Source organism: Aulonocara sp. 'chitande type north' Nkhata Bay, linkage group LG15, assembly GCF_057382095.1.
Source record: "Aulonocara sp. 'chitande type north' Nkhata Bay isolate Kocher_YH1m ecotype deep benthic linkage group LG15, A_spYH_male_GT1.1, whole genome shotgun sequence".
Taxonomy (NCBI): domain Eukaryota; kingdom Metazoa; phylum Chordata; class Actinopteri; order Cichliformes; family Cichlidae; genus Aulonocara; species Aulonocara sp. 'chitande type north' Nkhata Bay.
In genome coordinates, this window is record NC_141358.1 from 18231510 (window position 1) to 18298885 (window position 67376).

General features: G+C 40.7%; 1 protein-coding gene across 2 annotated transcripts; it reads left to right on the forward strand.

Moving 5' to 3' along the window:
- The first annotated feature begins 859 nt into the window (after nucleotides 1–859).
- jag2b (jagged canonical Notch ligand 2b) lies at nucleotides 860–43775 on the forward strand. Of its 2 annotated transcripts, XM_086264778.1 has the most exons (25): nucleotides 860–1264; nucleotides 1901–2221; nucleotides 18070–18124; nucleotides 23118–23375; nucleotides 24011–24071; nucleotides 26202–26332; nucleotides 27520–27639; nucleotides 27932–28042; nucleotides 28160–28273; nucleotides 29850–29963; nucleotides 30329–30435; nucleotides 34305–34467; nucleotides 34579–34740; nucleotides 34875–34988; nucleotides 35148–35261; nucleotides 35427–35540; nucleotides 37088–37204; nucleotides 37491–37518; nucleotides 38031–38116; nucleotides 38979–39092; nucleotides 39379–39494; nucleotides 39881–40129; nucleotides 40224–40355; nucleotides 40588–40738; nucleotides 40866–43775. In XM_086264778.1, exons 1-25 carry the CDS (start codon nucleotides 1196–1198, stop codon nucleotides 41384–41386), a joined length of 3642 nt encoding a protein of 1213 aa, XP_086120904.1. In that variant the 5' UTR covers nucleotides 860–1195; the 3' UTR covers nucleotides 41387–43775. The 2 variants fall into 2 exon arrangements, with proteins under 2 accessions (XP_086120904.1, XP_086120905.1); XM_086264779.1 differs by lacking the exon at nucleotides 29850–29963 and having other exon boundaries at nucleotides 863–1264.
- Nucleotides 43776–67376: the final 23601 nt, after the last annotated feature.

Below are 67376 nucleotides of genomic sequence, written 5' to 3' on the forward strand. Positions count from 1 at the left end.
AGCAGAGAACAGAGAAGCAAAGGAAACAAGAGAAAATGTATGATGGGAAATGCTGCACCAACAGTAGGTTTGTGTTTTTAACTTAAGATCCGCGCAACACCTAAAAAATACTGGAAAAATTCGAACATGATTTCATATTTTTAAAGTTGACGAGTATTGCATAGACAGTAGAGGGCGCTCTAAACTGCAATTCGTGGACTGAAAAGTGTTGCGTTGTATGGAGTATTTTTTTTCCTTCCTCTTTTTTTTAACCTTTAATCGCAGTTAATAATCCAGAAATGTGGATGATTAGATTAAATACTTTAGCACCTCTTTATTTCTCCATATCACTCCAAAAACGGTGTTAGTGGCAACAATTTTAAGCATTATTAGATCAAATCAAAAGCAACCACTTGAAAAGAAAATGAAACTGTACTGTAAACGAATCAAGTAATCCCCGCAGATTAACGCCAAACATTTAGCACACTTGTAGGGCTTTATTTTTTATTTTTAACTTTAGGAGCAAATCATTTTTTTAATGTGCCTTCTGCCATCGGGCGTCACTTCATTTAAACACCCATCCAAATTTGTCTCTGGGCCTAATTAAGACTGTAATTAAAAGCACAGCAGCGCCGATAAGTTCCTAATTTGACATAGGCTAATGGCCATGCTCATTATAATATCTTTGCGGCCGCGTTTAATTAAAGTCGACCCCTGCTTTGTTTGCACGCTGTAATGCGGTTTGTCTAAATGAAGCTCAATAGAAAGGCAGTACAATTCAAGTTTTGGGTGGAGGAGGATTGAAGTGGGGGTTATTATACTATTGTCCGCCCCTTAATCCGGTTGGCTCAGAGACTGCCCGCAGGCCAATTTGTAAGTGGTTTGCGGAGCTGCCAATCACAGCAAACATCCTCTCCTCAGGCTGTGGCAACGAAACATCTCAGTTGCTGTGTGGAGAGATTTGACGGAGGGACGCTGCTGTACATGGACCATCACTGCGCCTGCAATCCGCCGCCTGTTCACACACACGCATGTAATGCCTCGCTGAAATCGGGACGTACACGTTGGAGACGACACGCGTGTCAATATTCCATCTTTGCATGTATGGAGAGGAGGAACTAGTCGCCGGGTCCGCGGCTGTTTGTCTTCTTTTTTTTTTTTTTTTTTTTTTAGATCGTCCCCCCCTCCCCACATATCACTCTAATTAGTCGGAGGCATGTGGAATCTCACCAGGATTAGGAATTGCTTCCCAATAGTGTGCCTGCTGTTGACGTTATGGACGGAGGTAAGAGGGTGTTTTTAAAAATAATTTATTTATTACTCGTATTTAATTCTGCTAATTTAAAAAAAAATGTTTAAAATTCAAATTAAAAAGTTGGTGGGCGTGGAGCGATGCGTTGGCTCTCCGGCGACGCATATTCGCGTCACATTAATCGATAATTGAATTACGTAGCCGTCAGTTGTGGAGCATGTGATCGTGTTACCATGACAAGTGTAAGGAATTGATACAGGCTACTCTCCATTTTGGTTTAATGCTGACTCCTTTATTTGAATTTCTTCATCTTCTTGAGGGGAGAGAATTAGGCCTGAACCAAACAAGTTGTAAGTTGGATTGCATCAATTGGCTGCTGCAGCGGTTAATTCGCTCCCGTCTGAGAGTAACCTGATTGTCTAAAATCCCAGCGTGCAAACTGTACGCTGTTCACGTGCTCCATTCATGATGCAGAAAAATATTGTGGCACATCCACCCAATCTCCAAAACCTCTATACCGTTTTAAATGGAGAGTAAGACTCAGATTTGGCCACTTCCATACTATTTTTTTACGCACCAGATTAAGATGTATAAATTATGCTGTAATTTCTCCACAAGAGCCTATATGTAGTTCTCTCTATTAAAAAAATGTATATACGTTGGTTGTAGGTGTCCCAGTCAACCGGCTATTTCGAGCTGCAGCTGATCTCCGTGGAGAATGTAAACGGCGAGTTGGCGGACGGGGAGTGCTGCGACGGTCCCCGGAGCTCCCAGGACCTGAGCTGCACTCAAGACGAGTGCGACACTTACTTCAAAGTGTGCCTGAAGGAATATCAGATGGAGGTGGCCACCACTGGCTCCTGCACGTTCGGAGCTGAATCTACGCAAGTTGTCGGTGGAAATACGTTTTCTCTTAAGGGCGCCAACAATAACCCGAATAAAGTCGGCGATGCTGGCAGGATTGTGATCCCCTTCCAGTTTGCTTGGCCGGTGAGTGATTTCTCTTGCTCCAGTTAAGCCTTTCTTTACCCTTTCTTCAGACAGTGCATCATTTTGAACCCGGTTTAAAATGTAGGGCGGGTTTGGGTTTTTTCCCCCTCCTTGTTACATGTACCCGCGGGCACACACACACGCGCGCGCAAGCACACACCTGCAGAAACTCGTGGGTAGAAAACGCTCTGGTATTCTGCATAATGAGGTTTTCCCCAGCAGCACCTACCTGGAGAAAAGTTCATATTTTCAAAATAAGATCCACAAGATTAAAAAAATAAAAAAAACTACAGCTAACAGTTGCTTCCAAATTTAGTTGACAGTCAGTTATTTTGTTGATTATTTCATCTGGAGCTTATTTCTCAAAGGTCTGAGAAACACATCAGAAGCTGAAACCCCCCAAGTTGGTTTTGCTTTGTTTTTTGTTTTTTTTCTATTTGAAAGTGAGTAAAATTTCTGACCCATTATGAAAACGATTGCAGATTACCTTTAACTTTTGAGCAGCTATATCAACAATTGCTTGTTGCGGCTCAAATTAAAGCGATTCTCCTTTATGCTGTTAAGACTGGAGACAAGAACCTGTAAAGGAGTCGCAGTTGGAATAGATTTAAAGCAGTGATCCAAAATGATTTTGTAGCATCTCCCACCTCCTCTGTCTTATTACAGAGAAGCTAGACCTCATTAAAGGGGGTGCTTAGCAGCATCCTGTCCTTATGAGAACTGACACACATCGGGGCTAAATGATTACATGCTTCACAAGGATCCGATTGCAGTTACAGTGTTTCGCAGTGTCAACTGGGTCATCTTTTAAAGTTGCCCTGATATATGAGGATTGGCTTTGTTCCAGGCCACCAGCTTGCACCTGTCAAGGCCGTGATGGGGTGATTACTCTGAAATGCTTTGATATGTAGATGGTGGCGGATGGGGAGTGCTTCTGCTTTTATGGAGAAATGGTTACGGCAATGCTTTTTGCATCAGCAAATTGCTGATTTTAAAGTCAAATCAATTTATTGAGCCTTAGCTCGTTAACTTAAAGGTTGAACCTTATTGTTTGCTACTCGCAGTTTTGTGGGGTGATTGTTGGTGTGTGGGAGTGAAAACTCCTACTTTCACACATAGCAACATTCAACAGCCAAGTTTTACAGGTGTAGGAGATTGAGGGGATGCAGCCTGGTTGTAGGTGCTGGTTGGATGAATTCTGTAATACAATAATGAATGTGTTACATTATGCTCAAAGTTTGAAATATGCGTCAAGTTGGAGTGAATGATGCCTTTGGGTAGTAGCTCGATGTGCACTTCTGGCTGGTTTTGACAACTCTCCGCCCCTCTTCAGCACCCAGGAGCCTCCTCTCATGCTGTGCTTGCTAGGTGGCTGCTTGTGGTCCTTCCAGGCCAGTTAACCTCATTTCCCTCCAGATAACTGATAGCTGATAAAGGAGCAATTTTACTGTTTGAGGTTTTTATGATAATGAGTGCTTTCCTTTGGACACTCTAATGTCAAGCACTGTTTTCACACAGCCTCGAACACCTAAAGGTGTTCTTTACTATAAAGTAGCCAGTGAAACTCAATATGCGAACGCAGACGTCTGACACAGTTGGGGTAGACGTTAAAACGTCTTTAGGGGGATGTTTTGTGTCAAAGGAACTGTACTGCACATTATTGGCTGCTGTTTAGACCAGGATGTGTGTGCTGTCTTTTGAACTGCAGTTGAGGATGGATGACAAAATCAGCAGCAGTTTCCTAACTAATTGAGTGCTTCAGGTTTTATTATGATAAACGAAGTGAACTTAAGTACAAGTGGTTGACCAATAGTGAAATAACAGCTGCATTTACTTACTTTTTAGGTTCAGAGGAAATAATGTCTAGAAGCATTTGGATACAAAGGCATAATTTTGAGTGTATGCCACCACAGTGATTATTTGTGCAATAAATATTCAGTTTAAGTGGAGATGTTTAGCTTTAATTCAAGAGGCTGGGAGAAATCCTATTAACTGTTAAGGAATTAAAGCCATTAGGAGCTGTAATGTGATTGGGCAAATGAACATAATCATAAATTAAAATATTCATTTTCAAAAAAAAATTTTTCTTTTTAACTTTTCACTGAATCTGAGCAAAACGTTGTGCTCTACACTTGAATTCATCGGTCTTTACCTGTCTTCTGTCACATTGCTTAAACATCAGCAAGCCAGTGACAGCTGGTTGGAAGCTACGAATGGCCATATGTTAGACTCCCTGCCCAGTGTTGTAGAGGTGATGTTGTATTCCTTGGATCATGAGCCGTTTTAGTCGATTCTCGGCGTGTCTAGTAGACATTTTATTCTGTTCCTGGCGCCAATTACTGGTCTGCACCTCATGCTAGTGGAACTGAATGATAATACATCTACCACCTGGAGCAGGAGTGGGCAATTAATTTTCCCATGTTAACCTGAGAAAATGGGCCTGTTGTGGAGGACTGCACCAATAAGCTTCTGACGAGATAAAATTAACAGTGAGCAGTGAGTTCAGCTTATTGTTGAAGTCTCTGCTCACTGTGAGCTTAACAATAAGGGCCCGTTTTCTCATGTGGCCCCTTGGGAACCTTAATTGCCCACTTGGGTACCTGGAGGTGTTCTTCATATGAATTGATCCGACAAAGGGATTTTTCTGTACCATGGAAAGGATTCCGGGATAATCAACAGCTTTTGTGCAAATAGCCCAAAGGCTATGTTAATTGCCTTTTGATCCTTTGAAAAGGATGGAGCACCATATTTATTAATGACTTAAAATGCCTGAAATCTTTCCTCAAATTGAGGCAGTCTGCTGTGTCCAAAATGACTTGATAAAAGGCTAAAAGACAAAAAAGTCAATGTCTAGCCATATATATTCACCATCAAGTTATAATTCATCTGAGTTGAGTATTCCTTCGAGTCTAACTCAAACTTCATATGGACTAACTACATGGTTCATATCTCATAAAATATGATCCACTGAGGATCTCAACAACTTGAGGCAGAGGTGAAGAGGGCTGTTCTGGTGTGTCGTACTTCTGTTAAGTGCCCGGCTGATAACGTCGCAGTATTCCAGTGCCAGATGTCACAACAAGTCTTCGGGGTCACTGGCTGTGGCCTTGTTTCTTTCCTCACTGAAGAAACAAAGATGCAGTGTACTATTGGCTGTGTCATCTGGTCAACTGCCCATTTCGAGCCACATGAAAACCAGCGAGGCCTGGACTCTTCTGTCATCTTGAATCAGGCTTGAGCAGAATGAATGATTTTATTCCTGCTCTCAATTTTGATCCTTATCAGATGTTGATGTCAACAGAAAAAATTCTGCTTAGGTTGCTTTTTTTGATGATAATAAATGTTCTTGTTCATACTTAAACATACACTTAATTAGTCTCACACTTTCTTATGATAGCGGAAATTTGAATCCTAGGATCTTGGCTATGCAAGTCTGCGTAATTTAGATCGATGGTTATGTTGCTGCTAAAGACACTAAGTTTCAATTAAACCGTTCACCTAAGCTAAATCTGAAAGTGAACATTTAATCTCAGTCTTGTGTAGAGCACTCAGGCTGTAACAAAAAAAGGTTATCATGTATTCCTGGAGACGATTGTCTCCACAGAAATAGTGGCTCTATGCATCATAGTTTCTTCTGTTCTTCTATCATCACACCAGTATGATTCAGCTGCTAATGGCTGATTTTTATCCATTCTTTGGAATTCTCCCAGTGATTCTCTGTCTTGTTGTTCTCTTGACAGCATGCCAGTAAAAAGACTGATTAGTGATGCCACCTCTGAGCTCAGCCTCCACTTTTTTCTTCTCTCTCTCTTTCTTCAGTCCTAAATTTACTGCTTATACTCTCGTGGCTTTAAATCTTTTTGTTAGACCGACATTCATATTGTAATTAGGATGTCACCAGAACCAATACTTAGAACTTTTGATTCAGATATTCTGACAACACGATGGTACTCGTGTTTTTCTTTATTACCGTGGGTACCGCGTGCAGCATATCTGCCACTACAGTTCTTCTGGAACTGAAGGGGGCAGCATATGTCTACAAGTGTTCCAGTCTGTCCTTACATGCTGAAGAAGAAAGATGTCCATAAGCACGCAAAAAAACAGCACATGGAAGATTGCGACTAGTACAACTTCTGCGATGTGTCCACCCTAACTTGCGGATAGGAAAGGCAGTCAAACCAATATCCAAGTGATACTGTCCAGCTTTGTAGACAAAGGGAGGAAATCCTTTAAATTTAGTGAAGGAACTATCCATAGACAAGATCTGTCCAAAGAATTCGAGGGGGAATGAGTTTCAATGCAACATCTTCTTAAAATATTATTTTTCTTAGGAAATATTGCTATTTTGTTTGAGATAGTTGGCATTGCAGCTGAAAAATCAACTGTGTTCCCAATGCTAACGTTCAATCTCGTAATGTTAGTAGGCAACGCAGGAGCCATCCTAGCATTTCAGTCTGTGTCCTGTCAATAAAATATAATAACCTTCGGAGGGACTCTGCGTAGAGCTGCTGCTACTCCACATCAAAATGACCCAGCTGAGGTGGTTCAGGCGTTTGACCAGGATGAGCGCCTCCTGCATGAGGTGTTCTAAGCATGTCCTACCAGAATAAGGCCTCGGGGTAGACCCAGGACACGCTTGCATCTTTTGGCTGGCCTGGGAGCACCACTTCCATGTTCACTTGAATAGGCTGGAGGACGAGGAACGGGGAGGTCTGAGCTTCTCTGCTTAGGCTGCTGCCTCTGCAAGCCAGCTTCAGAAAAAGGATTGATGGATAAAAATCTGTTTCCCATAGAAATCTATATCAGTCTTGTTATTTATTTATTTATTTTTATTTTTTATAATCGCAGCCATCGCCATCTGGTGGCCTTCAAATAGAATGCAGGGGTTTCCACATAGAATTCAGAATGCACCGAATTGGTTTCATTTGTCCAAACTGGAAACGAAATCTACCAAACCTTTGTTAGACATTGCTTTGTGTTTGGCTACTATCACCCATCTTGTCTGTAACTTACTGAACATTATGGTGATGGAGCGGCTCTGATTGGAGGTTCTTGACTTGGGTCCCAGTTGATTATGAGCAGACTGGGCCAAAGGGGGGGGAAAAAGGAACAGACTCAATGATGGTTAAATCAGGGTTAGGCTAGTCATTTCCCTGCGTTTCCATTATTTAGGCCAGACTAGGTTAATCACTGATTTTCTTAATCTTGGCCTTAGAAAGATTAAAAATAAGCCTATTTGCTCATTAAAATAAAAACAGCGTTCATGTTTAATAAAGCCCATGGACCTTATGCAATGTAGATTCACATGCTCCAGCTCGCAGATGAGCTGACCAAGTTAGTGCCTTGTTTGGCCACTCTTATTGAGTTTCCTTTTTGTTGGCTCATGCTGCGTGCGTACTTCTGGAGAGCAAGTGAAAGAGAGAGCCACGTCTTACTTCCATTTGAACACTAATGAAATTGCCGGTGGAATTTCTTTTCCTATCTTTCTCTCATCCTCCCTGCCCTCAAGTGACATCAGCCGGACGTCCGTTTGATGTGATCCTGCCTGTAACTCTATCCGCTCCAGGCTTTGACATGTATCAAGCCTCCATCCTCACTCTGCTAGTTAATGGATGTAGGGAGGTAGTTTAAACTCTACTGGGATCTACACCAGGCATCAGTGTCATTAAAATGCTTAAACTACATATTTCTTAAAATAGTTTGTTTCCTAGAATAAAGAGTTTTTAAACACTCTGACCCATCTATGGTAAAGGGATAGTGAGTGTGCTACAGGTTGGTTTATTTGTTCTTCCGCTCACGCACTCCCTTAATGTGTAGTTGGTCTCATGCGGCTGATTATTTCAACTGTGAGCAGATTTGATTCACAATTAAATGACATCTCAACTTAGCCGTACCTGCTAAATTTTATTTTACATAACTCTTTTCTGGAGCAAACATAAATTATTGGAATTCCTGTTTCATGCTTCTGTTGAGAATAAAAGTACAAAAACCTCGACTGACTCCTAGAAGATGGTCAAGGACACAGTCCCCAACTCAGTCATTGTGCTTGTATCAAGTTATGAATTATACATCCTAGGATAAAGATGCACATTCTGGGATACTAGGTAGTAATTGTGTTAAAGTATGCTGTGCACACATTTGACAGGTGTGAAGTACTTGCAAGATGAATGGAAAAAGGAAGTGAAGTGGTTGGATACTGCATCTAGCAATATATATGCATATCCAACACCACATATCACCTATAACATGTGATCTATTTGCTCCTGACCCGTTATCAGAGTAAAACTCCGTAGCAGACAAAACCTTCTAACATAGAACTCTTTGTCTTATAAACGTCAGCAAATTTGAGCTTGAGCAGCGGAAAATGTTCTTGAGTATCATCGCATTTCTCAGACAAGGATTCTTATTGATGCATCTGAATATGAGAATGAAGCAGAGCATTTCAGTGCTTTGGTGATGCACTTTGGCTCATGTAATGTAGGTCTTTCCTCCTTCCTCCCCTCTCTGGCTGAGGGGCAGCTATATTATTTTTTTTTTTTCGACGCGCATGCACACACACACAGAGAGAGAGAGGCTAAAGCAGGCTGCCATGGTTAACCACACCTGATACGGAGCGTGTCAGAGCTGTTGCTAGGAGACGGCTGCATAGGCCTCTAGTAAACAATTATCTTTGCTCTGTGTGGCTCCCTCCCCCATCCATCCTCCTCTGGTCCCAGGGCTGGTCTGTGGAAAGCTACTCACACGAGTCTCACCTGTGATTCAGCGTTGTTCTGTATCGATTATACAATTAGCCACTTGCACTGAACTCCCAAAGTGACATAATGGGACGTAAGAGAGCCTTTCTTTTTTTTAAGAAGTGGTGATTAAGATGTGGTAGCCTACAGTTTTATTACTTTTATCTTTGCATGTTCCTCTAGGCTTTACTGCAGAATGAGATTTTTTTTTTTTTTTTTTTGTTCCTGAAATGATTGACCATATTCTTCCAATTTTATTAAGTAAAAAAACCTGTAAATTATTAAACAAAGATGTAAACAGATTAAATTTATCAGGCAGTAGCTCCACACTTTGGGTTCTGACTTAGCGGACTGACGTAAACAACAGTCCAAATGCTCTGTGCTACTGAGTGAGGGGGGGGGCTTCAGTGAACTGTGATGAACTGACATCTTACCATGAAAGGCTCACTAATAACTGGATCATTTCAGTCTTTACAGTTCTCATCTTTTACAGTTAAGTGCAATTACAGATTCAATCTTTGGACATTTATTGCAGTTTCACGCTCTTTGACTCGTGTGTCTCAAATGGGAATCAAACCTCTCCTAATGAGCTCGTAAATATCATGTTCGTATATATAAAGTTTCTTATGACTTCAGAGGAACTCGACAGTTATTAATGTCAGACAGCCACTTTTGTTTATAACATAAACATAGCGTTATCGCTAAGTCTTGGTGACTGAAAGTAATGCTTCTGTTTTATTGTAAAAACGGTCATCACAATTAACTAATTAATTGGCTCTGGATATTGATCTTTAAAAGTAAGTCGACTAAAAATAAACCGTAAACGCCAAGTTTGTTTTTAAAAGGAACAAAATCTCTAGAATCACAGCTGTTTTCATCAACACTGGTAAAAATGTTGCAGATGGGTATTTTAAGAAGATGTGACACATCCTGTTTCCACACTGTATGAAAATAAGCTCATTATTTTTCTTTGGCGTAAACCATATTTTAACCAAACCACTGCACTGCGAATGCAAATGGGCTTTAAGTTGCCATTGAGCCATTTCCTATAGAGTCATGAGAACACCTTGTGCAAACATAACCAGAGGCAAATTGACGCACAAAATTTCAAATTGCATCTGCGTGGTCCAACATGCAGACTCTTGTCATTTTCAGTGGTAAAGGTTTCAGTTCAGATTTCATTGATGTAAGTAGAAGAGGGAACATGTTAAATGAATAAAACGGCGAGATTTAGCACAGTGAATCTGTTCTACAGTGTACCTACTGTAATTTTATAACATCTGCTGTGTAGTTAATGCCTTCCTTAGCTCGACTACATCCATAATGTATCGAAGTTTACTATCTAAACGTTTTTTTGTTTTTATCAGTGTATGTAAGGTTGGTAACTGAAGGATTTTTGCTTTATTTTTTATTTTTTATTTTTTTTAAAATCCTGTCTAGAAGGGGACTGCATGTGCTCCTTTGTTGTGATCTCACAGGTGAGAGAGGGTGTATTCATGAACGCGTTTAAGACGGTGGTCTGAGTACTCTCTTGTGGATCTGAGCTCATGGGACAGATGAAGAAAACTCCACTGTTTACATCTGCAGAGTCTGCTCAAAATGAAACTGGTGTTTTCAGATTTGCTGTAAATGCACAGTGCACCTGCTCCACCCGTGTGTGTGTGTGTGTGTGTGTGTGTGTGTGTGTGTGATTTTTGTTTTTTTTTTGTTTTTTTTTCTGCTAAAGATCAATGATATATTTGGTATGTTTCACATTTAAAACACTGCAGCAAAAGCACTGTCTGGTATATCATCAGTCCATTTGGTAGCCAGTGTTCATATTAACAGAGGAAGAAGTGCAATTGGTCTAAATGAAGTAAAAGGGGGAGGGGGGGTGACACCTTGATTAAGGTGTCATACTTGATCTACAGATGTAGGCTCAAAGTTACACCTGAAAGGACTCACAAGCACTGCTGTATGTATTTTTTTTTTTCTGGTGGAAACCTTTTAAATCATATGACAATTTCTTTTCCAGTATTTTCACCACATACTTTAAAAGTCATTATGTCTCTTATTGTAAAAACATTGCTTAAGTAGGTGGCACAGTGACCTGCTTGTCAACGAATGCTGCACATGTTATTTGTATAACCCTGTTGTACAGTAAGTTGTGTGTCGGCACATGTGTGTATTTCCATGGTCACTCTGCATTGAAGCGTGTTGTTGTGGCCCACCACATCCCCTGCCTCTTGTTAAATGAATGGTGTGCAGGTGCAAGAGGCTCCTTGTGGGGGTAATTAAAGCATGTCATTACATGGGCAGTTAAATTGTCACTGTTCTGTTGAACTTGTTTGAAATGATAATGGGTCTGTGCTGGAGGCGGTCCTGGGTTGCACTCGAGTCAGGAGCCCTGTTGCTTTGGATCAGGAATTGGCCTGTTAATGTTTCTGAAGCATGCTTATTTCTCTAGTACCTCTTAGACCTCTGAAGGCAAATTAACTCCAGAGGAAGTAATTTGCAAATATCCAAGACGCTGCAGTAATGGAGATTTAACCTGTTTGAACTCTGACTTGTTTGTCACACTTGGCACGCATCGGGATGAACTCATGACATGTGGCATTTCTGTCAATAGTTTTGTGACTGTCAGTGAATTATTTTCAGCTAACTTACAGCATTTAAACTGCCTTTGTAGTGTCACCCCTCTCATCCCCCACCACATCTTAGCTTTTAGCTAGGGCTGCTCAATTAATCGAATTTTAATCACGATTACGATCTGGGCTTTCAACGATCATTAAAAATGACTGAGCCGATTATTAGCCCCTCCCTCATTTATCCGCGACACCTTAAAGGCCGGTCCGTGAAAATATTGTCGGGCATAAACCGGTCCGTGGCGCAAAAAAGGTTGGAGACCGCTGATTAAGAGGACCCGAGGGAAGCTCGGAAAGCTAAGCAGAAGTTATTTGGAGAGTGACTGCCGTTGGTTGAAAAGAGTTTAAAAAAAAAAAAAAACTTCAGTGGTGTTGCACACTATTTTATATTATTTTTTTAAAGTCATTGTTAACCCTTTAAAGCCGGTCAGAGCAGCACGCTCCGTTTTGCGTAACTATTTTTAAATACCTGTAGAACCGGAACCGTGTAAGCTAGCGCAATAATTTGTTTTGCATATGAAACCGGAGGAGTTGTACTTACATCTTATGCCATCAGCTTGTCCTCGGTCACGGTTTCCTTCCACATATAGCTTTGCAAAAATTGCATAAAAAGCGCTTGCAGCAACAAAAACATAATATTCCAGAAACACGCTTTGCCGTTCCTATCAGCTGTTCGTAACACTTCCCACAGTGAAATGATGCACCTGCTGTTTTCTTTGCAAATTTGCATCATAGGATTGTTTTTTGTTTTTCCTGCAGTATATAAAAATTGGTGTATCTCCAAAATAAAACTATGAAGACACTCAAAATAAATTTCCTGTTGTTGTAAACTATTTTTTGCAACTTTATTGTATTTAAAGTTTTGAGGGATAAACCTCTTAAATTTCTCCAAGTAGAAATATATGTAAACAAAACAAAAGCGATTTTCAATTTTTTTGTAGTTTATTGCACTTTTTTGCAATTTATGTAATTACTATGGACTTAATGCATACATATTATTAAAATATGGGCTATAACAGTTGTATTGATGTATAGCAACTTGAAATGCTCCCACAAATGGCACTACAGCATGTAAAAAAAAAAAAAAAATAAATAAAATAATATAAGCTCTGGTGGACTTGGTTCTATAGTAGGTCTTAAAGGGTTAAATAAATATCGTCAAATAATCGAGATCTCAATTTCAGTGAAAATAATCGTGATTATCATTTTTGCCATAATCGAGCAGCCCTACTTTTAGCTTATTTTAATTGTAACTCTAAACTAGCACACGGCAACGCCGAGCTCGTTAGCCTTTGTATACACATGTGCATGCGTCAGTGTTTGTTTTGCGTGTAACACAGTCTTGGATTATGCTGGTTAATTAGCACCAGGAGGGGAGGGGTTTGTTGTATTGGAAGTGCATGGGTAATGACCCTGTTGGCATAGTAGCAGCATGCTCAATGGGCCGTGTGTGTGTGTGCACAGCCGGTATATGCCAGCCAGCCAAATGCCTTGCCTTCAGTACGAGATCTCTTGGCACACGACTCTGGCAGGCGTGCAGAACTCATAGCCCTCCACCTCTCTACCCAGAGAGATGCGACTGTCTGTAATCTGCTTCCTCAACTACACCTGTGGTTGCAATGGTGAAAATAAATGATGCCTAACTTGACTGCTAGAGGACATTTAAAAATAAACCCAACATAATCCTGTGATTTATTTGCCAGCTTCTCCTCCTTTAAAGATGTTAAAATCACAGGATTATGTCATAAATATTTGATAGGTTGACGACACTAATCATATATTTGTGTGCTCAGGATTCTAATTGTCTTTATGACTGAGAATTTATTTCCTACTAGGTTATTTTAGAGTTTTCCATACCTGGAAACCTGGAATGGCCACTGTGCTGTTTCAACACTGATGTCAAGAAGGGTCAAAAACCATCCAACCTTTCTGCCTGCCAACATATGCAAGGACTTTGCCACTGGAGGTCTTTGATCCTTGCCTCTGAACAGATTGAGGAGCTAGTCTGAGAGATTTACATTTGAAGTCCACTCTACTGGCAGAAGTGATGGGAAGCTCACATATTTATTTTATTTTTTTCAAATGTTTTACCCTGAAATGGCTTCCCAAAATCCTATACCTGAGCATGCTTTCCTTCCCTTGGAAACTTCTCTGCTTTGGGGTTGCTTGATTACTGATCCTGATTCATTAGGAAATGGCAATACCAGATGAATTCTGTTATTTCTCACCTTACCTGGTACTAAATATTAAGGGTGACATAGCATGTCATATCTCTCATTAATCCAGATTTTTAGCAGTTCTTCCAGAGATCCTGTGTCACATGCTCTTGTGTCCACTCTAGGAAGGACTTCTAGTGCGGTGCCTTTACACTAGAATAGTGTAAACTTGGCCCTATTAACATCAAAAGCTGGGATTGACATCGCAGATTAATGAAGATTACATGTGGCGATTACTGGCCATGGAATGAATTGTGATGACCTTTTGTCCCATCAGAAGGTAATAAATCAGACATCAGTTAAACTCTCTGTAGACGAGCTTGGAGGTGGGCATGTAGGCTACCTTCAGTGGACATGCGAGACAAAAATAGCTCAAGGACACAGACGGGGCTTTTTTTTTTTTTTGTTTGTTTGTTTGTTTCCTTTTAAATTGCGAGTGCTAATCTGAGACCTTTTTTTATAGTAACTATGTGAAAGTCGTTCTCAAAGCTCGGTTGATATCCCAACTTTCCCCAAGGGACAGAAATTAGTCAATCAAAGCTGTGATCTACAAAGCAGACGCGCCCCTCCAACGATACGGAATTGTTGGCAGACGGGGATGTTGCATGGGATTACACACCAGCCCTGGATCTCACATTCTCAGTATTCTTCGAATGCAAACCCGCACGTCGCCCCCACATACAGAGGGCTGACCCCTCTTTTGAAAAAGAAGCGTGCAGATCCCATGCTTAGTGACCCCAACCTGCCCCGGCTTCCACTTCCCACTGCCACCTCTCTCTGTTTCCCGTCCCTTTTATTATTTCAACAGCCACCTTCCACTCACCCATCCACCCATCGTCTGGCGTGGGAACCTACACCTGTAGCTCTCCCCAGACATCACTAGTGGTACATCCTTTGCTTTTATCATCATTGTGGTCTACTGTGGAGAATTAAATAACTACCTGGAATAGATAATGATTATTATTTTTCCCTTAAATGTCAGTGCATCATTACCTCAGTCACTGAGTGCATCCAACTAACATCCTTTGTTTCTTACCATTGCTCCCCCTTCTTGACTTGAAAGCTAGGATTTCTCCAAGTAAATCCTCTAATCCATTTGGAAGGGTTTTGGAGATTTGACTGCAGATACTTTGTAGTCTCAAATGATGTATTTCACGCTGTCAGACATGGCAGATGTGTTTTGAGTTGAAAAAAGGGCAGGTTAATGATGTTAGGATACTTTCTGAGTCTGATTATATGATTAGGACTTGCACAGGAGCCACTGGCGGCTTGTTTTGACTTCAGCAATTCAACTGTGCTGCTCAGGCTCAGTAGCACACATGCTGACACTAATTGTCCCCGTGCTGACTGTGTCTCTTCATGGACAATGGTTTTGATTGGAATGGGGGTGAGTTACGGTGTTGGGACAAGGGTCTTTGTTCAGTTGCCTTCACCCCCTTCCCTCCCCCACTCCTCCCCTTTATCCCTCTGCCCATCCATCTATCTTGTTCCAACAATTTGGGCAGCTGTCACTTAATCCAGCTAATCACAGACTGGGACGGTCTGTGGGAAACCAGACTAGTCCATGGCTTTGCTCATCCCCAGCATGCGCGATTCGGGACTGTTTACTCAAACGTTTACTACATGTAGGCATGTAAGGAAGCCTGGACTTAAAGTAAACCCCAAAAGGTGCAAGTCACGGTATGACCACCCCTTCTTTGTTTAATCTTTGAATGTGCGTCACGACAAGGTTCGTCTCTCTGCATAGTCTCACGAAACAGACAGGCTTCATTCTAAGATCTCCTGTCCCAAATGCATGTATTGCCACTTATAGTTCCTCTTTATATCCACTGGCATATGCACCCACCCATCCAAATGCTCTGAGTGGGTCGGCCAGCCCACCCTTTTGTTGTTGGGGGAGGGTGGGTTTTTAGAAAGGTCAGAAGCCGTCTACGTGTCGTGGGATGATGCACGTTCATGTATAATAATCCACGTTTGAGCCCGCATCTGTTGTGTGTCTGCGGTCGGATGGGTTGGCAAAGCTTCTGGCAACAGAAGCACGAGTCTGCCCATGCCCTGATCCCCTGATTTCTCTTAACTCCTAACTATAGCTTTCCATCTCTTCACGCCAGCCTTCTTTTCTTTTCTAATGTTGTCTTGCCTGGATACATACAATCTGATACACCTGCACTCCCAATCCTTATTAACCCAAGCTCTCCCGCTCACACCTATCCTGTCATCTTCCATTCCGTTCTCTTTTCACCAATGATCTTCCACAATAACACTCCCCTCCCTTTCCTCCCGCTGCCACCCACAGCCAGACAAGCCTCTTTAATCCAACAGCCCAGCAGCAACTAGCCTACCAGCTTGTTGGTCCCCCAGAACAACAACGTAGGCAGACGTACACATGTTTTACAGTGACCCTCCCTGATTTCTCCTCCTCATTTCATTCAACTTTAAGTAGCTCAAATGCTACTATCTTTTTTTTTTTCCCTTCCATCCACACTGAGAGTAATGCCCCGTCATTGACATTACACTAGAGATCACAGCAGTCACACTGTGGCTACTACAACTGTCACTGGCGGTGACGTAACGAGTGCTATTTAGGTCAGCTAGTTGCCTAGCAGTGTGCCCTGCAGCACACCAGCTAGATTACTGTGATACTGGTTAGCTTGGTTATTTTGTGTGCGGGTGTTTACTCGAGCAGCATCAGCTGTGCAGAATGCTCAAGTTTTTGCTGCATCGTTGCTTAAAACGCAAACGGTTGTCTGGTTTCCATTAAGTGTGAATAAAACAGTTTCAGTCCATAAACTGACTTTCATCAGAGTGGGCGGTCCCGTCTGTCCATTGGTCGAGGGGAGTTAAGCAACCAGAGGAGCTTTCACATTAATGAAACTCCATCAATAGATCATCAATCGTATCTTTGCTCGTCTTTATTATTAATTGCACAATAATTTCAGCAGAGTGTAAAACCCATGTAGCGCTGTCGTACTGGTTAACTGTAAAGCATAACTTGGACAGAAACAAGATAATCCCCTTAGCTGCTGCTTTCTTTCACTGTCTGACAACCAAGGATAAAGCCAATTCATCTCACACAGCTTATACTGGCAAAGTGACCGTACATTTTTGCAGATTTTTCTTCTTTTTTTTTTTAATTTCTTTTTTGATAAAAGGCAAACTTAAAAACTGGAGACTGAAGCAGGAAAGATTGACTTTGGTTAGACATCACTTTTGCACATTAGACTGAAATGTGTACATGTGATCATAGCCCCTGCCTGACATGTACTATATCTTGTAGTTGTATTCCTGAATGGCTCTTATCTCATTTTGATGTGTTTGGACCGCTCTGTAAGGGTACAAAAACTCTTTTAAACCAGCTATAATCCCAATACCCAATGCGATGCATTATCTTCCTGTCATGTACTTTTCACATCGAAGTCCTGTTCCCTGTCTTGGCTCTTTTCCACAGTTGTAATTGTTGTCTTACACTGTCAATGAAACCCAATGATTCAGCAGTAACTTCAGCATACCCTTGGATAATGGAGCCGAGGTCCATATGAGACGCTGTAGTAGCAGTAAAATTGATTTTTGTATCCGTGCGTGCTGATGTTTGAGAGCAGCACAGCTGAGGCTAAAATGATCATCTCCACAGTTCGGTCTGTTTTTAGGAAACGACTGTCATTATTAATGCGTACTGCTGTGATTTTAGGAACAAAATGACAAAGGCTGTTTTAATGTTCCCTTTTTCCCCCCCTCTAGTTACAAAAAACAAAAACTGGTTGGAGAATATTTCATTGTCCTCAATTCCTCTTTGTCTTTAGATTTAAATGTCAACAAGGTTACCTTCAAGACGAGTAAAATCAACTGAAATTCTGTCTTGCAATGCTCACTGGGTTTCGCTACAACAGCCATGTCACAATTGGACTGGTCACGGTAATCACTGAATAAAGTGGAACTTTTCATTGTACAGCAGGTATTACAGTGTGGCCTGTGATTAATAGTCCCAAACATTTGTGCGTGCATTGGAATATAAGGTGTACTCTGAGACTCTGTTTGCAACTTCATTTACTGGAAATGCATTGATTTCTGTTTGTAGAAGGAAAAAGAGCTGCAAAAATGCAGCTTATGGACACAACTATTACATGTGCATGATCCTGAAGACTCCTGTTATTCACATTATACCAGTCAATGGCCAACGCTAAACAAGCTCATTTAGGCCCACCTGCCCAAAACTAAAATAATGAGTCATAAATGCCATGTGACTAATGTCTTTTTGTTTTTGCTTTTTCCTTCAGCGGACATACACGTTGATTGTAGAGGCCTGGGACTGGGACAACAAGACACGAGAAAGTAAGTTTAAACCTCACCTTCATCATACTGCTTTGGATTTTACTATGTAGCGTTTGTCAGTAAGAAGTGTTTAGTACAAATCTTGACTGGCGTTGGATTTCTTTGAGTTTAGTATCGACATCAATACTTGAGTTTCGAATTTGATTTGATTGCAATCCAGTGTGTGTGTAGTAAGGGTTTCTTTTTTTTAATGTATTTTTTCCTTATTTATTTATTTTAATACAGTAATGAGAACATCTTACAGTTAAAAAAAAAAACCACGACGCTACATTACGTTTAATCATTTCCACTAAAATGTGCCAAAGATCTTTCCAGCATATCCTCCAAATTTCTTAAATACTTTGTGACACATAGTTTAATGATGGCTTAATGGCAGAGGTCACGAATTACAGGACTCCTCATAAAGAATACAAGCCTTGGTTTTCCTTGGCTATGTTGGCTGTGGCAGTCAGTTTTGACCAGCTGTATCCTGTTTTCCTTTGGTTGTGTCCGCTGGGTGGACTCCTGTAGAGCCTCTTTTTTTCCCCATCTGAGCAGTAGCCCAGTCTAGGAGGAAGAGGACACATTGAGGCATATAATGTCTGCATGTCTAGATGTAACTTTGATCTGTGAGAAAGGTGTCATTTTTCATGTGTCTCTATTAACCTTATGTGCATGCAAGGGTGAATTAATTTTTGTATTGAATCATGCCATCCTGTCTTGTCCAGTCTTGAGCTTATTCTGTTTATATGAGGTCACTGCATCCTGTTTTGTCCATAACATCAAACACACTTCCACTTGAGAATGCAGACAATGGAGAAGAAATAGATTTTGACATCATCACTCTTTGATTAGACTGTGCATGCCCTGTGTAGTCTCCTGTTTCTGCACTGATTGTGTACATTTACGGTAATTAGTTCTGATGAAGGTGGTACGGCCCAGTTGTTGAGTAACAGACCAGTTGATTATCTGCCAACTACTCTCGCTTTAGTCTCAGCCAAATCGCTATAAAGAAGATGAAGATTTTTTTTTTTTTTCCCCAAGACATGGGACTCCTCACCAAGATGAGAAGGAAAATGCTGTGCTTTTCATCATTTGCCAAACTATAGAAAAACCTTAATTATACTGTCCTTTGAATCTGAGGCAGTTTAGATTTTATTTTATTTTCATTGTCATTTTCAGATGTCACTGGCTTTTATGTCCCAAATTTCTTACCTTAGTAAGTTCAAGAAATAACAATGTCTGGAACAAACACGTTTGGTTTTTTCTTTTGTGGAGGATGGTGGGCCAGTCTGCAGTAGTAGCAAGCTTATGTCAGAGTTGGGCAGTTATTACAGCTTTTCTCAGCAGGTGGGAGGGTTGGACAGGTCACACGTGAACTTGTCTTATCTTTTCATTAGCAGTGGTGTCTTGTGCTTTTCATAGCAACGTGTTAGAAGTAGGTTTATTTCATGAGTAATGGTAAGGCAACTTTTTATAAATGGGGAGACTTGTTAGAAAGACATGGACCTCATTCTCCAGTAGTTCTAAGACAGCGCTCCCCAAACCTTTTTGCGCTACATGTCAGACATGATTTTTACGGACTGGCCTTTAAGGTGTCGTCCATAAATACAACAAAATAAAATGATACAACAAAGACAAACTGTGGTATTTTGTAAATACAATAATAACCGTGAATTCACTGTGTAATTGTAACTTTACTAGCAGCGTCCCCCTGAAATGCGCCAACAACATTGAGAGTAACATTGTCCCCTCTGCCCCTTAATGCTCTCTGGTCACTATGGTAATGCATACATATTTCTTTCAAAATAAGACACAACTACAACACAGGAAAAGACCCAGAGAAACAGAGTTAATAATAATTTTAAAAAAAAAACAACAACCTGAAAACCATAAATTTCACACCCAAGCCTGAACTCTCGCAGCCTGGTACCAAGCGACTCCTGTACTGGTCTGTGGCCCGGGGGTTGGGGGACCGCTGTTCTAAGATGTCAAGCCTTCATCTAGATTTACAGAACAGAAAAGCATCATCTGAACCCCTTTGTTACTGATGGTAAAAGATTTTCTTCCACCAAAACTAAAGCGCCAGTCACACAAATTTAGAGACCTATCAGTGGGTTTTTTGTCTTCTTTGGTTGCACTGACTGGTCTGTAGGCCTTAGTAGAGCCAAGATCATGAACATTGAAGCACCAGTTCTATTACACCAGATCTATACTGGGCCAACACCAGAACACCACATATTGGTGAGAATTGGGGTGCAACAACCAAATCCGTAGTTTGATCTATACTAATGGATACATGTGGAACTGCAGCTTGAAGCCGTTGTAACCATTGCAAGAAAAAACAAAAAAAGGAGCCTGTTAAGTCAGTTGGTAGTGCTGAAAAAACAGTGCTTGTATTAATATGGACACCAATGCTAATGAATCAATGCTGGGACATATTCAGTCTTCCTTCCTCATGTTTCCCTGTTCGTCCCCGTTGTAGTGCTCCTTTGTCATTCACTTGCCTCTTCAGAGACCTCCTCACCCCAGTGGTGTACTCTGACTCACTGTGTACTAGAGGTGCACTCTAACTAGAACCTGTAGCAGGTGGAGACTTTGGAGAGTTTGCAGAACAGAACAGGGTCTGCATTTGCAAGCTACTGCAAAGTTGAATATTCTGGAGACACGCCACTCCAAGTGTAGCCATAGTTCACACTTGTCATGAGCCAGCGATACTTAAGTTTTTCTTTTGCTTGTCATTGAACTATTTGTTGTTTTTGCACAGATGGATTCTTCATTCTCAGTCTGAGACATTAAGTTGAACTTGTCTGGCCTGAGTCAGCATCGGGGTCATGTCTGGTCCTACGTAAGAGCCTACCAGTGTGTCGAGGATGTCAGTGAGATTCCTCTCTTTCAGCGTCATGTCCTCCATAGCACCCCTCTTCCCTTCCCCCTGTGTCCTCAGGAAAGGCCGCCGGCTGTTTTCCTTGTGTTTATCGAGCAGGAAGTGGACTGGACTGGGTGGCCGGGCTCAGTGTTTAGACGCTTAGTAGCAGAGACCGGCTTGGGCCCCGAGCCCATTGTTCTCTATCTGGCAACCACCGAGGGTTATTTCTGTTATTGTTGCTTAATTTTGTCTGACATTGTCAGACTCCAGCAGAGGAATGTGTGTGTGTGCGTGTTCCTGCTTTAAAATGTCTTTGGAGCATTGAGCCCAAAGCCACGGAGGAAGTCGCAGGCCCCCATATTTCCACAGAGATTGTTCTCCAGCTTTGACTCCACTGTGAAAAGATTGCCTGTTATTTCATTCTGCCCCTCAGAAGTAGACTGTTTGAATGCTAGAGGATGATTGGCTTTAAATGTTTCACAGATGCTTCATGATGGTGCTTGTTTAAAGCTCACAGATGATATGTGCTGTTGCCAGAAAATTGACAATGAATTTCAAGAGCGCACTTAAAATTCAGTGGGTACAATTGAGTGTGACTGTACGAATGGATAGAGGGTCCACATCAGCGTCCAATTTTCAAATTGCTTCAAATAAATTAGTTTTTAGTCATCCTGATAAGTATACCTCAGCCTTTAAACAACTTAGTTAATGGAGAGACTTCTGCATAAAGGTTTCACTCCTTAGATAGTGTTTTTTTTTAAAGTGCTTGATTGATCTTCATTACCTTTTAAGTTGATGATAGCAAGTGGAAGCTTATTTACAGAAAGCAGTGACCTCTGATGCTGAAAAGCGAAGCCACCAGAAAGTGCCACAAACTGCAGTATCTCAAAAAACCTCCTGAGAGTGACTGAAGATGCAAGTCAGGTCCAAGAGATTCTCATATTAAAGTCTCCAACTGTAATCTTTTATATAAAGTCTACTGTTGACACTCTGTTAGATGCTGTGGCTCGGTCTGTAACAGACGGACAGAAGCGTGCAATAGGCAGGGGAAAGAAAAAGTGTGAGGATCTCAGCCTGGGTAGTGGGTATTTGTTGGTTATTGCACAGCATGTGTGCCTTATTTATGTGGTCCGAGTGTTTGTCAGAGTCTGAAATCGGATCTGTTACACTTTTCTGTATTTTGACTGTTAAACTAGTCGATTATTTTAAATCTGGCTTAAATGTGGAGTCTACCACACGTGCAGGCACCGCCTGTGCAACAAACGTTCAGAATTAATATCTCTGTAAATGCTCAGTACCAGCCAGATTCCCCCCCCCCCGCTGGTGGTGAGCAGAGAAGGCTCCCTCACTTGCTGGTCAGACCATCGATTTGCAAGAGGGCAGCCAATCAGAAGGAAGCTGGCTTAAAAAGAGAGACCTTGAAATGTCTTGCTTTTATAAACGGGGAGAACTATGCGGGTTTACTTCGAGCTATGAGGATTGTTATGAACTGTGAATTATACAAATTAACTTGAGGGTTGAGAATAAATATGGAGCATTACAGAGCTTCATAAAGTTGGTAAAATTCACTGAAGTCTGGGACCGCCTAAAAATTTAAAATGAGTGACTGTAGTTGGTGTTCGTGTAGGGAATACTAATAAGCTGTGGTGCTCACTTTGAGGAAAAAGCTGGGAATGATTCTTTACATGGCACCAGGCAACATCAGGCTGTACTTAAACACCACTTTCAATTTACCTATTGCATACCTCTCTGATCTAGTCACGTTAGACTCTTCTCTCCCTCCTCTCACTGTAAGTGTAGCTGCTCTCAGCAGACAAAAGGTGTGAAAGTGAAATGAAGTGAAATATTAATTCAGTTTATGGCAGGATATTATTTTAGCACAAGTCCAATAAAAGCTTCTAAAGCTAGTGTAGAACATAACAAGAGAAAGGCAATAATGAAATGTCATCGTCTGAGCTTTACACTTTGTGTCGACTCTGTTGACCGCAATGATCAAGTCAAAAAACTAAACTGCCGTATAGATGGACGTTTTGTCAGGACACCTTTTGAGTGGACTAATATCTGATCCAGTGTCAGGTTGAGTTGCTTTATGTGTGGTGAGAAGGAAGTGAGTCTGAATCGCACATTCACCCCGTTTTGTTTCAGCTGAGGAGGACCTGCTGATTGAGCGCAGCGCCCGCACTGGCATGATCAACCCTGGTGACCCCTGGCAGACAATCATGCACGATGGGCCCGTGGCTCGCATCACTTATCGTATCCGGGTAAAGTGTGACGAAAACTACTACACTAGCACGTGCAACATACAGTGTTCTCCTCGTGACGACTACTTTGGCCACTACCGCTGTGGACCTTTAGGCACCCGTGTGTGCCTGGATGGTTGGATGGGCCACGACTGCACAACAGGTGAGCTCCTAGCACCTTAAAATGTCTTCAAAAATAAAAATAAATGCGTGAATGAATTGTAAAGATTCGCTGCCTTTTGAGATCTATTTAATGAGATGTCTTTTAAACTGTTTCTATTAAGTTTGGGTTCAGATTTTCAAAGGGAGTCCGATCAGTTTACTCTTTACTGATCATCAAGGCTATAATTATTAAAGTAAGATGGCAGAAATGTGCAGTATGCATAAATAAACGTAGAATGTTTGGTCAGGTCATTATTCTAAAGTCTAGCAGTGTTGAGGTCATGCTTGTGGGTGGTGTTGGAGAGAGTGGGGGGCCCTCAATAAATCATCCAACTGACCTTAGAAGATGAAGGGTGAAAAAGGGGAGGAGAGCGCAGAAGGCCTGGCTTGTTTGTTTTTTTTAAAAAAGAGGGTGGTGTTTTATGCAGGCCATAAAGTTGTCTAGTCAGGGTGCCATGAATTTTCATGTCTTGTTGCACTTGTTAGGATGAAGGCAAACAAAACAAACCAGCGTCTCTACCACCCACTTTCTGTCTTGGTGCCCCCTTTCCTCCACTTCTTTAATTACCTGGGTTGCATGGGATGGGAAGAGATGCATTTAAATAAACACATGTTGTTGCTCTTTTTCTGTCTTAGCGATCTGCAAGCAAGGTTGCAACCTGTTACATGGCTCATGCAGTGTCCCAGGCGAATGCAAGTAAGATGACTGGGAAGATTTTATTTGATATGCAAAAATGTGAATCATAAATGCAGAATCTTTCTGTTTCTGGCGCTGTAATTTTCTAAATGTATCACATGTCGTAAAATGTTAGATCACTGTCATATTGCTCATGCATTTTTAGATGAAATGTTGGTTTTTGTTTGTTTTGTTTTTTTTTGTTTGTTTTTAAAACATACAAAATTGCATCGGTATTTCTTAAAAATTCAGCAGAGGAGCTAAATCTGTGGGGGTGGAAAGGCTGGATTTAAAGCAGAGGCACCTTCACTTGTCGAAGCCTGTTGTATTTTGTGTGTGTGTGTGTGTGTGTGTGTGTGTGTGTGTCAGCCTTTCCCTCCCTCGTGGGCATCTCCACCTCAGTTCAGAAGAAAAGGGCAATGCCGTACCAGCCTTCTTGTATTTTTAGCTATCCGAAATCCTCCTTAGAATACCAAGCACCTCATCAGGCTTCTGCAGCTCGGACTGAAGAAAGGGACTCGTCTTGGTGTGTGAATTTGACCACTGCAAAACGTGCTGGGAATTGTCAGATGCTCTCCCCATCCGCATTGCAGTCCTCCTCGAAGGGCAAGGGACAGGAGCGGAAATGAATATCCCGCCGTGTTATGTACATTTCCCAAAGTGGAAACGACAATTAGATAAAGTGACGTTGGATGTCCCAGTGAATCCACGTTTCCAGGATGTGGTACATCCCGTCGTCATTTCGCCACCCCAGTCTTTCACCTGCTGTATCGGGGGGGGGGGGGGGATGCTTGCCTCCACGTGTTAGGAAAGAGAGTTGGCCGAAAGCTGAGGAATGAGGGAATGGTGTTTTCTTGTGCCGTCCTTTTTCTAGTTAGCGCATTCTTCTTAGTCATACAAAATGTCAAGTTGCAGTCAACAGGAAGTGTGACATCAATGGAAGAGCAGCAGTAAAGAGACTTCCTGCAGCGGCATGAATTTAATGATGCCTCAGGTCACAGAAAGCTTGCATCAAATCCCTTGCCATCTCCCTTTATTCCCTTTATTTCATCAAGGTTTTATGGGCTTTGCCTCGTCTGCCACGGGCTTTTGAGAAACACAAAGGCTAGTACGTGCCTGTTGTCACACCACAGTATTGAGGCTTTTTATTAGCCCGCATTAGGCTTGTTCTGACATATTTAAGAGGTTTGCTGCAGTGTTCCTAAGAACTCCTTAGATATTAATTGTAACCCTTCTATATGGAGTTTTGCTAAGTTTCATAAGTTTCACATTTGTGATTAATTATATCAATAAGGACAAACTACAGATTTACTCTTTGGATACCTTAAAGCAGTCTCCGTGTTCTTTTTAGTGTTATTGCCAAATTGCTGTTAAGCTCTCTGGTGGTAATTGAATACAGTGGATGAAGCATGCCAAGTCTTACCCTGATACCCCGGACCCCACAGTCTGAGACTGGCTGGAAGAGGGGGTTGGAAGGGGGTGCTGAAAGCTCAGAGAGGCAGCGGTGCCGTCTGCAAGGGGCTCAAAATAGCAGCCAATTGACAAGACAGCTGCCGTGACAACATTTCAGCCTTGGAATAGCCGAGTACAGTCCCGAAGCGTCAGACTGCTGCGCATAAACACTGTATACACACAATCACCTCCAGCCACGCACTCTCAGAAACATCACGTCACCCTTGTAGCCCCCAAATCCGCCTCACCCGCATACTCTAACCCAATGCACAGTAGCTACTGGAAGTATCCTTAACCCCTGCTGCCCCGGAATGTCACCCTCTACTAAGATTAGTTGGCAGAAGACGTCCATGGGATGTGTTGACACTATAGCAGGTACAATATTAGGTTTGTTTCCACGGGCTGTCTGTCACTTGTGCATCATTAGTAGCTACAGCAGCTCACAGCCTAATGGGTGTCTTTAAGAACTGTTCTTAACAGACGCTAGTTTGGTTGTGGTGATTTATAATCAAGCATAAAACCATATCAGTTTCAAAACTGTTGGACATAAGTTGCAGATTGTTTTATGTAGATATTTTGAAAAGATTGATTCATCACCGATGGGTGATTTCACTATATTAGGATTCGGACCATGAAACCAACAATTTTTCAAGAAGCTGTTAAAGGGAAATTATTCATGGCTGTGTTCTTGTTTGGCAGGTGCCGATATGGCTGGAAGGGCCAGTTTTGTGATGAATGTGAGCTTCATCCTGGTTGTGTCCACGGGACTTGCAACGCCCCCTGGCAGTGCAACTGCCAGCAGAACTGGGGTGGTCTGATGTGCGAAAAAGGTATGGAAGAAATGCTGTTTATTTATTTATTTTTTTACAAAATGTATTCACAGGGACTCTCAACACCAGGCAGGGTGAGTCGTTGTTGTCGTTCCTCTGCTCCCCCTCCAGGTACAGTTTCTTGGATTTCATGAGTAATAGATGAGCAAGCTTCTCACACCCTGACCCATTAACATTGAGGAGTTACATTTATCTTTATATTATTATAGTTATTCAGTTATTACAGAATTACACTGTTTATATGAGGTCTGAATTATATTTACTGCTCATTTTCTCTGAGTGGAGACCGGCGGCTGGATAGTTTTACTGCTTGTGTGATCTGAGCGACAGCAGGGACACCCGATCTCCACCCCCCCACATCCCTTCGTCACACAGGGCTCTTCAGGGGATGAGAATGGGCCCTAAGATCCCCAGCGGAGACTGATCCCCCTGCTCATTTATTTACCAGCCTTTAGGGTGACCTGGCTTTTAGCCTAAAGCTGGTGTGCGGCGATCAGTTAGTTTATTTTTGGGAGCTTTAAAATAATGAAGCAAAGAATATAATTGTGAAAAACTGCATTTATACAGATAAGCAGACTAAGTCTACACAGCTAGTGGTCTGAATACAGTAAAATTTATTTTAATGCAGTGCAGCAGAGGGGTTGAGAAAACACTGTGCTTCCTGTCAAAGTGGACAGCTGGTGCTTCTTGCTGACTGAGGAATCTGACGAGCTTTCTGGGAGCTCTCTGCTCCAACGGGATAAAAAGTGGAACAAGACGAGAGCTGTTTGTTCCACTTGTAATTGTTAAAGAGAATTATTAGTAGTGTCACTTCAGAATATACCAATACAGATAAAATTCTAGTATTCAGTTCAACCAGGAACAGTTTTGTAAAAACATTATTTTGACCTGCATTAACTCATATTTGGCAGTATGCCTCTGTACCCGTGTCTAAGATTGATGTGAAACATCATAAACACGTGTGGCAACAGCTGTCATCTTTGATTTTTGTTTCTGAGTGGTGAAGTTCTAATCCTCATGTTCCTTCTGAACATTCACTTATCACTTAATATCAAACTTCTCTCTACCTGGTTGAAAATATAGCGCAAAGTGAAAAAAGACAGCTTCATAGATTTTCTGTGCTTCTCTTTGCAACCTTGAGTTGTCATTTCACTTCACTGTGCATCTCCTTGCTGTTCTTGCTCCAGATCTGAATTACTGCGGTCGCCATCAGCCTTGTGTTAACGGAGGAACTTGTATGAACACCCAGCCAGATGAGTACCACTGTGCCTGTCCAGAGGGCTTCTCTGGAAAGAACTGTGAGATAGGTGAGAGAGAATCCACTCCCTAGAGGTGGGCCTTCCATGTACAGCATATTTTCTGCCCTCTCCTCCGCTGCTGCCGCCGCCTCCTCTCTCAGCTATACTGGCCTTTGTTTTGCTAGTCAGAAATACATGGCACTTTTTCTGTGAACTTATTTACAGTTTGTAGGGAAAGCATCCAGCAAGACAAATGGAGACTTGTATTTTTATTTTTTTTTTTAAAAACAGGAAAAAAATACCCAAACATATCTCATATGAAATTAATGTTTCCCTTTCTTCCACACTATTGCTTCTTCAGCTGAGCACGCCTGTGTTTCCAGTCCTTGTGCAAATGGTGGTACATGCCGCGAGGTTCCAGCAGGGTTTGAATGCCAGTGTCCTCCAGGCTGGGATAACCCAACCTGTGCCAGTGAGTGTCTTCATTTCTTTTCTACACACATTTTTATTTTTATATGATGAAAGTGATTTCCAGCCATGAAAATCAGGTTTTTGATCAGTCAGTCACTTACCTGAGTATTTTCCTCAGATTTGGATGACTGTGCTTCCAGTCCATGTTCTCATGGTGGAACTTGCATTAACCTGAAGGATGGATTCGAGTGTGTGTGCCTCCCTCAGTGGGAAGGAAAGACCTGCCAGATAGGTGAGTTTTGTGTGCATACACATATTAGTGTGTTTTTATTTCAGCCGGGGAAGATGTTTTTCTGCCCTTTTCCTGTTTGTTCCTTTTCCTAAAATAAATAATTGGCCTTTGACACGCAGGCATAGCATTGCTCATCATTTTGGAATGAAACTGCCATGTCACAAGGCCACAATATAGGATGTTGGTATCCTGAATGAGCTGGCAGCTTCCCACAGCGTGACCACCTTTTTCTCAATGACTTTATGAGATACCAAAGCCTATATCCGGCTGTTTGCTGGCCACTCTCTGTGGCATTCATTTCTGTAGAACCCCCCCTCTCCGATGAGCGGACGTGACCAGCATAAAGTCAGGAAATGGATTACAACCGGTAAACAAAGTTGGGTTGCGTGTGTGGGGGTAAAGGCAGGAAAGAGATCCCGAGAGTTCAGTGTCGTTTTACCAGCTCCAGTCTCAGTTTACAGGCAGCTATAGGCCTCCTGTCTTACCTGGCCATTGGTGCATGTGTAGAGTTTGGGGTTTCATAGAGAAGACAGGTGTGTGAGGGGAGTGTAGCAGGACTCCCTGCGGACTGCCCTCTCCTCCCCAAACACCCACTTTTAATACCTGCAGGTGGTTGATGTTTGTGAGTGAAACTGTTAATCTTTATTGAACAGGTCAAAGTGGTGTATAGAATTACTGTGAGGTTGTCTATATGGCGCACAAAACATATTCTAAAAATATTATGAAGTTCTAAAATAAACTTTACGTAAGACTTAATTACAGTGCTTTTCTCTCAGTCTGGCTAAAATCTCTTAAGCAGGGAAAAAAACACCCTGTGATGCAAATGGGGAATTTTTTGCGAAAATGACGTCGACTCAGTGCACTACAGGATAACTCGGTGCTAAATATTAAATTCAGGTGAACTTTCGCAGATTTTATCACTTACACTGAATTTGAAATTGAGATCCTGAAAGTAGCTCGGCACTTTTACTCTTCAAAGTTTGTTTCCATGTATTGTGGAGTAAAGGCTTGAATAAAGCTTTTTGTGGCGCTTAAAGCTGTGTGAAGTCTGATACAGTGCCTGAGGTGTTGTCGCCTGAGCCTGCGTCATTTTCGGTCTGAAGACTATAGCTTTGAAAGTGGAGAGAACTCTGTGGGTACAGAAGCGAGCCTATGAGACCGCTCCACCTGATCTTAACCAGCAATGTTTTCATTGGTCAAGAAACTGAAAAGAATGAATATATTTATATCAAATTTTGTGCTTTTGAATTCCAATAATAGGCAGGTAATTTTATACCAGTACTCTGTTGACACCAACTGGACAAAAAATTTAAGAATTAAGGCACTTGAGCCATTAAATATTAGACGTTCATAAAGTTTTGTAACTCAGAAGTTGACCAAAAATCCTCATTATTTAAACTGTTCTTTGATTAACTCTTTATTCCTCGAACTTTACCTCACTCGAACTTCTGAGTGTTCGATTATACAAGAGCGCAGGTGCCAGCAGGCCTTCAAAGCTGGGTTGCTGGTCTCTTTCCTATCTTGTCCCTTCTCTGGTTTCATTCAATTGATTGACTCCTTACTCCTGCCTTCACAGATGCAAATGAGTGTGCAAGACAGCCCTGTGTGAACGCTTACTCTTGCAAAAATTTGATTGGCGGATATCACTGCAGCTGTTTTCGGGGATGGTCCGGACAAAACTGTGACATCAGTCAGTATTCCTCCCTTCAAAGTCGCTCCTAAATCGATAACTCTTCTTCTGGTTGCTCTCGGATGTCTCCTCCTCACTTTCTGGATGCACAGCTTAGGTGTACTTTGGCACCACTTACTTTCCACACGTGTGGCAACGTGTTCTTTTCTCGTCTCGCAAACCGAAACTCCAGCTGTGTTATGCATGCCCAGTTACATAAGAGTCTATCTGGCACCCTTCTCACTTCACTAGTTTTTTTTTCTTTTCCTAACTTTTACTTAATCTATGCACAACTGATAGCGCATCGTTCACTCTTTTAGTGGAGTAGCATTTTTAAAATGTATGTTTGCAGGAAACTTGCTAATTCTTGTTGTCTTCCTCTTCAGATACCAGTGCCTGCCACGGTCAGTGCAAGAATGGAGCAACTTGCCGCGCTGTGTTGAACAGCTTTGTGTGCGAATGCCCACCGCAGTTCACTGGACAGCTGTGTGAGGTGAGTCTCATGTTACCCAGGTTCTACCAGTGACCAACTGCAATACGTAACGTAGCAGTAGGCTTCATTTATTAATTTTTGCTGTGAGATGCTGACTAACCCTTTATTGCATCTTGTGGTATAAAATATGAGAGGCGAAACCTGTTTTTTGCTGTAATTCCATAAACCAATATCATGCAGGATTTATGGTTTGTGTAAAGTGCTTTACTGCCTTTCACATTTCTGGACTTGTTGGCCTTGCCAAGGCACACTTTTGGTTTTCACAATTTCACATTTTCAAAGTTTGTTTCAACAAACGCTTGTAAATTAGTAACGTTGATTATTTGATCGATCCAAAACCAGAAGTTTCACACACTACCTTAACTTGAGCTCTTTAGTGCTTAGGACAGGGTTTGGGGGGAATTACCTCCTCAACATGTCCTGAAGTTCTCCAGAAGCCTGGGAATGAACTAATCATTTGATTCAGCTGTGATGACCCAGGGCGATACCTAAAACCTGCAGGACACCGGCCCTTGAGTTCCCCACCCCAGGCTTAGGGGTCCAGGACCTGTGGAGTTTGTATGTTATGTCCACTTAAGTTCAGGGTGTTTTCTTGGAGGTCTAAGGCTACGTTCACAATGCAGGTCTTAATGCTCAATTCCTATTTTTTTTTTTTTTTTTTTTTTTTTTTTTGGTCTGGTTGTTCACACTACAAATAAAATGTGACCGCAAATGCTTTGTGGTTATATGCATGTAAATCAGGAGATGATATCTCTTATTATAACCTGGTATCATGACCGTAAAAGGTGATCTGTTTGTTTCACAGATCTTCTGTAAACGTAGAACATTAACAAAATGCCATCATAGCGACTAATCATGTGCAATTGTACCAGCACTGATGGGGAAATGGTTTCCTGTGAAGTTGGATGCTAGAAAACATGTTGTGAAGCAAAGCAGCCCATGAATTGGGATGTAAGTGTCATTAAGATGGACTAGAAATTGCCCTAAACTATAAAGACAACCAAAAAGCCATAACACAATAGTCATCTGATCCAGCAGATCATTAAACTCCCCTACGTGCCAAATCGCTGCTGTGATCTGCCAAAACGTGCAATGTTGTCAGCCTCCAACCCTGCAAGCCAAGTCCACGTCACAATTCATACTTTTATTTCATAAAGATGCCACATATTGGTGTCCCTGCTGCAGCCCTTCATGTATGAAGCGAGTGTTTGAATGTAGGTTAGCAGTGAGGAAACCGACACTCAGCTGCATCTCTTGGGGTCCTGAATGGAGGACATTGCTGGTCAGGAGCCAATCCTGATTTAGCATCTCTACTATAAATATGAGCCTCTCTGAATGAGGGGACCCTGGATTTCTGCCCGCATACTACAGAGCTCTAATGCCTGCTGTTGCAGGGCCGTATAGTCCTACCCCGCAGTGCCAAAACTACAATGCCTCCAGCATCGTATTTCTCTGATTAGATTGTGACTACACAATCAAGTGCTTACTGGATTAATCAATGTCATGTTTGCCTCGGTGTTTCATGTCTTCAGAGAAAATGGGTACAGAGAAAAGGCTAAAGGGGACAAATATGATGCATTTACTTTTATGGTAGTAGACATGCTTAAATTTAGTGAATTTTGTGAATTTAAGGGGCCAAGCAAAAAAGAGCTTTATCTTTTTATATTCAAGCACTCTTACTAGTGTGACTCTGCGAATATCACTTTTAGTCGGTCAAGCACTAGGTCCCAGCGTGAAATCTCATATTTGCTGCCTTGAAATCCATTCATGGTTCCTAAATATCTTGGTGATCTGATTGGCCAATGCTTTTTTTTTTTTTTTTTTTTTTTTTTTTTAAAAGACTCTTGTTATGGAAATTAAGCAATATATTAAATTATCTCAGAGTTAATTGAGATCGCGAGGTACCAGCTGCTGAATAATGATAAACGAAAGAAATTCTAATCATTACACGCTGACATCAGCAGGACCCAGGTGGATGCCCGCCTCCATCTGCACAATTATACCTCTGGTGGATGTAGTGCAATAGAAAGATAATATCCTACATGAAACTACTCGCAACACGGTGAATGCCATCTAGTGAGATTTTATTCACGCGAAATCAAACATCTCTAAAGCAAGAGATATCCAAAAATGGGCAACTTGCATCTAAACAATCTTAGAGGTGTGAAGAAAAAAGGGAAAATAACAAAAAACTTCCAGGAATACCCGATTTAACCTTTGCCAGTTTTCTCTTCAGAGCCAACTTTTCAAGTTATGACCACTTGAAATGGTGCATCTTGCAATTTCGCTTAAACTTGCCCGGGTGGTGCTGGTGACGAGAGCCTCTGTCTCCTGTAGAAAACTTGATGACAAGTGGACAACATGGATACGAGTTGAGAATAACAAAGAAAGAAAAGAGGGGGTCAGTAAAATGTGAGTCCTCAGTTGGCAATCTACATTTAATTGGGCCCTTTTTATTCACAGAGGACATGTGGGTGATCTAAGCGATCGCCAAAAAGTCTGGCTAGACACAGCAAAAATAAATTATGCAATGAAACGCACTAAATTCTGGGCTCTCGCCTGCTGCATTAACAATGACTTTTGTGCTCTGGACAGCGCAAGCAGTTAACAGTGATGTTCTGCAGATTTATTACCTTCAGACGTGATTCCCTGACCACACACGTGCAAATACTAAAGAAAGAAGTCTGGCCCTGACACTTAAAATAAACTGTGTGTGACCACAAACTTCACCAACCCCGTTGCCCAATTCCATCTCCCTTTTTCAGCACCTTAAATGGCAACGGGTTGCAACCCAGAGTTTATGCACAGTTATGCTCTGTTTATAGGAACTGAAAGATTTTCTGTCCAATCCCAGAAATGCCGTATGTGTAAATGGCTGAAGTTATCACTCTGACCTCTAGGCAGCTTCTCTCTGTGTCAGAGGATTTATATTTATGTGTTCGCTTGTCTCTGCATGATGTGGAACCAGCTTCATAATGGATAGCCGTTCTTTTGCCTGCTCCGTTTCGCATTCTGACTCCTCTCAAAATAATCTTGAATGATAACGCAGGGCAGAGATGTAAAACCGAAAGCATGGATTCTGTTGATGAGCTTAGTAAAAGTTTCTGAGGCTTACATTGCTCGTCCACTTACTCAGTTTGTTCATAATCGCAGAGGCTTGAGCCAAGCTAAGCTGCTCACCTTCAGACTTTAGCTGTCCTTACTCCAGCTGGCCTGATTGCTTTATTATCATAGGCAGTTTAATGTGATGATAATGTTTTCTACCACTTAGAAACTCTTTTGTCTGTAAAACGGACTGATATAGTGTGCATACAAGCATTTCCTTCTATACTCAAGTATAATCTAACCAACATTCATACACATTCACACTCCGATGGGCATCGGAGAGCAATTTGGGGTTAGTATCTTGCCTAAGGATTTATATTTGGCATGCAGACTGGGGAAGCCAAAGATCGAACCACCAACCTTCCAGTTAGTAGCTGATCTGCTCTACCACCCCACAATTCGTGAGCACTTGTTGAAGAAAACTTTGCTGAGTGTACTAAGTCACACCAGTTTACTGTATTGTTTGCCGGGGTTTTTGTGTCCAACATCAGGCTGTTAGTTTGAGGAAGCATCCTCAACATTTGTGCTTGCAATGACCTGGTGAATACAAATGGACTGTTTTAACATATAGTGCTTTAGATCCTCTTGGTCTCCATCATCACCTGAAGAAGATACCTGGCTGTGTAAAGATGATGGACTATGTTTACTGAGTGATTTTTATTTATTTTTTTCCGCCATCATTGGTCTTATAATTGGAACAGTCACTCTTTTAATGTGTATATTTTGTTTGTCCTTCCCCCCCTCTTCTCCTGTTTTTTCCAAAGATCCCAAGCTCGTCATCTTCTGATGCCTGTGATCCAAACCCTTGTGAGAATGAGGCCAAGTGTCATAGCATGGAACAGGACTTCTACTGTGCGTGTCCTGAAGGCTACGAAGGAAAGATGTGTGAAAGGCTCAAAGAGGATTGCCAAACCACTCCATGTCAAGGTGGCTAAAGGAATCTGCAGGGGGGAAAAGGCTGGAATAGATCGATAATATGAGAAAACACTAAACCTGAAACTTGTTTTTTTGGGGGGGTTTTTGGTTTATTTTTGACAGCTATTGACAGCTGCAGCATTGCTGTTGCAACCAATGACTCGGATGGCATACAGAACATACCCTCCAATGTCTGTGGCGCACGAGGACGCTGCATCAGCCAGCCAGCCGGAAACTTCACCTGCGTCTGTGATCCGGGTTTCAGTGGCATCTACTGTCACGAGAGTACGTAGAGACTTGAGCTTTCAGATTCTGGAGGTGCTGTGTGGTCTGTAATTCATTTTTGGGGTGTTTTTTCTTTTCTTTTAACCCTTTCAGTATATCATTATATACGTCATATCATTTTCTTTTTATTTTAGATATTAACGACTGCATAGGCAACCCATGCAGAAATGGGGGAACCTGCGTTGACAGAGTGAACTCATTTCAGTGCGTTTGTCCTGATGGATGGGAGGGCCAGCTCTGTGACCACAGTGAGTGATTTCCTGCTAGTCTTTGTGTCCTTCTTAAACACAAAGTCACGGCTGGTTTAAAGAATCTGCCACCACTGCGTTGCTTTGTACCAAACACGCCACAGTTTATGCAAAAGTGAATGAAACACTTGAATCATAGAAACCTTCCTCCTTCCTCAGATGTCAACGAGTGCAGACACAATCCTTGTAAGAATGGTGGACAGTGCATCGACCTGGTAAACGACTTCTACTGCAACTGCACCGATAACTGGAAGGGCAAGACCTGCCATTCCCGTGAGTTATCTGCCTATGTGTTAATGGGTGTGTTTATGTTCACAGCTCCCAGTAGTTCCAGCTCCACCTTTTGTGTATTTTTACAGTTTCACAGCTGTAAAACCGATGTCTACATTTATATCATTATTGGATTACACCAATTATTAATTAATTTCCTCTTGCCAGGTGAGCGCCAGTGTGATGAAACCACCTGCAGTAATGGAGGAACCTGCAATGACCACGGGGATACCTTCCGCTGTGCATGCCCACCTGGTTGGGGAGGAAAGATGTGCAACACAGGTGAGGCAGAAACGGAATACGCTAAGGTTTAAGGAAGCTAATGGCTTAGTTTTACGGGAGATTTTGTCAGAAATCCAAAAACTTTAAAATGTTTACTGAATGCTTTTTGCTCTGCTTTGCCTTCACTAAACAGACGATGCATGGACCAATCATTACGGCTACATTTGTAGTTGCTGGGAGCTCTTAATGCTTTTCATAACTATGAAATGGGCTGTTTCCGTCACTGGCTTAAATTGTCATTAATGGACACAATGCCAGGCCTAACCTTAACCCTCTGAACAAGCTGAGAAATGTGTGTGGGTGAGGCTAAGCCAGAGTAATGCTAATGATGGATTCAAGGATGAAAAAGTTTGGCTGTTAATCAGCCCTGATTTTAAACCAACTGCAGTTCCTTATAGGTGAATAAGTATCATGTTAATAAGAAACTGTCACAAATTGACAGGAAACATCCACTTGTAAGATTATCAGAAACTTTTCTGATGCTTTATATTACTGACATTATTGTATTTTAAAACTAAGTGTAGGAGATGGAGCATGATTGTCTTTCACTCATAAACCTTATGGTGGGCAAACTTGGAGTAATAGATGGGATGTCTGTTGGCCCTTCCTTAAAGAAATGTCATGCAGTCTTATACCCCTTCACTTCTTGAATAGAACTGAGAAACAACCAGCTGTGTTAGTCTCGATTGGTTAGATTCAGAGTAAAACGGGCTACAGTGATTGCTGCAAATTTGCAAGACTTGGCATATCTTTTAATAACCACGTAACTCTTAGAACAGCCACCTCTGATCGGCTTCCATTGTTGGTGTCGCATTTCAGCAGTTTAATCCTGTCTGATCGGTGAGCCAATTTTAGGTTGACGAGAAAGTTGGCGAATGTTTTAATCGGAAGAGGTTTTGGATTCTGGTGACGGTCCTGTTTTTCTAGGTTCATATAGAAACTGTAAACATGACAAACGTAATGGCATCAGCAGTTTAGCATTTAAAAAAAAAAAAAAAGAAGTGGGAAATGAAAATTCATAACAAGTGAGCAAAGTACCCATTTTTTTGCAGAATAGAACCCATTATAAATATCTGAATCGCACTCATGAGAGACCAAACGGTTGACCTTGCATGATAACCTGAGGGCAGAAGCTACACCGCCATATGGAGTGGATGATTCAGACAATCCAATATGGTATTAGCCTTCCAAGGAGGACCTCCCTGAGAGCTTACTTTTAGCTAATTTAAAGGCTGGCTGGAATTAGTGGGACAAGCATGTCCCAAATTACCTCGCCTTTCACAAACACTCAGGTAACAAGTAATTATTCAAGCCTGTTGCTAAAAAAATAGTAAAATGATGATAAATATAGGCTGGTAGAACATAAAATAACTGTCTATAGGGACTGTACGGTAAGTTTATAATGTGTAGGAAACCTGTAACCTTATTCCCGGTAGTTTAGTATCACCCACTTGCTCCACTGCTTGGAATCATATACCTGTGTATGTGTTGCTCTTTTGGGTTTTGACAGTCTAGTGCACCTCGTGACTCACTCTCTCTTTCCATAGCTAAGAACAGCACATGCGCCTCCAGTCCTTGCTCTAACGGAGGGACTTGTGTGGGAGGAGGCGATACCTTCACCTGCATCTGTAAAGAGGGCTGGGAAGGCCCCACCTGTGGACAAAGTTAGTTTTACTGTATAACTTTAAATATAACTCACGGTAAAATCACCATAATTGTGTGTTGGGTGTACTGTTTTTGAAGTAGAGGTGAAATCTGTTGCAATGGGACATTTAAGTTTTATTATAAAGTTTGCAAGTAACAAAAGCTTGAAACCCATGATCTTATTAGGCTGGGATTATTGCTGCATTACATGCATATAAATAATAGACTGGTCAATTCAGATGTGGGGGGTAGCATGCCACATGTATGCAACAAAGATGATATATTACTTTTTCTTTTCTTCAACAGATACAAACGACTGCGACCCTCATCCATGGTATGTAACATTTTTCTTTCCTTGCACACCTCCCTGGCTCTTTCATCTCCACGCTTTACTCAGACCTTACAGGCTAGAGGGGTGAAGGGCCACTAAAGCAGTGGAAGTTGTCCTTAAATCAAGCCTCAAAGGGCATCTCGCAGAGGAGGGGGCTCAAATATTGAATAGGACAGTGAGAAGTGGGAGTTTTGTGGGGAGGACAAGAGTCCCACCTACCCTGTGGTGAATGCAGGTGGGGGGTAGAATGGCAGAGGGGGTGTACGTGTCCATTCTTTCCGTGCGACCTGGGGGGAAGCTTGGCTTTTGAGGAGGAATGGAAGAAGGCCTGATGAGGGGAGGGGAGGAACTGGACACACCTATTAGCATTTGAAAGGTGGAGGCTTGTATTGATGGGTTGAACTGAGTCTTGTGACACCCCCCCCCCCCCCACAAAGGCACACAATCGATGTGCTTTGTTGTAGCTGGAAAGGATGTACGGCCTCATCTAACTGTCAGTTTCTTTGCTCCCTCAGTTACAATGGTGGGATCTGCGTGGACGGAGTCAACTGGTTCCGGTGCGAGTGCGCCCCCGGTTTCGCCGGACCTGACTGCAGAATCAGTGAGTGATGACATGAGGTTAAGATGAACCGATTTTGGATGTGATGGCTAAAACCAACCGCAATGATATTCCTGATGAGAACATGATTAAGAGGATTGCTACATGGAAGAAGGGGTGGAAAAAAGTATAGGGCGTGGAAAAAGATGGCTGTATTGACATCTAAATGTGAGACCGAGACAGACCCCTCTCACTTTCTCTTAGTCCTTTAACGCCTTGGGGGGGTCAAAGGTCATCCCTCCTCCGTACTCACACAGTCACATATTCACACATTGAAGACAAATAACCCAGTGACCCCGAAATTCTTCTTTTCTGCTCCTTTGTTTTGGACGGATAGCCTTCACCTTTTTTCTGGGGCTTAAATTTGAAAATTCTCATTCAGACATGTTCATGTGAAATCTGGGTGACAATGGCCTGGAGGTTCCCACTGACACGGGAGGCGAGGCTTTGTGATTTTTATTTTTGCACTTTTTGGAAGTTTTTAGTTTTGACTGGCTGTTTTCGGGGTGGGGGGGTGGGGGGTTGTTATTGGGGGGCGGTTTTTGTTTGTTTTGTTTTGTTTTTTTCCCTAAAGCATCAAATGCGATATGATTGTAAGTGGGGGAAAATGTGACTTTTATAGTTATTTTCTATCTTTTTGAATTAACTTTGTCTGTAGAACAACATTTATTTAACAATGCACAGCCAATGGTGACTGGTTGCAAAAAAGGCATAAGAAGGCCATGTCTTGTTTTAAGATGTCAACTTTTTCCCAGTAGCTCAAAGTACTTAAAACATCAACTTTCAGGGAGCTTGGAAGACTCGTAGACCTAACTAATGGTTTAACATTTTGTCTTAAATTGTGGTGTTTTTCCTCTTTGTGTAGACATAAACGAGTGCCAGTCTTCACCCTGTGCCTATGGAGCCACCTGTGTGGATGAGATCAATAGTTTCCGATGCATCTGTCCGCGTGGAAGAAGAGGAGCCAGATGCCAAGAGTGTAAGCACGCTCAAATTTAAGTGATTTCAGGATGAAATCACCTCCTTTAGATTTACATTATTGGCTAAAACCATGGAGTATCTTAAAAACAAAGTTTTGCATTGAATGAGCTCCAGTGGCACAGTGGTTTAAGCTGAGGGCTTTCACTGTCTGGTTATGACATGCAATTACGAATGTCGTTATCTACTGCAAGGGGCTTAGACCAGAGAGGAGAGCTGCAGGAGGACAGCTGGAGATTTTAAAACTGTTCCATAAGTGCATCATGGTTCTTTCTTCCTATCTATAGTCATAGGCGTTGGGAAAACTTGCCACTATACTGGGCTGCAGTTTCCACATGGCAGCCACTGGGAGGAGGAGTGCAACAGTTGCCATTGCCTCGATGGCAAGGTGGATTGTACAAAGGTAAGAGACTTAATTACTATCAAAACGGCGTTCTGATTAAGAGCTCATCGTGTTTATCTTATTCCTGGACCCTAAAGTTAAATAACCGCCTATGATTAGAGCCTTCAAGGTACTCTTCTTTCGCACCTTTGAACAGATTCCAGGACTTGTGCTATTTTTAGATGGCTTGATTGATATCCTGTTATTAGCTTTTCCCTTCTGTGTCTTTGAGTTCACAATGGATATTATATTCAAGGGAATATTTCCAGAAGCATGAATGAAAATGCTTTCATATGAAGTCGCACTCCCACGTGATATTTTAACATGGTGACAAGTGACGCAAGAAAGAAATGGCAATGCGAATGTTGTCTCACGTCTAAGTGAATATTTTGACCTTGTAACACCAGGTGCTGTGTGGTCGCCGTCCGTGCCGGCTCGAGTCATCGGGCCGTGACCAGTCCTGTCCGGCTGGACAAGAATGTCTGGAGCATAGCTACTTCACCTGCTTCTCCCCCCCTTGTCATCAGTGGGGGGTTTGTTCAATGGTTGGACCTCCACCTCCACATGTAACCACCAAGTGCCAGCCAAACAGCGGCCATTTGGACAACAGCTGCGGCCGCATAACACTCGTTTTCAACAGAGACAAAGTACCGCCGGTGAGTAATCAGCCACATATCGCTTTGAACCGTTTAAACTACTTTTTGTGTTGCTTCTGATTGATGCGTTTTGGGTTTTTGTGTATATCTACAGGGAACAACAGTGGAGAATATCTGTTTTGAGCTGAGGTATCTTCCTGATACTAGACACTTGGCAAGAGACCACGCTCTTCTCCTTCTCTGTGATCTCTCTCATTCAAATCAGGATGCTGTAGAGGTGGCTATAGTAAGTAAAAGTGAATTAGAGTGGTGATTATTCCATTGCCTTCTAAAACAACCTTATTCTAGCTCATGTTGGAGATTTTACCAAGCTTGATTGACACAGATTTATGGGTGGGGGCATAAAATACACAAACAGCCAGTGCCTACCATACAACCCAAGTGGCACACTCAATAAGATGTTTGGTTGGGACTTCATGGTGTCTTTTCTCTTCCTTTCTTTTTGATTTGGTTCTCAGTCTTTCCATCCAGAGGATTTACCTGACCACAGTCTGATCCAGGAGACAGCCAGTGCCATTGTGGGCACCTTGTCTAAGCGGCACAATAGCACCATAATGCTGGCAGTCATTGAGGTCAAAGTGGAAACCCAGGTCATGCGTCCATCAGTGGGTAAGGAATGATTAACGCAAATGTTGCACAATGGTTTCATAGGGCCAGCCATTTTTAGTTATTGCTGACGTCGCACTCCTACTGACTTTACTTTTTCTACAATTTCCTTCCATGTTGATGTCAACAGATTACCTGGTGCCTCTACTATGTGTCGCCTTTTGTTTGCTCTGCCTCTTCTGCATCATTGTATGTGTTTGGTGGACACGCAAACGGAGAAAAGAGCGCGAGAGGACCTCCCGATCAGCCGCCGACGACAGCGTCAACAACCAGTGGGAGCCACTGCGGATCGTTGTGCGACGTCAGCAGGAGCAGCAGCAGCTGAAAGAAAGCAACAGGGAGGCTGAGCAGGAGCGCAAAAAGCTCATGGGCCCCTCCTGTCGGACGTATGATGAGGAGGAGGAGGAGACGGAAGGCGAGCTTGAGCTCGAGGAGGAGTGCGGTGGAGCAGAGGCGGGAAAGCAGCTAGTTTATAAGTACTCTAAAACTGCAGTGCGGCCCAGTGGAGGAGTGATCTGCACCATGCACAGCTCCAGTTCACCTCTCAAAGCCCCCCACCGGACCCCAGGCTACAGTCCCAAAGACAACCGCTGGAAAAATGTCAGTGCGGTCCTGACTGGTCAGAAAGACCTCAGAGACTATTGTGTATGAGATATATATAAACAAATGAGTTGCAGTGTGGAAGCAAGAGAAGCTGCAAGGCAGTGACTATTTTTAGTTTGGACTATTTTTGGAAAGAAAGGAAAAAATGCTTTTTGTTTATATAAGCCATTGTTTGCTTCATTTTCATGTTTTCGTCACTGTCACCTGAAGTGATTTTTGATTCAGGAGGGCTAGAGCACAGTGAACATCCTTTTTTCATTCTGTTACCTTATTTTCCTTTACATGTACACAGGAGCTGAGATGTAATGATATTTCAGGAGGCAAAAGAAGCTTCTTGCAATTTATGTTTATGGACTTGTTGGTAAATGGTGAGTCACTGATATGGATTGAGGGGAAAAAAAAAACAGGCTGTATAATGATTTTATTTTTTGTTTTGTTTACAGATGAGTATGATTTTGTTAAACTATCAGTGGGTTCCTGTTCAGTGTCTGTTGGGGCAGATGCACATTAAAGGGAGAGAAAGGGAAGGGTTTTAGAGACATGGACTGTTGTTGCATTCACAGTAACAGGGGAAACTCTCCCTTTGCTCTAGTTTCCTTCCAGCTTTGCCCACCTGTGGCCGTCACACGCCAGCCTTACCAAAAACACTTGGCCTGGAGGGGAAGAGGGGGCAGAAACCCCAGTGCCTACTATGTGGCCTTCCTTGTTTTTGTTTGTTTTCCTTTTCTCCTGTCTCGTTTTCTTGGCTGAAAGCTCTGTTTGATGATTTTTTGCAGTATTTGAGTTGGTAGCAAGTGCCTTTCTAAGAGCTGCGTTCAGGCTCCAAGTTGCGCTGCCCAGTTTGACCTCCTTGTTCTCAAATCTCAAAGGGATATGTGTACATTTAGACTTCAATTTCACAGCAACGCCATTCAAGGTATTTGATCAAAGCAGAAATGAATACTCTGTACATACATGTAAATACTAAAGGAGTCGCTGTGTATATTTGAAATAAGTAACTTAAAAGACAAGTCACACATTTTTATTATTATTATTATGATTAATATTATTTTTATTTTTTTTACAACGCCATTCCTTTTATTTAATGCCTGTCCAAATAGGCAGGTTTTATAACACTTAATACTCAGAGTCCCGCAGTTAAGAGTTAGGAACATTTACAATGAGGTACCACCTATGAAGGAATTTATGAAGGGTTTATAAATGGTGTCTATTTTTTGAGGGGGGGGGGGTATTAATATGTGTTTTGAAATATTAAAGAAAAAGTGATGTTTTTGGTTTTTCACCTTTACATTATGTGATAGAATAACTTTCACAGGGCCGAGGCATCACTAGGCATCCTGTTCGTGTCATTGATGTTATTTTGGCTTTTCTTTCAGTCTAGCATGCAGTCTCAATATTAGCTTCCCTTAGTGTTTTGTTGTTGTTGGTTTTTTTTTTTTTTTGTTTTTTAGGGGGGTGTATACACAATTGGCAAAGTTAGAAGTAGGAAGCATAACCTGGATGTTTTATTTTGTAGGAAAATGTACTATAAATGCTTTAATTTTGCTCTTAACTGTTGTTAGCCCTAAGATTTACTTGCTATTTATTTGTAAGTGCTGTAGAGAAAATCATATTGCTATTACGGTCAAACCGCTCTTTTGCTTTCTTTTTCATTGTTTTTTTTTTTTTTTGTTTGTTTTTTTTTTTCTTTTGTCTTTCTTTTCTTTTTCTTTCTTTTTCTTTTTTTTAAAAGCTGCCAATACTATAGCCTTAACAAGTTTCCAAACCATTTATAAACCCATCACAAACCCTTTTATTTCAGGTGCCTTAATGTAACAGTGCATTGTTTGTGTTATCAGTGGTCGTGTTATGTTGTTGGGGTTTTTTTTTTTTTTTTTTTTTGATGTTGTTCCACTATTAAGGCAGGTAAGACATCTTGTGTAGTGTGGTGTGCTTTATTCGCTTGAGTAAAGTGCACTGCTGTCACTTTACTGTCATGGAGATTTCTAAAATAAAACACAGATGGATGGTTTAAAAACAAAAGAAAAACCAGTCCACTCTTGGCAGTTTAGAGTTCTGAATGTGGATGTTGGGTCAAATGTGGACATCTTGCATTAGCATTAGCTTGGTTTAAAGGCTTTAATGAAGGGAACAATGTTTGCAGATGCAGATTTTTCTTTGCCATCATGCAAATGTGTTTTAAGTTACCAACTCAGTTTAAACAGTTTTACCCCTTTTCATATCATGTCATTGTCTCAAAACGCCATTGTATTTCTGTAAATGGGACACAGCAAAATAAACAATTAAAGCTGCATCACTGCTGGTGTTAAAAGCTGAATATGCATATTGTATACATTTTATTGTACAAGGGACATGCGTTAATTTTGTACAAAGCAAAAAGGGTGTTTCATTGTTTTAAATAATCATCCTACCTATTTATTAAAGCAGTTTTGACACACCATGATCACACTTGTAATATTTGGTTTACAGTGCAAAAATCACCCCAAAATATTCACATCCAGTGTAAATTGAGCAGCAACATTTAACGATTACACACATTCTGATTTGTCAATGTATTTTATTTTTTTTAAATTAAATCTTGCCTTATACTACAGTCAGTCTAGAGAAAATGCTGATTGGAGATAGTGGGACACCCAAGATGTATGTCATTCTACAATGCACCTCTGAAATCATTCCCCTTGAAATGGTTGTTTCAAAGACGGGGACCAGATAAGCAAGCACGTGCAATCAATGGCTGTCCTCAAAACAAAATGTCAATCAAGGTGGCAAAAACATAGGAATATGATGGCGTCATCGGTATACACAGAAATTCACGTTAACTAGTTCCATCCAGATAGAATGTCAGATTTAAAATAGAAACTTAAAAGTGGGAATACAAACCAACTGAGCCTTGTGATTGAAAGTGGTTGCCCACAGGCCGATTATTGAATAGTTGAGTAGTAATTCTTTTGGGAGCAGTTCACCCTGTGATTTTGCAATATTTGTCCACAGGGATAAAGACGAAAGCACAAAGTGGGCAAAATAAGCTGCTCACTAAATTTACTTCTGCTCAATAACTGTATATGTATTTAAAGGAGCTTGCAAAGAAAAGCGTCTGGACTTTAAGTTGCTTGAAGACGTTTCACCTCTCATCCGAGAAGCTTCTTCAGTTCTAAGGTCAAATGGTGGAGAGTCCCAGATATAAACCTAGAGGGGTCACTCCCACTAGGTTTATATCTGGGACTCTCCACCATTTGACCTTAGAACTGAAGAAGCTTCTCGGATGAGAGGTGAAACGTCTTCAAGCAACTTAAAGAAATCCAGACGCTTTTCTTTGCAAGCTCCTTTGACTACGATGACCTGGATGACTGAGAACCTTCACAGACATATGTACATGTATTTGTATTTGTAATGACACAATACAACTTGTAACTGCTAGCATTTACCCCAGAACTGCCATCTTCTGAATTTCTGCAGCACTTGCCCTTGCCCTCATCTGTGTGGTCTGCGAAGGACCTGGATCGATTGATCCAATAACCTCGCCAGCCTCCCCGCCGTCCTGTCATCACTCATGCTCGCACCACACCAATAGAATCTTGTCTCCTGCTCTGGGCCGATCTCTTCTCTGCCAATGGGAGACTGGCGTGATCGTCCAGGCCACATAAGGATGTGAATGTTTCATGAGTAATGTTATGGTGTGTGGTGTGGGTGGGACAACTTTTTTCCTCCTCGTTCCCATGGGTAGCCCCAGCTGGTGCTAATGGGACCTTCCTTTGTCAGAAAAGCCAGATCAGCTTACAGTTTCGTAGGAGTGATGGTGTTATAGCGGGAGAAGGGAAGTCAGCTGATTATGTTTACGGCTATATTAATATATAGATGACTGTATCATTTTAGGAAGGGTTTGGCTGGTCTTAGGATAATTACATCCTGTAAAAGAGATCTGGTGGACATGAGTAACCGATATCAGAATGTGGTGTTTAATTTCTGCAGAAATACTGTCTGCAGTTCTTGCTGCTTTTATGACTCAGCATTTATTGCTTTGTGCTCTAAACAATTTGTTTGAGCATGGCCGTGCTCCTCCTGCTCTGTATGAGGTCCTTTAAGGGGGGCTATCATGCTTTCTATCTCCATATTTTTACCCTTGGACTCTAGTGGAGTATCTCTGGATAATTCACAGTTCAAAATAATCCATATTTAATTTATACAGTTAGGGCTTGGTACAGTTTATTCTCTGTATGAAATAAGTTGTTTTCTCTGGTCACGTGTAACATATGCATGCACCATCAAGCTAGATCACACTTTATTAAGTACACCTTGCAAATCTAGGCTTGGACCACAGTATGGTTTGAGCAATGTCTTTATACGTGATGGCATGAAGGTGCTGAAAACATTCCTTAGAGATTTTGGCTCATATTAACATGATAGCATCACACAGTTTCTGCGTATTTGTCAGCTGCACATTCGTGATGTGAATCTCTCGTTCCACTACACCCCAAAGATGCTCTATTAGATTGAGATCTGGTGGCTGTGGAAGCCTTCACCAATCTGAAAGTGACTGCAGTTCGAGTACAATGAACCTAAACTGGTCCAAGAAACCAGTTTGAGACTATTTTAACTTTGTGACCTTATCCTGATGGAAGGAGCCATCAGAAGATTGGTAGACTGTGATCCCAAAATTAAAGAACGTGGTCAGCAACATTACCAAGATAGGCTGTAACATTAAACAATGCTCAATATCCTCCAGTCCATTAAACCACCCCCACAACCAAGCTGAACTGTTTATAAGGCAGGATAGATCCATGCTCACATGCTATTTATGCCAACTTCTGACCCTACCATCCGAGTGTCACTGTCAATGTCATTATGGTGAGCCCATGTGAATTTTGGCCTTAGTTTCCTATTCTTAGCTGATATGAGTGACAACTAGTGTGGTTCTTTGCTGCTGTAGCCAATCCACTTCAAGGTTGGCTGTGTTGTGCTTTTCTGCATGTGTTTGTATGTATGTCTCAACAAGGCATTTTCTCCCAGAGAACTGTCTCTCACTGGATATGTTCTCTTTTTGGAACAAACTAGAGATGGTTTTGTGGGAAAATCTTTGCAGTTTCTGAAATACTCAGATCAGCCCTTCTGGTGAAAACAGCTACGCCATGTTCAAAGTCATCTTTCTTCTCCATTCTGTCCAGTGTATATATGACAGAAAACACAATTTGGTTTAGAAGAACTTGACTAGCCTTCTCAGAGGCCTAACCAAGACCCCATCCAAAAGCTGGGAAGCTGTCATTGAGCTAAAGATTTATTAATTCTCTTCGTCTTTGGACGGTGATTGAGAACAAATCCGTGCAACTAGGTTCCAATTCCAATATCTTGTGGAAAATCCGAAGCTTAAAGAGTGGAGGTTATTATTAAAGCATGCATATGTTGTGTAGCTCTTACTGTTATGCTTTTTTCACGTGTTATATTGACGGAATCTTGGATTGACTCAAAGTCATAAGAGTCCCAGCTAAGAACTGGGAGATCAGTGACGGCATCACACATGCTGTAAAAAATTTAGCCATGTGGCATTTGTCACTCCACTTACATGCACTTACTTGTAGCTTTGTTCTAGCTGGGAAAAGGTTAGGTTAACAGGAAACTAATATTCTGATTAAGTCTGTTATGTATATAGTCCAGCATTCTAAATCACAAATTTGCCATTAGAGAGCTTTTACAATATGCTCTGTAAAACGTTATTTGCTTGACCTACATTTAATCTGTTTCTGCTTTTAATGCCAACATCAATTTTTTAAGTCTAATCTGGAAGCATACCAATATTTATTTATTGCTGTTGCTTGGTACAAGGAAGTAGGAGTGTGATGCCAAGTTGCTTTTGTGACTGTCGGCATCAATTCCCCCCACATACCCCAGACTGCATCAGGAAACTGACACCAGATTCCAAAAGTAGCTCTCCACAACAGCCAAGGACATTTCAGTGCTGCATTTGTAAACACGTAGTACTACTACAGACAGCTCAAAATGGCTGAAAGGATTCACAAGGGACATAAACAGCTAAATATTAAAGGTCACGACTGCTTTTCTTCATTAATTCAGAGGAGGTTGTACACTCTTTTATAGACACATACTCCCTCTGCACACACAGGCAGACTAAGTCTGAGATGGTATTTTTTTCTGTTTGCTCTGCTCGCTCTAGCTGCTCTGTACATCTGTTGATGTGGGTCTTTGGGACCATCTGACTGTAGAGGCAGCTGGGTGACAGGATTTAAGGCTAAGCCCCTCGTCCCTTTAAACACACATACACACATAAGGTCTACTCACACATACACACGCTGAACGTGGCCCTTATTGGACATCAAGCTGGCGCGTGCTGGTGGACAGCGGGGCTGCAGCTGGCACTGTGGGTTGTTTAAGGCAGGGAAACAAGCAACAGTGTACTGACTGAGTCTGTGTATGTGTGCTGGGGGAGTGGTGTGTTTACTGGCACTGCAGGTCTCTTTTGGCGCTGCAGAAACCCCGACACGTACCCTCTGCACCAGAAGGCGGGGAGGGCACAGTCTTGGCAGAGAGGAGGAGATGGCTGGGGCTGCAGGAGTGCAACAGAGATCCATAACAGCTTTTCTGGGACAGCTGTTCGATGTGTGTGTGTGTGTGTGTGTGTGTGTGTGTGTGTGTGTGTGTGTGTGTGTGTGTGTGTGTGTGTGTGTGAATGCCATGCATCTAAATAAACAAAGATTAAGATGAAAATTAAATGATTTGTGGCTAAACCTAGCATTTACACTGAGACAAATAGATAATGCAACATAGACAGAGGTTTAATCACTGAAATTTAAACTGATTCTTAATTATAACTATTTCTAATATTGATCAGTCTGATGATCATTATTTCAAATTCATAAATATATAAAATTTTCACATTAAAGGTAACAGGAAACAGGATTTTATGGAGTAATTTGTTTTTGTTTTGTTTTGTTTTTAAGCAGTGATAATAAAAATTTCTCAATTTTGATTGATTCAAATTCTATTTATTGACTAATAGTTTTAGCTCTAAACAACACTGAGAGGTAGATTAGCTGCCTATCCTCAAAAACAATGTTAGTTGTCCTCTGGGGATTGTGTGTGTACATAGATATTTAAATGTAAATCATTCTTCTTCACAACCATGGAAGCAATTCAAAACAAACATGCTGGATTTTGCGGGGTCAAAGGAAAGGTCAAGAGGCCAAAAGAGGATAAACAAACTGTGAATTTTAATCTACTTCCCTACCACAGTCGGCAGCCACTCTTGTACATGCATGCTCATGCAGTAGCTTGATGCCAGTGCATGCACAGCACTTGTTGGTCAAATTGATACCTCTGGTTTAAACGTGTTCTTTAGCAACTGGTGGTGAAAAACAAAGTGCATACATTACATGATTATGAAGATGGAAACACTTATGGTCAGGGCTGTGCTTTTTTGAGATTTTGCAATATTTGCCTCCACATATTCCATGCGTGTCTGTTTGTACATGCTCAAATGACAGTGTGCAGTGTAACCTTACACTCTGCGCAGTGATACGCAAGGTCAATTTGCCCCTCTCCCAGCCCAAGAGACACCAGGGAGTGTAAAACACCCTCAGGAGCTACTCATAAGCAAATTGCAATAATGTAAAGTGCAACGAAACTCAAAGGTAACTGGCATAACACACAGTGAAGCACTATAGGGATGTTTTTACTGTTGTGGTCACAAGTTTACCTACACTCATCATGGGCAGAATTGTCACGATAACTTTTAGTGGCTCTGCACTGATACAAGTTTGAATTTATTTAGGATTTTCTCCAATTCAGTCAAAAGTATACATGTAGGCTACAATTTAAACTTACCAGAAATGGAAGGAAATTTGTTTTTGGTCGATTGTTTATGTTATTCATTTATATAAAATGTATTTGTGGGCTGAGTATATGGCATCGGGGTCTGATCTAGTTCAGTCAAATGTGGTATATTTGACACCAACTGACCACTGTAGCAGGGTCCTTGCTCACAGGTGCTGCACTAATCAGGCACCTGCTTGTCCTTACCTGGGCTACTAGAATCTCAAAACAACATCCAATAGCAAGCTAAGCTTTTGGGCAACGGCAGAAAAGATTTGGCAAGTTTTTAATGGGCACAGCCCACATACTAAACTTGGCTGTTTTCCTTTAGAGATGTAGCACTATTTAAGGAGAAATAAACAGGCTTTCCAGTCATATAAGAATAACTGCCAAGAAGGATTTTACAACAAAGAAATAATCAATCAAACACAAATTTCCTTACTTTTTGCTAGGTTTTAAAACCATTTGATGAATAACTAACTGAAGTGATGCGATTATGCAGTATTTAGCACGGTTGCCTAACAGCATCAAGGTTCTGGGTTTGAACTAATCTGTGTAGAGGTTTTTACACTAGAAGTATTTGCTTGTCTGCCTTCACACGCATATGAACTTGAGTGAAATCCCATTCTTAATCCATGGCTTTAATATGATGTCGGCCCACCCTTTTCAGCTACAAGAGCTTCAACTCCTCTGTGAAGGCTTTCTGTGGGGTTTCGCAGTGCATTTGTGAGGTTAGACACTAGGAGAAGGCTTGGCTCACAGTCTCCACTCTAGTCCATCCCAGTAGTGTCCTCTCGGGGTGAGGTCAGAACTCTGTTCAGGTCAGTCAAGTTCTTCTACACCAAACTCCCTCATCCATGTCTTTATGTACCTTTCTTTTTGCACTGGAGGGCAGTCATATTGGGCCATAGACAAACTCTTCCCATGAAACTAGGACCATGAAATGATCCAAAATGTCTTGGTATGATGACAAAAGAAAAAAGAAGTGATTTCTCACTTCAAAGAATACGTCTCCACTGCTCTGGAGTCTAGTGGTGAAGGGCTTTTCATCGATGCATCCAACGCTTTGCATTGTGCATTGTGTGATGTATGGCATGGATGCAGCTGCTTGGCCATGGAAACCCATTCCATGAACCTCTCTACGCACTGCTGATCTGAAGGCTAAATTAAGTTTGGAGGTCTATCGGGATTGACACTGCAGAAGGTTGGCAACCTCTGTGCACTATGTGCCCCATATCCACTAGAGCTGGGCGATATGAGATTTTTTCATATCACGATATGTTTTTTTCATTTCAGGCGATAACGATATCTATCACGATATAAGCCAAATAACTATATTTGTAAGATTTAAATGTGCCGTTGCTCACAAGTAAAATGTGAAATAATCAGCAGCTTGTTTTGATTTAAATATTTATTTCCCATAATAAGTTCAACAGGGTAGATGTACTTAAGGAACATGAGACTTTTTCAGATAAATAAAGGCAAATATTGCAAACTACACAAAAGGCAGCCGCTAAAGCGTTTAAGTTTCAAAATAGAACAAATGAAACAGACTAAATTGTCAATTCCACTTAGAAAGAAAATATTAATTCTAAAAATAAATCTTAGTTTGTTTTACAGAAGAACAGACAAAACTGACTAACTTTTGTCAATATCAAATAAACTGAGAACTAAAAGGAAATTCTCAATCTCTCCTTGTTGTATAGCTTAGCTTTTCAAACAGTTTTAACAGTTACTTTAGTCTGACAAAAGCCGAATAACGAATTAGCGCTTCCAGTCAGACACTGAGGCTACGTCCACACGTATACGGGTATTTTTGAAAACGGAGATTTTCCGTTTTCGTTTTAAAAAATAATCCCGTCCACACATAAAGGCAGAAATGAAGGAAAACGCTGCTATGAACATGCCAAAGCAGCAGGTGGCGCTAGATTCCTAACCGTGCAGAAATGTTGGCCAATCAGAAGTCTAGAAGCCTCGGTGGGAAAAAGTAAACAAAGCTGGGGCATAGAAGCAGAACCGAGTCGTATGTGTGGAGGGACAGTAACTGTGTGTATATGTAAGCATTTAAACACTGCAGAGAGTAGAATTAACAGTAACAGTATTGTAGAAATTCATTTCACCGAAACAATAACGTGGCGCACAGTGTGACGCATGCACCAGTTTATTGTATTTCCAGACTTGCTTTCGGCACAATTTACAGTGCACGCTACTCTGTTTTTTGTCAGACTTGAAATAGCCGAAATACCTTCACACTACGGAACTTCTATGGCTCTTCCGTTCGACAATCTCTCCGGCGTTGGAACCATCATCTGTTTTCTCTTCGGTCACGCTCGGTTGATTTTTCTAGTCGGCACGCTTCCCAAACAAACACACGGCTTGGCACTTGTGCTGTACGTAACAAGTCACGCGACATGACGCTGCGGCTGTGATTGGTTCGGCTCTGCGCTACTTAATTTGGATTGGCTGACCTTTTTTTGGGGGGGGGGGGGGACAAGAGCGGAGAGGTCTATCGCGATAGCTTAATTTCTCTATCGAGTAAAAGTTATATCGCGATACATATCGTTATCGTTCTATCGCCCAGCTCTAATATCCACTGATTTTTAATAGTTGCTGTCATTCCCAGTTGTTTCCACTATGTTACAATACCACTAACAGTTGACAGTGGAAGCAAAATAAATTCACAACTGGATACACGAGAGGCATCCTATCATGGCTCTTGAGAGCGACCAATTCTTTCACAATTGTTTGTAGAAGCAGTCTGCATGCCAAGTGTATTGATTTTATACAACTGTGGCTATCAAAATGATTGGAACACCTGAATGCTATGATTTGCATAGGTGAGTGAATACTTTTGCCAAAATAGTATGTGTTCTCCCTGTGTGTGAATGGGTCCTCAATGGGTAATCCAGTTTCCTCCCACAACCTCAAGAATTACATGTTAGGTTAGTCAGTGATTGAGTGTGTGTGTTGTGTGTGTAATTATTTTTCATGCGGTATTGGTCTTGTGAATCATACAACCTCATTTTACAATGCTGTTCTATTTTATCTTGTAACTTCAACACAAAATTGACCAAATTATCTGCCAACAATTTCATTCACAAGATTGCCCTCAAGTAAATAAATCTAGAAATAACTGTTCAAGGCCAACCTAGGCAATGTTAGCTCAATTGAAATGAAATATTTCCCCATTCCTTTACAACCTTAGCATTAAAACACTGATTTCACTTTACATAGTAATTTTGTAATTTTATAATACTACATAATTTATCGTAGATATATATCTCTACAGAACATAAACTTATACTTTGGAATTCTAGTACACTTTGTTCACATGCTTTAAGTGTGATGTTGAGCAAAAGAGTTTTATTTGTGGTGGATTTGAACCTTAATATTACCTGCTGATATTGCTGTAACATATACACTCTTCATTAGCTAACTTTAGCTAGTAGCCTAATAGTACCCGTAGCTTGCAGCTAGAACAGCTTGGAGCTTGCTGTTAAATATTTATGACTCATTTTAAAGTAAACTATTCTGCCAAAGATACTTCAGACTTTGTATTGAAATGTCAGCCACCAGAGCTTTATATCACTGGCTGTAAGTATAAGCTGCTCGTCCTAACGTGCATATTACAAGTTGAGATTTTGGTTTCGGTTCACTCCTGTTTCTTGGCTCAGTTCATGTAAGCTAACACTGACTATTCCTCTGCTTTAGTCTTGGTTTCTACCTGTGGGCAGTAATTCAATGACTTATTACCTTTAGGGGTTTATTTTATATGTTATTTTATTATTCTTTCATGGTGCTGATTTATGTTCCTCATAAAATATGAACTGTGAACATAATTAGACATAAGAGGATTTTTTATGCTCTTCAAATTACACTGCATTACTACCATTCTGCACCAGCTTATGTCATCTACAGTATTATGCAAATATCTTGAGCGACCCCTCATTTCTTTAACTTTTGCTAGGAAAACTGGAAATAGGTACAGAGATTTATTGAAACGTAAAAACACAATACCAATAAAAAACCAATAAAATAAAAATAGAAAAAGTGGTCAAACCAAATACTGACTTTCAAGCCTATTAGAAAATACAGTATAAATACTTTGTATATTTCTAATAGGCTTGAAAGTCAGTATTTGGTTTGACCACTTTTTCTATTTTTATTTTATTGGTTAGCATTCAATTCTCTCAATGAATAAAGAAGAAAGATTTACCACAAAGGAAGAAAGTAAGGCTAATCAAAAAGGTACTGGCTGAAGCACATGCTTATTATGCCAACTTTTATCCATCAGCACAGCTTGAACTCTCTTAGGAAAGCTTTTTTGTCATTTCTTTAAGCAGTCTTCAGAAATAGTTCTCCAGGCTTCTTGAAGGACATTCAAAGCTCCTCTTTGGATGTTGATTGCCTTTTTTTCATATTCTCTGTCAAGATGATCCCACTCTGCTTCAATAACATTGTAGTCCAGGCTCTGTGGAAGACAATGCATGGTTGATTTACGCTTGAATGATTCATAGGTCAATGTTAATGTCCCAAAAAACCCTTTGAAAGGCCTACAAGAGTGGGCTATTTCTAATAAAGAATGAGTTAATAAGGGTTTCACTGACATCCATGTGAAGGTAAGTAGGAGTGTTTCTGTTTAGATTTTTGCGATGGAAAAACACATTTTTAAAAAGGAAACCGACCCATTGTGAGGCTTTGCTGATCTTTTCATTTTGACACTCCTATATGACTCAGTCTTGACGCAAATGGTTTAGAGTGAATAATGAAATAATGAATGCGTGACTGTGTAATATCACACATTCCATGTTTGGTTTGGGCATGTCATGGAAATATGCTGCCTTGAGCCATGGCAAGTATAGATGAGCCAGACTGTGTGTTTTAGACATAATGCAGGGAGGAAAGTGGCCACCTTAATCATGCTCAGACTAACTTAGTGAGGACCCCTGATTCACATCTCAGTCACAAAACAGGGGGCGTGAAAAAAATGGTTTACAGCTGCAAATTTCTCCACATTGCAATGATGTGTTGCACCTCTTAATACGTGAGTAAACAGCTCAGCTGAAGCATGTAGAGGCTTGGTTTTCTGTTAAAGGAATTTTTTGGGTTAAGGTAATATTTCCTACACGCCCTTAAAACTGTCTGACAGTGTACGGTCATTTTCATTGTAAATCATGCCCTGGATATACGTTATCAGCGACGATGTCTACATTGTGGCTGATAACATTGATAGGTGATATTAATCATCCAACACTGAGCCATTCAGGTTTTTTCTTCCTAAGTAGGTGAAAAAAAGGAAAAGAAAGTAAGCATAATTGATCCATGCACAGTACAAGACAGAGAGATGAGTCTTAACTATCTTACTTGACATAAATCAGTGCCCTTTCTTTCCATTTGTGACTATTCTATAAATAAAATGTGTGTTGTGAGTAAATTGAAAAGGAAAATAAGGCCATTTATCTGACAGATAAATTGAGTCATGGAACAGGACATGATCCCAAAGACACAAATATACAGTGACATATTAGGTATGCTTTGATATGAACAGAACACAAAAGCAGGAAAATTGCTTAGGTTAACTGAGAAATTGTCTTGCAGAGCTTGATTATTTTGAATACTCCCAGCACTGTTTGCATTAGAAGAAGCAGGTGGTGCACTTTAGCTAAACAGATGGATATGCATAGTCCTCAGCTTAGCTTTCTAACTAGTTATGAAATGCATTACTGGGAAGTTAATTTAAATGTACATATACTGTATAGCTCCTTAAGGTCTTGTGTCCATCATCTATTCTTGGATGGATCTGTGGTGTCCAAAGGAGGCACTACAAAGTATTATCAGGGTCAATACCCTTTTTGTACCAGCCTTTTCATTGAGGCATTGAGAGCAAATAAAAACGGAAAAAACTGCTCTGTGCCCAATTCTGGCTGATTTTTATGCTGATTGATTTTATGCTACAGTTACATTTATACAGTTATACAGTTTAAGATTTTCCTCACACACAATTTTAAAAATAACGTGTATGGAACTCAAGCAACTTCCGGCTTTCAAGACTCATTAATGTTGAAACGGGTCTCCTTCATATGTCCTGTGTTTGTGGAAGAGATCCTTTCCACAAGAAAAGAAAATCAATTAATCAGAAACTGAAGTGATCCTTTAATCAATTCTCTCAACTTGACACTTGACAGGTGTGACCTTAGAAAGCTGATTAGAGGTCAACTCCATCAATTCAATTACAAAGAGTAAATGAAAGGATAATTGAAAGTTACCATGCGAGACCTATATAAAAGAAATTGATTGAGTTTAAGCCAGTGATCCCCTTTACTCATTAAAAACCTTTGGAAAGTTCTATAAATTGTATTTGGCTGCAACTATTGTCATTATTTCACTTAGATAAGCATGAATAAACAATAATTGCTCCTTTTCTTTAAATAGGCTGCCCACAGTGAAGGCATATTTAAGTGAGATTGGGAAGAAATACAGCGAGGCTAGTAAAACTCTTAGCTGAGGTTGTATAAGGTCATACTAGGGTTTGTCATTGGCACTGAGCGATAAGAGTACAGCTGCTATTAGCGAGTAGATGGATGTGCAGCTTGGCAATAAGCCAGATGTGACAGCTGACTGAATAAGGAAGGCCTTTTATCCTGTAGAGGAACATGTGCAGATACTGCAACTGCTTCTTTATACACTCGTTTCTCTAGTTGATTTCACATCACTTTTGCTTGTTGTTAGAGTAAAACACATCACACTAGTTTTGATGACCATTTGGTATTCAGAGATGGTGATATTATAAGAGTTCAGGCAAATTCAACCCAGATATTTTCAAGTTCTAATAACTCATTTGAATTTTCCATGTCCACTTTTTGGAGAGCTCAACCAGTTACTATTTTTATTTTTACTTTTCAGTTAATCCGTTTCATTTTTTAAAGGCAGTAATCATGTAAGAAATTTCCACTGTGTTGCTTTTAAATGTCTAAAATGATTGTATTACTCACTGCAGGAAACGGCAAGTGACAAATAAAGACTTCATATTCATTCATTCATTCATTCAAATAATGATTTCAGGTGGAAATGTCAGCTTGTTAGGCTTAAGGTAATGTGAGATAAATCAACAGGGAGTGTTTCGAATACATTATTTGGGTTTTTTTCTCATACCATTCAATTATAGATCTAAACCTCCCCCTCAATCCAGTTTACTGTAACACAAATTTCTGAAATCCTAAGCAAGCTAAGTGATCAGGCGACCTTTCTATAATTATGATTACCACAGCAAACTTAAGTGAATTATCCAGTCACTCACTGTTCCCCCCATCCTCTCCCATCTGTCTGACCAACTTCCTGTTCCCATCTACTCAGAAAGTCCAGACACTGCAGAAGAAAAAAACGCTTGTTTTATGTGACATTAAAGGCAGCCAGCCTTGTTACAGCTTTGCTGTGCGTGTGCTACCTTGTTTGATAGGGAAATTGGATCTAGACTTGAGAGGAGAGTATAATGCAGTTAAAGGCGTCATGAAAAGCCAGCTGTAACAGGATTTCATCCTCTGTGGACCTTCAACTGACTGCTGCCATGAGGCAAGTCATTAGGAAATATCTGCTTGTGTGCATGTGTATGTGTGTGTGTGTGTGTGTTTGTGCATCTTTGCTGATACTGTATGTAGGTAGTTATACTTTATTTGGGGCCTCAATTGGTCGATTTGTTGCACATGCACATTTGCTGCATGCCAGAACTAGTGCTACGAAGAAACAGATTCAGCAAAAAGCAGATCCTAAGGCTTATAGGTACAAAGGGAAATACAATTCAGTTGATGCACACTAGTGAGCTCCAACATTAAAGCCAGTGACAAGTGAAGTGAGTAACATTGATTATCCCGTTACCATTGTTACTTACCAAGTGAACATTCAGTCGCAACCATGAGGTTCTGAGCAGATTTGACAAAGACAAATCTAGTAATCTTGATAGATAATGACTGGGTCAGAGTTTCTCTAAAATAGCAGGATCTTGGGTGCCCAAAGTTCATTGATGCCAGTGGTGTTCAGAGCCCTGTACAACTCTATTGTACCCAGGGTATCTCAATTCATTTATCCTAACACTGGCAATCAGGCGGTCACACTAATGGTAAATGGCCTGTATTTGTATAGTACTTTACTAGTCCCTAAGGACCCCAAAGCGCTTTACACGTTCAGTCATCCACCCATTCACCCATTGGTGATGGCAAGCTACATTGTAGCCACAGCTGCCCTGGGGCGCACTGACAGAGGCAAGGCTGCCGGACACTGGCGCCACCGGGCCCTCTGACCACCACCAGTAGGAAAAGGGTGAAGTATCTTGCCCAAGGACACAACGACCGAGACTGTCCGAGCTGGGGCTTGAACCGGCAACCTTCCGATTACAAGATGAACTGTCAACTCTCACGATTGCTAAGCTGGTTATCAGCTCACCAAGTTAACTCAGGGTTTCCTTATCTAGAGGTAGTGTTAGCAGATTCTGACCAGTCACAAACATGGGTAAGTCAGCTGGTAGTAGAGCAACTGATTTTTCAAAGGATGATAAAACAATAGTATTGGAAAGAGGCTACATATATAATACAAACTTAAAACAATACACAACAAATCAATGTTGTGAGAGGGAACTCACACTCAAGGGATGAATGAATGGGTGCATTTTGGTCAGGAAGTTTGAAAAAGTGATACTACATTAATAAAGTTTAAATGCGGGAAGAAAAGCAAATTAACAGATTTATCAAGTCGCAATAATTTCATTAAGACACAGGAGACACAGATGGATTATGAGTGGTCTTCAATTAAACTGATCTTTCAAAGACAGTTTTAGTTTTGATTCTCCAGCTTTGGTGGTGTTTAACAGTCAATTAAAAAAAAAAAGTTTTTTATTTAACCAGAAAGTCTCATTAAGATCAAATCTCTTTAACAAGGGAGACCTGCCCAAGGCACCAGCCATACAGACTCAAATTGTCTCAAAGGTTTTACAAATACACCATAAAGTACAAAATCAACAGCATAGTATACAGCATACAAACACCCATAGAACATCATCCGCTTGACTCCTTCATTGTGTTTCTTATATTGCTTTTAACTTCACCAATAGATATAGGTGTGTTTTATCTTAAGTATGTAAATTATTATTCTTGGTTTAAGATGCGTTGTGAGAAAATGCTGTTTTGTTTCTCAGAGGTCTTTTAATTTTAATATTAGACAAAGATAAAACAAGTAAAGAGAAATCGCAGTTTTTAAATTATTTAATTTATCAAGGAAAATGATCTAATCAAATGTACCTAGCCCTTGGTGAAATTTGTAAATGTACAAGAAAACTAAGAAATCAGTAAGCAGACAAACACCTTATTTCGCACTCCCAGAGCACTTTGAGTGCGCTGGGGGATTAGAAAATCATTATTTAAGAATAAATCCATTTCCCATTACCATTTTCACATCACTCTACCCAAGAACAGGAATTGTTTTAGTTGACAGAAACAGATATGAAATCATCGCCTACTTAATTCTCTAGAAAAAGCATCACCATTCCTGGAAGATCCTTTGGGCTTCTGTGTGCAGCACAGCATATACGATTAAAATGTTACAAAGTATAAGTGCCACAGACTGAAAGGCTCTTTCTCCCTTGGTCTTCCTGCAATCTTGCAAAAGGAACAACTAATACATTTTGAGCCCGCAAACAAAGAATGCTAGCAGTCTATAAGAAAAAGTTAATAAATAGTGTGAAGCTAGTTGTTTAGAGCTCTCTATATAAGTATTGAAATTTTGAAATGAAGGGAGTGAAAGATAGGGGTGATGTGAGGTTGCTTGCTTGAACGTGTAAGGAGTCTGGGTCCAGCATTTTGTATTGCCTGAAGCCGTGAAAGACATGATTTATCTAAGCTGGTGAATAGGGCATTACAATAACAGGAGTGCGATGATATCTATGCATGCATATGTTTTTCCAGTTCAGTAATGGAAAATAAACTTTCGAAATGTTCCTCAAGTGAATAAAACGAGAATATGAGATAGATTTTGCATGCGAAGGCCAGAGAAGGATCAAATATTATCCCAGTGAACAGTGGACTTTGCAAAAGGAAACAATCACTTCATTCTTGAACGTATTTCAGGAGGAGCTTTAATCACGGCCTCTTGTTGGAGTTTGAAACAAGGAGAGCCACTTGGAGCTCCACTCACTTATCTGGGATGAACTGTCAACTCTGATGGACAGTCCATACAGCTGATGAGGTTTAAAGACATATACAGCTGAATGTCATCAGCACAGAAATGATAGAAAATGCCAGAAAAGATCAAAAATGCTGGATAAAGAAAGGATGTTAAAGAAAAAGAATAAATGGCCTACAATTGACCCTTGCAGGTTAAAGAAACAGTGTTAGGGGAGAATTTGACAGAAAAAGTCTTTTCAAAAAAATAGGTGCAACACCAGCCTATTGCTGAGCCAGAGATAACAGCTAAAACCTTAAGCGTGTTAAGTAAAATATTATGGTTAAGGTCAATGAGGTCAAGCAATATGAGTACAGAAATATACACTGCATCAGTCATCATGACGATGTGGAGGAGTAGCAGCTCTACTCTGAGCCCATGCCTGAGTTCCTCACCCTCTCTCTAAAGGAGAGGCCAGCTAAAGCTAATCTTGTTCTTTCGGTCACTATCCAGAGCTCGTGATTATATTTTATTGTGCTTTCAATTATTTTGTTGTACAGCATTCTGTGACTTTACGTGTGTGAAAAGTGATCTATAAATACACGTTACTTACTTGGGTTTGCAGCACAAGTTGCCATGGTATTGTAACCCAGGAAGAAGTGAGCTGCCATCTTAGTACAACAAAAACAGGATAACTCTGAACTTGGTGTACACATGACTGAAAGTCTTAATGTTGGGTGTGAAAAGCGGCAGAAGGGTCTGTAAAAGGAGAGCCATGCTCACCCCTGCCCACTATTGAAAGAGCCTAATGTGAACGTCAGAACTGAACAATAGGAGAAGGTGGTCTGGTTTCATCCTGGTTTAGTTCTGTTGTGCGTGTGAATTCTCATCCCCAGGTGAATAAGGTGCCCTTTGAAGTTAGTGCCTTGTCACGAGATAAAGGTTGACATTAAGAGGTTGGTGGAGGAGGTTGTTGGCCAAGACACCAGCGATTGTGTTTGCAGGCTTTGCATTTTGTTTTGCTTGGTTTTCATTTGCTGATTCGTCTTGTTTGCACTTGCTTTTTTACTTTTGCTTTTACTTTGCTGCTCACAGCAAATGCATTCCTTGATGGGGTTCACCTCTTCAAGCAGGATGCGCTCTTCCACCCTGCAAAAATGTGTAGAAAAATGCTTTACAGAGAGTTCAAGTTGTTGATCTGACTTTCAAATTCCCCAGATATCAGATAAGATAATCTGTGGAATGTGGTAGAAAAAGAGGTGTGATCCATGGAACCTGCAGTAAAAGGGCAGATGAGATGGAAAAGATATCAGAATTTAGTTGGTAAGTGATACAGATCATATCATATAATGATAGATTGACAGATAAGTAGAGATAAATTTTTCCATTTGTTTTATTCTAGCAGCTGTCACCTAAACATGTTTTGTTGTGCTAAAGGGAGTGTTTTTATGTGCCAAGGTGACTGTACATATTTCGTTCAGTGGAGAACAATTTTAATAGCTTCTTGCCAAGGTCACTGCCTTCGTTGTGCTACACTATGTGTGGAATGAGCGAAGGCCTTTGGTTGCAGTGCCTTCAGCAGACTCCAGAGAGTCGCGTTCATTGTGTGGCAGCCGTGGGGGAACAAAGACATTTCCGCTGGAGGAACTTTGGGTTCCTGTCGATAAGGAGGGCAGTGTTGTGAGCATGGACTGTTTATATGCTTGTATACAGTGGGGATCTATGTAGCACCACAGACTTGCACTTTCCAGACAACAAGTGGTGACTTTATAAATAGTCAACCTTGAAGAAACATCAAAGTGGGAGGGAGAAAATTCTTCCCGATGATCAAGATTTGTCGCCCCAAAGAGGTTCATGTGTATGCTGGAGTTGGAGTTCAGACAGAAGTGTATTTTAAAACACAGCCTGAAGTTAAATTTGACTTCCAAACCAGCTGAAACTAGCCATTGTTTAGAAATATCAGTGTGGTGTTCCTTCCCCATTTAGTCAGCTGACTTTAGAAAACACGTGTAAAATAGTTCGATGTATGAGGGGGCAACCAGGAGCACTATCGATAACCATAGAAAATGACCTTCTGGATTTGGCCTTTAACCATGTCGTCCATGTCTGTGAGCCAACCTGACATTGGGTAAAAACCCTAACCCCAGGGTAAGTGATTTGATTCGGTTATTCACAGATCCAGTCTTGCAAGAGTGCATTCCATTTGTATTTCCCCATTAGAAGTTATGCATTCAGCCCTGAGTTAAAGCTTTCTGATGAAAGACAGAACGTTGTCATTCATCCAAACACACTTAGGATTACTCATAAGGTGTTAAAAAAGGTGTGTTATGGAAAGATACCTTTAAACCTGAGGTAATTTGTTGCCCTCCACAGGCAGCTTCCTGCACAGTTTTCAAACCAAAGACCTTCTTCCTTCTTTTAAATTTCTCTCTCAAAAGTCCCATAAATATCTTTATAAATAGCTCTATGTTATTGATTTTTTTTTTTAAGTGTGTTTTAGATCATTAACAATTAATTTGAGGTCTGTATTTATCTTAAAACGAGTTATCTCAGCCTGAGATTTAATCTATTTATTTATGTTTATCCTTGAAATAGTTCCTCTTTATCTGTAATTGACCGGAAAAGCAGAAAAATCATGAATGATTCAGCTACCAGAAGGAGATAAAATGTATAACATGTTTTAGGTGGTTTTAAGAAATCAGACCTGGGAAACCTGAAGTGTCAAATGAAGAGTGAGAAATCCAGTGATTGTGTACATTTTCCTTAAACTATGGAATCATTATTTTTGCTTCCCTGTAGTTTTGTTCATATGTCGATGAAAAAAAAGGCTTTTACCATTTAATAGCTTCCATTTTTTAGTGCATGCATGTGTGTATGCATGACAGCATTATCTCTTGATCCTCATTCTGCTCAGACCACTGTGTTGTTGGAGCTCTGTGTAAGTCTTCTGATGGCATTTACACACACTGTCTCCTTCCTTTCCTGCTTACTTATCAGCAGCTAATTGCCACCAATAATGTCAAGGAGAAAATGTTACATCTGAACTTTTCATTCACTTATCCTGGTGTTGAGCTGCCGGCTTTGATGTCCCATATTCCCACGGTGGGACTTTCCAAACTGCAGAATTCAGGATGGGACTTTTTCATTTACCCTTTGCTATCAGCAGCTTCACAAGCAAAGTACTGGGATGCCTGATAATTGTTTGTTTAGATCAGTGATTAAGGCTTGAATAGCTTTGCTTAACCATCTGGTATACATGTGAAACACTCAAGCGATGTAGTAGGTCTGGGCACACATAAATGCTCTCTTTGATCTCTTAGGAATTATTTGGTGGTCTCTGTATTTTCTATGTTTGACAATGTAGATGTGTTCAGTAACACTTAATGTTTCTCCCGTCAGATTTCTGAGTTTTGCAGCAGTTTTTCTTTATTTATAGTCGTTTTATTGAAGATTAGCAGTCAGTGGTAAATCTAACCAGCTATTGCCAGTAATTAATAACATTTATTAATAACTTTTTAAAATTGACATTTCTGAAAAGTGAAGCCAATGCCATATTTTGCTGGAGTGCTAACCTTATTAGCCATTGCTAGCAAGTTTAATTAGCAAACTGTATTCATTAACTTTGCATGTGCAGTACACCTAAATTCCAAAATAATAAAATATGAGAATTTCACTTACCAAAACTGAATAATTATGTATTGGATGGACCATAATTGCATTAAAAATGCTCCCCTCCAACTACTTTTAGTTACTCCACTTAGCAGCCATGTCCCTAACTGTTAGGGACAACCTAATTAGTTGTCCCTAACAACTAATGTCTTGAGGTTATATTAAACTCCGCAATAATACCCTACAATAATACACGCAGTTATTATGAAGGGAGGAACTACTGAGGCTTTGCATACATGTGACCACTAACCACATGACATTAATTTGTCGGCCATTGTGGACATGCAACAACCATGATAACAATGTGAGGGTGAACAAGGCTCCAGTCTCTCAGGCCACAGAAAAAATATTAGACCTGCTTTTTCTGTGGGAATAAAAATGAAGCAACATGAGTGTGACAGATTCAAAATGTATCCTCAATCTTCTGCTGTAATCCAAATATTAGTAAACCATATTTCGCTTTCTCTATATGAGGTTTTCATTGTAGTTTTTTGTTTGTTCACATATGTATACATATTAGCATAAAGACTTAAGGATGACATAGATATTAGATTTTCCCTTAAAAAAAGTAGAATGAAAGAAAAATGGATAAAGAGTATTTAGCTGCTGTTTTCACTTTGTTACTTGGCTGTTCTAATGGTCCTTGGTCACTGCATTGAAGCTCAATAAGAAGGGTGTGAAGGGAAATGGACAGGACTTCAGTGACACCAGAGCCACATCTGACACCTGATAAGGAGCTCGAGTGCAGCATGGACACCGGCAGGCGTGGAGCCAAAGACACTCCATGGCGGCACATTCATGATGAGCGCTGAGAGTGCTGAGAGGTGAGAGGCATGTGGGGGAAAGACTGTTGATCTTCACAATAGACTTATCAGAGGTTTGTGTCAAACTTGTGTGAACGATTTTGTCATTAAATTCATTCTGTTAAAAATGTAAGATTGATTGACTGCACTAATGTCTCTCTAAATAATGCACTTTAATAAATATTTAACAGTAATCACTGAAGAAAGCTTGGTTAAATATAAATAAACACAAGTAAAATTGCACCAAGCATGTTACTTAGTGCTTAGACTGCGGTTGCATCCTCCGTAAATCCTGCGCTGATGGTTTTACAGTGTTACCAGTACTCCTCCTTCGGTGGTTGTTTTGACCTGTGCTTATTGATTTTCTCCACAGAGAGAGTCAATGCAGAGATGAGCACTACTGCTGCAGCAAAGAGGGTCAGTAAGTTTACCGGCAAAGGAGGGAGGGAAGGATTTCTGCTTCACACAGAGGAGAAATGAAAGTAAAGATAAAACAAGAAGCAAGGGATATCTCCCAGAGGGAGCAGGTTTATTTCAAAACAGTCCCCTGCTATAACTTCTTACAATATATTAGAAGTTTGCTGTTGAATGTGATGAAGAAATGAATGTAATCACATCTGCGAGTTTAAGCATCTTGCTTTGTAATGTTATTTGTAAAATTGTGAAAATGTTGTAGGGGAAGCATCTTGGAATTGTCTTGTTTCGAGGTAAAAAATTCTTACATGCAGTGGGTTATTTTTTGTCATTTAAAGCAAAAAGATCAATGAGGGAAGGCTGAAAAACAGAAGGATTAATCACAGCCAGCATATGACAGTAAGCAGTACTTTTAGCCTGGTTAACCTATTTAACTTGCAAGACTGTGTACAGTAATACACTTGATCAAGTGTGTGAGTAGGCAAGTAAGTAGGTAAGTAGGTTTTTCTCTCTGAATAGTTTATATATTTAATGGGAATGTCTTTTTCTATTGTTTGTTGAGCCTCTGAATACTGATCTATGGATCATTTAGGCATAAAAAAGCACCTAACTTTAGGGATGAACCAACTTAGAGTCAATTAGACACTTTGTTGCAGCCTGTCACAAACACATATGACTTGTTCAGATTTCTTTAGATGATTCTAAAAAAAAATGCAGAGTTTGACAGGCATGAAATAACAGTTTTGCACCAACAAGGTGAGAGCTATTAGACAAAAACTTTGCATGTTGCAGCATTATGTGCAGTGAAATCACACAATGAAACACTGTCATGGATGGATCTCCCTAGAGTCCAGCCCACAAGATTATTGAAGCAGTGAGGGTTCATTTTAACAGGGAACAGAACAAAAGTCAGTCAACATCTAAAGAAGCCTGGAGAACTATTCCTTAAAGAATTGACAAAAAAGATTCCCTAAGAGACTTCAGGCTGCAGTGAAGAATAAATATTGAATTTCGACCTCATTACAATTGTACAAACTCTGTTTTTCTCTTATATACTGTATTTCCATTTGTTTTTGCACATTCCAATAGACTGCTGCACTTGTTTGCCATTTGAAGGGTGACACAAGACTTTTGTACAGTATATGCTGTTTAAAGGTTTAAAGGTGGAGTAGCTTAACCACACGGTTCTTACTGTAACATAGCACAGTAAAACCATGTGGGAAAATTAGCCTCTACAGCTTAAATACAGTGTAAATATTTGTTTAAGGTGTTGCTACAGGCAAAGTATATATACTGGCTGAAGTGTGCTTAATGTGCAGAGAGAGTGAAGTAGGTATTAGTTTAGCAGTATAAATTTTTCAACTATAGTACACGCACTTTGCGTTTGTTTCCAGTATCCTTACTTATACTGACCTCTACTGTTGGCCTCCAGCTTTTACAGCTTTCACAATTACACATCTGCATTGTGATCCAAAAGAAAGAGCTTCATTACAACTGAATAGAAGCTTCTTTCTTGGGGGTTCAGACTATACGAAAAAAATGTGGGAAGGGTTTAACCAATTAACATCTACCAGGTCAGCGACAAGCAGTGTTTGTATGACTATAGACCAGCTTAATCATTAATATTGTCCCTTTGCTAAAGCACAATGAACTGCCTAATTAATGGAGCGTCCACCATTCTTGGCTGTTACGCTGGTTGACAATAAAAGGCTTTTTGTGGCTCACTAATAAAATCAGTAGCCACAGTGATTTAGTGACACTTTAACACAGTGTAACCGTTATATTCCTGTAATGACCACGGTCACATTAGTGATTCCAGCACCTCCTTAGTAAACTGGTTGTGAGAAACTGGCAGTAACCATGAAATCAGGTGTGGAAGAAGGTTAACTGTTAACCAGAAGCACTGCGAGCCAATCAGCAATAGTTTTAAAATGGTCCCTTCCTTTAGGAACGTGTCTGCTACCTCAAATGTTTTTGTTTCCCTTTTTCATCACAAGTTAAAAAAGAAAAATGGAACAAATTTTTCCTTTTGCTTTCTGTTTCACTTGGTCTATATAAATGGCATCAAAACTATTGCGAAAACAGAATTATGTTCATCTTCATCTTGTTTACTGAGGAGAAGCTAAATTTAATTAGCTTTCCATTAAGTTGTGCACCTGCAGTTTAAGCCTCACAGGGCTGTAAAGTGGACTCAGGCGCACGGAGACGCACACAGCAGGCTGATCTTTGTTCCAAGCAAGTCGTCCCACTGAGTGCAGGTTGTAATCAGAACAGGCAGGTGGTGAAAGCAGCAAATTGGACGGATCAGAGCAGAGGATTTATGCGCTCGCTGGTCAAGGGAAAAATCTGCAGGAGGCAGCTCAGCAGAGGGAAACGAGTTAGTACATTTAGAATATGTGATTATGGACGCTCAGAGTTTGATGTCGTCATGTGCGTCTTTGAAGTTTACACCGCTGGGGTAAAATTATTAGCTGTGGAATAAATTATCTGATTGTGCAGCTCTTTGAATCATTTTTTAAAAGCCAGCTAATTCAATAAGTGAATTTTCATTTTGAATAATACGCCAGCCAAAATGACATATTGTCTTTGAGTTTCTCAGCTGTGAAAATTTACAGCTTTTCTTTTTTTTGTCTTTTTTAAGGGATGTTGGGGGGGAAATGAATACAACAGTTCACATGGTACGTGTTGAGTAATTTCTAGTAATTTTTTTTTGTCTGATAAATTATTCAGTGAGATGTGTAAAAAATAATAATGAACTAATCTAAAATGACAATTCAATACATTCAATAAAAGAACCAATTCATACAGAAATACAGTTAATAGATGCAAAAAGTGTTGGACTGAGGCATCTTGATGCATGCTCAATCATCCAGGTAAGTAAATCACTGAAAACGCTACGTCCAGATGAACAGAATCAAATTTTGGGGATGTTGGACTGAGACATAATTCTTGTCAATGTGTGACTGAAGGAGACACTTTCTGCAAAATAATTTCTCTTTACTTTAGAGGAATTAGAGCCATTTTTGATGGATTTGCAGTTTCATGCCTGGGTTAGGCCTTTTTCTGTTATTTCATGACAAATGAGACAGATAATATCAAAGTGCTTACTATTTTATAGCTTTACACTGTGTGACAATATGAGGCCCAAAGAGATGTCAATGCAAATGAAGGAGGCCATCAGTAGA

What these genes read in the sequence shown, in the direction of transcription:
- jag2b (XM_086264778.1), top strand. Translation starts at nt 1,196, where the DNA reads ATGTGGAATCTCACCAGGATTAGGAATTGCTTCCCAATAGTGTGCCTG. An exon ending in GACTGCGACCCTCATCCATG is followed by an intron (nt 37,519 to 38,030) that starts GTATGTAACATT and finishes TTGCTCCCTCAG; the next exon opens with TTACAATGGTGGGATCTGCG. An exon ending in ATGCTGTAGAGGTGGCTATA is followed by an intron (nt 40,356 to 40,587) that starts GTAAGTAAAAGT and finishes TTTGGTTCTCAG; the next exon opens with TCTTTCCATCCAGAGGATTT.